The 72089-nt window shown below is 42.3% G+C and overlaps 2 protein-coding genes and 4 long non-coding RNA genes across 9 annotated transcripts; all 6 read right to left on the bottom strand.

The window, feature by feature from the left end:
* Positions 1–10795: 10795 nt before the first annotated feature.
* LOC310824290 lies at positions 10796–15818 on the bottom strand. Its single transcript, XR_014555015.1, has 3 exons — positions 15327–15818; positions 11755–11944; positions 10796–11274 (listed from the first exon to the last, which is right to left on the bottom strand). It is a non-coding gene; the product is annotated as an uncharacterized lncRNA (long non-coding RNA).
* Positions 15819–17369: 1551 nt separating this feature from the next.
* LOC310824179 (uncharacterized protein) lies at positions 17370–27986 on the bottom strand (the record flags this gene model as incomplete). The annotated part of the gene is made up of 4 exons (XM_083696991.1): positions 27891–27986; positions 21295–21746; positions 18982–19338; positions 17370–17398 (listed from the first exon to the last, which is right to left on the bottom strand). Exons 2-4 carry the CDS (start codon positions 21650–21652, stop codon positions 17370–17372), a joined length of 744 nt encoding a protein of 247 aa, XP_083553117.1. The 5' UTR covers positions 21653–21746; positions 27891–27986.
* A 1399-nt stretch (positions 27987–29385) lies between these two features.
* Positions 29386–35441, bottom strand: LOC310824236. Its single transcript, XR_014555009.1, has 3 exons — positions 34950–35441; positions 31384–31573; positions 29386–30903 (listed from the first exon to the last, which is right to left on the bottom strand). It is a non-coding gene; the product is annotated as an uncharacterized lncRNA (long non-coding RNA).
* A 43-nt stretch (positions 35442–35484) lies between these two features.
* Positions 35485–47262, bottom strand: LOC310824234 (uncharacterized protein). 3 transcript variants are annotated; one of them, XM_083697067.1, is made up of 3 exons: positions 47169–47262; positions 40834–41285; positions 35485–38877 (listed from the first exon to the last, which is right to left on the bottom strand). In XM_083697067.1, exons 2-3 carry the CDS (start codon positions 41189–41191, stop codon positions 37355–37357), a joined length of 1881 nt encoding a protein of 626 aa, XP_083553193.1. In that variant the 5' UTR covers positions 41192–41285; positions 47169–47262; the 3' UTR covers positions 35485–37354. The 3 variants fall into 3 exon arrangements, with proteins under 3 accessions (XP_083553193.1, XP_083553194.1, XP_083553195.1); XM_083697068.1 differs by lacking the exon at positions 47169–47262 and adding an exon at positions 40104–40168 and having other exon boundaries at positions 40834–40945; XM_083697069.1 differs by lacking the exons at positions 40834–41285; positions 47169–47262 and adding an exon at positions 40104–40196.
* A 4074-nt stretch (positions 47263–51336) lies between these two features.
* Positions 51337–56255, bottom strand: LOC310824237. 2 transcript variants are annotated; one of them, XR_014555010.1, is made up of 4 exons: positions 56171–56255; positions 55844–55979; positions 52296–52485; positions 51337–51815 (listed from the first exon to the last, which is right to left on the bottom strand). It is a non-coding gene; the product is annotated as an uncharacterized lncRNA (long non-coding RNA). The 2 variants fall into 2 exon arrangements; XR_014555011.1 differs by lacking the exon at positions 56171–56255 and having other exon boundaries at positions 55844–56162.
* A 2569-nt stretch (positions 56256–58824) lies between these two features.
* Positions 58825–65654, bottom strand: LOC310824323. Its single transcript, XR_014555025.1, has 3 exons — positions 65574–65654; positions 61740–62147; positions 58825–59349 (listed from the first exon to the last, which is right to left on the bottom strand). It is a non-coding gene; the product is annotated as an uncharacterized lncRNA (long non-coding RNA).
* Between the last annotated feature and the right edge of the window lie 6435 nt (positions 65655–72089).

Raw genomic sequence — 72089 nt, 5'->3', positions numbered from 1 at the left:
ACATGGCCAAATCATAGCACCCCCTGTGTCACAGATGAGGTGGTATGCTGTAAATCTTGGGCAGGTTGCATGTCTGCGTGGCTCCAGTTTCATAACTTCATAAAACACACATGCCGGTTTACATTCTCAGTAGCCTACAGACAGACAGACACACCTTACGTCATGATACTATCCTCTCTCTGCTCTGATCTTTAAAAACACAACTTTAATTAAAGCAGTCATACCCCATCGCCAGGGAGGGAGTCTGAAGGTAGAGAGTACAGTGGTTCATTCTGTTGGCTGTCTGGAGTATCTGAGGTAGATGAGTAGACCAAGACAGACTGACAGGCCTCAGTATCCAGAATAGATACACAATAGAGTATTCTGTCCTTACAAGCAAATGTACATACTGTCAGTGTTTGACTTGGGATGAAAGAGGTACAGGAACTATTCATCTTATATGAGAGGATTTGTTCTAAACACCCAAGGAACAGAGTAGATACATTTCTGATATGATATGGATGCAAAGCCATGTGTGTAGCAACAACCTCTAGTTCCATTGCGTTCAGGAGAACGGTGGAAGACTTGGGAAAGGGACTAGAAGGCCAGCAGAAGCATGTCTGCTACTGAGGAGTATGAAGAGAGTGACAGAGATCTGTGCCTGAGCTTGATTTTATCTTGTTTTTGTTTTGCAATATTTGCCCAAAATGTAAACCTGTGCAAAGAGCTATTTATATATATTTCTACAGCTGAAAGTAAAGTGAAGTGAGGAAATGCCCCCTATTGGTAGTACTGTAAGTGAACAGAGAATCTTCTCTGCCCCCTGCTGTACAGATGAACACATTGCAGCTAAAATGTAAGTTGGTTATCACAAACCAATCATCAGTGGACTTGCTACCAAACTATTAGATGCTAATAAACCATTGTCAACTTCAGTGGGGTGGAGGTTAGGTGAAGGATTAGGGTGAAGCAGTTGTATGCACTTGTATGTGTATTCTCTGGTGTGTCTTTAGGTTGCTAGAGCGATTGAAAGTCTTCCCACACTGGGAGCAGTGATAGCTTCTCTCCTGTGTGTATTCTCTGGTGTGTTTGCAAGGCTCCTGCCTTGTTGAAACTCTTCCCACACTGGGAGCAGTGGTATGGCTTCTCTCCTGTGTGTATTCTCTGGTGTGTCTTTAGGTTGCTAGAGTGATTGAAAGTCTTCCCACACTGGGAGCAGTGGTATGGCTTCTCTCCTGTGTGTATTCTCTGGTGTGTTTGCAAGGCTCCTGCCTTGTTGAAACTCTTCCCACACTGGGAGCAGTGGTATGGCTTCTCTCCTGTGTGTATTCTCTGGTGTGTTTGCAAGGCTCCTGCCTCATTGAAACTTTTCCCACAGTGGGAGCAGTGGTATGGTCTCTCTCCAGTGTGTATTCTCTGGTGTGTCTTTAGGTCTCCTGCCCGACTGAAACTTTTCCCACAGTGGGAGCAGTGGTATGGTCTCTCTCCAGTGTGTATTCTCTGGTGTGTCTTTAGGCCTCCTGCCATAGTGAAACTCTTCCCACAATGGGAGCAGTGATATGGCCTCTCTCCTGTGTGTATTCTCTGATGCACTTTTAGGTCTCCTGGATGACTGAAACTCTTCCCGCACTGGGAGCAGTGGTGTGGCCTCTCTCCTGTGTGTATTCTCTGATGTTTTTGTAAGGATCCTGCTCGATTGAAACTCTTCCCACAATGGGAGCAGTGATATGGCCTCTCTCCTGTGTGTATTCTCTGATGTGTCTTTAGGTGCCCCACATCCCTGAAACTCTTCTCACAGTGCGAGCATTGGTATGGCTTCTCTCCTGTGTGTATTCTCTGATGCCTCTTTAGGTTACTCATATGACCAAAACTCTTTCCACACTGAAGGCAAGGGTGAGTCTCCTCTCCTCTGTGAGTCAAATCCTCTTGCTCATAGAAACTACTGAAGTAGTCCATGCACTGGTGATTCTTCTGTCTTAAGCTCCTCTGCCTGTGTTGTTTATGGTTTCCTGATGCGGTGGAGCTGGGCTCGCTGTCTAAGCCTTGGTTGGAGCTCTCTCCTGTAAGAATAGGAACATATACAGGATTAGAAAAGATGAGAACAAGTAGTGCTTCCACAGGCTCACCAGTGTCAGAAGTAACACATCTGGGGTCTGCAGAAACTGTGGGAACTTGAGGTTGTCAGAGTGTGTTGATATTACAACAAATGCAAATGAGTACCTCATCCAGTGTTTCCACTGGCCCCTCACTGCAAGATATTTACCCCCGCTGCTGTGGGACTTCTAGAATAAAAACTTAAAAATGGAGGTACGCAACAACATATAGTCTCTCTGCACTCTGACGGAGTGTCAACCACTCACGTTGCTAGTAGACTATAGGTGAGAGCGCAAATGCAGACACAGTTGAGTGATAGTGGGACAAGACCAGGTTTGAACAGCGACAATAATGTAGAGAGATAGCTAGCTAGCACTAAGCTACACACTTTTTTCCACAAAACTTCCCCTTTACCATTTATTGGCGACTATGTTGTTGAATAGCTAGATGACAGTTATTTTCAATGTGACTATGCTAGATCACACAGTTCCTCAAGGTAATATTTAGCAATCAGTTTAAATGATGATACAAGCTGGGTCTAGCTAACATTAGTCAAATAAAATCTGCTTCATTTAACTTTCAGATGAGTTTGTAAAAGTATTTTTTACAGAAGAGAAAGATTGCCCCTGATGATGAAGAAGCGAAGAATAGTCAGGTAGGGAGAAGGCTCTGGGCTCTTGAAAATGCCCCTGTAATTTTGAAGGCGTACAAAGAAATGATGCCATCTAAAATATGTAGTGGTAAGTTGGCGAGTTGCTAAGGCATTGTAATGTCCCTAATAAAATACTTGAGAAAACGATCCTACTGATTTCTTTATCAAGTGTGTTTACTTTACTAGAAAGGTACGGCAAAGGCGAGTGCAGCAAGGGAGAGAGGAAAGTGGAGGAAGAGGGCAGAAGGGGAGGAAAGAGGAGGAGTAGAGGAGAGAGGAGGAGAGGAGATCTTCCAAGGCTTTAGCCATGGCTCTACATGTTGAGTCTATTCAGCATCACACCATGTGTCTTTAACGGCAGTAAATATATGCTGTAAATACATAGTGTAATATGAATTCAAGTCTCATCTAAATTGACATTCACCCAAACCAGTAGGGGGGCTATGTCAGCATGTGTGCACGCCCCTCCAACCCCCGCTACCGCCTAATCAATGTTCCATGATTAATGATTGTGTTAAGGCATATGTATTATAGGCCTACCTAAGACTCCGTTGCTCAACAGTTGTATTTTCATGATCAATTTTGTTTGAATGAATGAACAACTCCTGTGGAGAAATCATAGGAAAAACAAAAATAAATATACAAATACAGTGCCTTCAGAAAGTATTCAGACCCCTTCACTTTTTCCACATTTTGTTGTGTTATAGACTCAATTTAAAATTGATTAAATTAAAAGAATTTGCCATCAATCCACACACAATACCCCAGAATGACAAAACGAAAACACAGTTTTTGAAATTTCAGTAAATTTATTAAAATACAGTACCTCATGTACATAAGTATTCAGACCCTTTGCTCTGACACTCTTAAAATCAGCTAAAATGCAAAAATGTCATCAACAAATCACTCAATAAGTTGAATTGAGTCCATCTTAATGCAAGGATAATATGTAATTTTGGAATTAATATCTTGATCTTGATCTTAATGTTTTTATAGGGACTCACTGATTTGCATAGGAATCAATTACACACTGTGTGGATTAAGCTGTCACTACCAACCCAGCAAATTTCATAATTTTCTCTTGATCCTGACAAACTCCCCAATCCCTACCGGTAACAAACATACCCATAACTTGATGCAGCTACCACTATTCTTCACACGAGAGACGGTGCGGAAACTACATTGCATGTGCTAGATTTGCACCAAACTTATTGCTTTGTAGTAAAACGAAATAAACACAGTTCCAGCCACTTTCTTTGCTATCACTTGAATTCATCGTTGCAAACACAATTATGGATATGAGATTGTTAAAATATATTAGATTATTAAGATATATTATATATTAAGATTTCCATTCAGGGATTATTTTTGGCCACTTGGTTATAGACCAATTTTGTAGAGTGACTGAGAGGATGTCCCATGCTTTTTCCTCCCCACCATTCAACTTTGAAGATTTTTATAAATCTCCTGTGGTGGATGTCTAGGTTTTGCAAAGGGTCTGAATACTTATGTACATGAGGTATTTCTGCGATTTTAATACATTTCTAAAAATCTGTTTTCGCTTTGTCATTCTGGGGTATTGTGTGTGGATTGATGGCAAATTATTTTAATTTAATCCATTTTAAATTTAGTCTATAACACAACAAAATGTGGAAAAAGTGAAGGGGTCTGAATACTTTCCGAAGGTACTGTACATAACCTCACCTTCTTTCTCCTCCACTTCATCTTCTCCTTGCTCTTCTTTCATTATCACATCTTTATCCTCCGCTTCCTCATCACATCCTTCTTTTCTTCTGCGTCTTCTCCTTCCTCCTCTTTCATATCTTCCTCCACCACTTCATATCCTCTTCCCTCTTCTTTCACCATCACATCTTCCTTCTCTTCCTCCTCTCTTCCTCCTCCTCCTTCTCTTTCACCATCACATCTTTCTCCTTCACTTCCTTTCCTCTTTCCTCCTCTTTCACTACCACATTGAGTTCCAGTGTTTGACTGCAGTATTCCAGCTTCACTGCCACCATCTCTGGACCCCAGGGTGTGGTTTTCTGGACTGAAGAACCACAGCAACAACTCTGTGGACGGGTTCAGAAATAGTAGCTGGGCTGTGAGGTGGATCTGTAGTGTAAACAAATGAAGCACAAACAGTCACGGGTAAATTTCACAAACTGTACCAAAAAACCTAATCAGACTCTTAACTCGCTATTCTGCTAGCTATGCTAGCCTGTGGACAAGGGTATTAAAACATATAGGACATAATGAATTGTTATGGGAATACAATAAAATAAAATATAGACTATACATCAAATATTTGTTTATTTTGACTAACACTTATGGAGACTCAAATAGTTCCTTCACGCAAACCTATGGAGCAAGTTGCCAGTCAACTGTTTGTTTGCCCGCGGAGCCAGTCTGAGAAATATTACTAGCTTACCTAATCATTTTCAAACTGTATAGATACTGTAAATTTAACTTGCATGGTTAAACCAATTCAAGAGTGAGATTTTCCAAATGGGGGTAGTTTTATTGTTTTACTTGAGAGTGGCCATGTATTGAGTAAATCTGGATGGATTTTGTGGAACTATTTGAAGCCTCCAGTAATTCCATTGGCACCACTCTTTTAAAATACCACTCTAAGGAGATGTATTTCATGTAAACAAGCGCAAAGCATGTGCAAATTCGGGGCGGAAAAGCACTGTTTTGTTGTCAGCACACCAGAGAACGTATATACAGTGGGGGAAATAATTATTTGATCCCCTGCTGATTTTGTTAGTTTGCCCGATTACAAAGAAATGAGTGGTCTATAATTTTTATGGTACTTTTATTTTAACAAATAGACACAGAATATCAACAAAGAAGTCCAGAAAAAACACATTATATAAAGTTATAAATTCATTTGCATTCGATCGAAGGAAATAAGTATTTGATCCCCTACAAACCAGCAAGAATTCTGGCTCATACAGACCGGTTATATGCCCATGAGGCACACAGATTAGTCCTGTCACTTTAGGAAAAGTACTCCTAATCTCTGCTTGTTATGGGTATAAAAGACACCTGTCAATAGAATCAATCTCTTCCATTCCAACCTCTCCACCACCATGGGCAAGACTAAAGAACATTCAAAGGACATCAGGGTAAGAGTTGTAGACCTGCACAAGGCTGGAATGGGCTACAAGACCATCAGCAAGAAGTTGGTTAGAAGGAGACAACTGTTCTACATCTGTTCTACATCTCTGGTACCACTCTACTTGGGAGCACAAAGATGTTTGAGATGTATGGTCGCAGTAAACAGCCAGCAACATTTTCAATTCAAAACTCACCTCGCAACTCACATTCTGGAAGTGTTGAGGAGTAGAGTGGCACCAGAGATGTATTGAAATCTTTAAATTATTTTGAAGCACTTTTATTTTGAAGCCACGAAAACAGCGATAAGCGAAACTGAAAGTCATAATGGAGCTAGCTGGAGTTTATTGGAGCTCAGAGAACACAGGCGTGTTCTCTGAGATAGTAGCCTTAGTAGTCGTAGCCTTCTTCCGATCGGTGCAAATGTATGTAAATAAAAAAATGAATAAAAAAAAAAGCGCCCACGTTAAATTTGTTTAAGCATTTACAAATACTAAATACTTATTTAAATCAATTGTCCCCAACCACACTTTCTATTGGTTTTTCAAACCATCACTCAAATAAGTGCCAACCCTTGTTTTATCGTTAGGATTAACGATAAACGATTAACGATTAACGATTCACACAGCTCCGGAATCAAAAACGAATGAACCCAATATTATATGATTGTCTTCGCCAAAGTCTCATCGACAACAAACTGAAAACCGCTAACATATCCCGTTTGGGGCTTTTTTTATTTTAGAAATAATGTATCAGACGTGGGAGTGTGAACGAGAGGGAGAGCTAGCCAGGCTGCAACCGTGTTAGGCGGAGCGGAGTATTTTTGTACTACTGTCTGATGGCAAACTGCAATAATTTTTGACAAAACACTATCTAGCTTGCTACTTCTGTTCAATAGCAAGCTTGGAGTGTCAGACATTTCGTCGATAAACTACGACAAAGGTTATTTTATGAGCCATGAACAAGGCATGAATAAAGGCACATAAGAGTAGCTATATGTTTGTGCACAGGCATGTGCGTGCGTGTGTGTGTGTGTGTGTGTGAAGGAGTCTCTGGGAGGAGAGAGACGAGTTTGACAGAGATAACTTTTGAACGTGGTAGATACTCAGATGCTGCTAGGGAAGTTTACAAGGATTTAGTGACTACCATGGGGGTTAGTTTAACCAAATCATCAGAAGTGGTCAACAGGTTGTTTTGGAGAAGTTTTAAGGGTCCAAGATGGGCATACTTTCAAGCTGTATGCAAAATATTCCAATGTTCATGCAGGATCGTGTAGACACGTACCTCTGCCATCGTACTTGAAGTTCATATTGCAATCTGGACGCAAAAGCGTTTCCTGCTGGCAACATCACAACTGCATCCCTCTCCCAACAATCATGCTTTACCGCTATAGCCTATATATGTGCAGTAGGTTAGTTTTTTATTTATAAATATATATATAGCGGTAAAGCATGACTGTTGATAAAAAATGGTCACAATTTTATGAGATTATCTGTCATTAAAAGCTTAGTTTGAGCAGGTTTCAGCTATTACAGTATGGGTAAAAGTAATAAACATCATTTGTTCCTTAACTAAATAATAGTACATAGTTGCTTATATTGACTAATAAGAGCTCATGACTAACTTTACATGGCCATATGGGAACAAATGCTCTTGAAGAAGATACATCGGATAGGAGACGATAACAGCTTGATAAATAGTATCAATGTTTTCCATTCATTTCAACGAGACTGCTTTACTCCAACCTCCTCCACCGCTAGGTTGTAAAGGTGGTTTTCGGGTACTATTTAACGTAAATGAAAGCTAATCAAACATGTTATGGGCAACACATATTTGAAGTCTGTTCATTTTATTGTATATATATTTATATATTTCGATCTATATTGTCGGAATGACCGAACAGTTGTATTGACAATGGGCAACTGACCTGGATATCGGGAAGAAAACAGGAAGCGTAACGTGAAATCAAAATCATTACGTTATTGTTAAATACCCAAATATATCATGTTTTACAGTTAAGATGTTGTCTGATGTCTCAGAAATCGTCGATCATAATACGGACTGTTCCACGCGGTTCATTTCATCCAGATAAAACTGCAGGACATACTGGCCGAACATACTGGCCGAACATACTGGCCACGCGGTTCATTTCATCCAGATAAAACTGCAGGACATACTGGCCGGACATACTGGCCACGCGGTTCATTTCATCCAGATAAAACTGCAGGACATACTGGCCGAACATACTGGCCGGACATACTGGCCACGCGGTTCATTTCATCCAGATAAAACTGCAGGACATACTGGCCACGCGGTTCATTTCATCCAGATAAAACTGCAGGACATACTGGCCGAGCCATTGACATTTGAGGAATGAAACATCTGCCTGCATTAGACATACGGACCATGTTTTCCTTACCTGCGCTCATGCAATATTCACCGACCATCGACGTTTATAAAATTGTTATGATCAACCTGGTCAACTTCATCACGATCAGAGAAAGTTCAAGCAGATTTATGGGAACTTCCGGTTTTAAAAAAACTTCAAATTAAAAGATCGAAAAAAACATGTCTATCAAAACGTTGATATCGATATATTGTTATATATTGACAGTTGTTTCATTGATATTGATACAGTAATCATAATATATTAATTGCAAAAGAAAGAAAAAATAACAAGACATTTTTATCTGCACACATTGGGATATACAGAAAAACTGTTGGGTGTCTTAATATGTCGACTCAGCACAGTTCCTCGTAACCAAATCCACTGATTTTGAGAACATGGAGATGTCAGGGATTTCTGCTGGCTCTAATCCCATCCACAGGGCTGTGTTGGTATCTCCGCTGCGGTGACATTGTAAATATTTAACTAGCTCAGGGAATGCTGAATGATAGAAAATCAGGTCAAATCAGATGGTTGATGTTCAGAACCCAGTTAATTGTACAGTTTAGTACAATAAATGTTTTATATTGTAGTCTACTATAGACAGTGCTTGCAACATTGTAAGTAACACTTGCAACTTGTTAACCATCTAACGCTTGTCACATCACATACCACACTGTCAGTGCTGAGCAGACCTGGGTTCAGATCTTATTGGAAATAATTTCAAATACATAGCTGCGCTTGATTGTGTTTGCCTGTTGCAATTCAACCAATGGTAGAGTCTCAAAAGTGCAAACCCCGCCCACCTAGCCCTCCAGGCAGGCTCAAGCAAATGCTCAAATACTATTTGACCCAGTTCTGGTGGTGAGTTAGGAACAGTCACACACAGAGGAGGACATGGGAAAAGGACAGGAGGGCCAGCAGAAGCATGTTGATACTGAGGAGTATGAAGAGAGTGACAAAGGGATACATCTGTGCCTTAGCTTGACTTTATTTAGTTTTTACTTTCAATATTTAACCCAATAGCTATTTATATATAGATTTATATGGCTGAATGTGAAGTGAGGAAAGGCCCCCTATTGGTAGTGCTGTTCATGAAAAGATCATCTTCTCTGCCCCCTGCTGCACAGATTAACACATTGCAGCTAAAATGGTAGTTCATTATGATGAACCAATCATCAGTGAGCTTGCTGCCGAACTTTTAGTAGACTCTAAATGGAATCCTAAACCCTAACAGTTACATAACCCTAACCCTTAAACGTTTAAATTTCAACTTCAGTCGGGCCGTCCCAAGCATCCCATTTAGCATTTACCATAAACTCTCAGTTGCATCTTCCTGGCATTGCTTGACCTGGCTCAGAAATGGCATTGTGTTAATGTGATTCGCTTGTCAGTGTTAAACAGCCACAATATGACACCTTACAAGTAAACGAGTCACTGTAGATAATGTATGTGCCAGATGAATGAACACTCCCTGAGGGCTATATATGACCCTTTAAGGACAACAAAACAACAAACATTTTTTTTTCAAATATTTAATTAGGAATTAAAATCACCCCCTGAAATTAAAACCAAATAGACCCAAACCCTGAACTCTGCAAAGGTCCATCCAATTGGGAGCTGCTGCCTCTGCTGCTAAGTGTAGGTTGCATGTCTGCGTGGCTCTAGTTTCACACCTTCATAAAACACACAGGCCGGATTACAATGATACCACCCTCTCCCTGCTCCACTCTGCTCTGTACAAACACAACCTTATTTACCGCACTCATTCTCTCCAGCCCACCACCAGGGAGGGAGCCTGAAGGTAGAGGGAAGACAGACTGACAGGCCTCAGTATCCAGAATAGATACAAACACAACAGAGTCTTCTGTCGTTACAAGCAAATATACGTGACGTGGCGTGGCGTAGCCAACCAGTCCTCCTCGTCCTCTAGGGCTCCTGCCTCCTTGAAACTCCTCCCAAACTGGGAACAGTCGTTTGAACTCATTTGTGTATGCTCTGATGTGTCTTCAGGGTGAAAGAGTGACTGAAACACTTCCCACATTGGGAGCACCAGTATGGACTCTCTCCTGTGTATGTGTTCTCTGATGTTTCTTTAGTGCTCCTGCCTGGCTGAATCTCTTCCCACACTGGGAACAGTGGTATGGCTTCTCTCCTGTGTGTATTCTCTGGTGTGTCGTTAGGTCTCCTGCATGACTGAAACTCTTCCCACACTGGGAGCAGTGGTGCAGCCTCTCTCCTGTGTGTATTCTCTGGTGATTCTGCAAGGCTCCTGCCTGAATGAAACTCTTCCCACACTGGGAGCAGTGGTATGGCCTCTCTCCTGTGTGTATTCTCTGATGTATCTGTAAGGCTCCTGCTCTGTTGAAACTCTGCCCACACTGGGAGCATTGGTGCGGCCTCTCTGGTGATTCTGTAAGGCTCCTGCCTGAATGAAACTCTTCCCACACTGGGAGCAGTGGTATGGTCTCTCTCCAGTGTGTATTCTCTGATGTTTCTGTAAGGCTCCTGCCTGATTGAAACTTTTCCCACAGTGGGAGCAGTGGTATGGTCTCTCTCCAGTGTGTATTCTCTGGTGTGTCTTTAGGTCTCCTGCCATAGTGAAACTCTTCCCACAATGGGAGCAGTGATATGGCCTCTCTCCTGTGTGTATTCTCTGATGTGTCTTTAGGTTCCCCACATCCCTGAAACTCTTCTCACAGTGCGAGCATTGGTATGGCTTCTCTCCTGTGTGTATTCTCTGATGCCTCTTTAGGTTGCTCATTTGACCAAAACTCTTTCCACACTGAAGGCAAGGGTGAGTCTTCTCTCCTCCGTGAATCTGTGGTTGTGATTTAAAGTGAGTTGAACAAATGAAACTCACTGCAATCTAAACACGGACGGGACCTGCAGGTGTGATTTCTCAAATCCTTTTGCTCATAGAAACTACTGAAGCAGTCCATGCAGTGATGATTCTTCCATCTTGAGCACCTCTCTCTGTGTTGTTTATGGTTTCCTGATGCGGTGGAGCTGGGCTCGCTGTCTGAGCCTGGGTTGGAGCTCTCTCCTGTAAGAATAGGAACATATACAGGATTAGAAACAATATGAGAACAAGTACTGCTTCCATAGACTCAGCAGTGCCAGAAGTAACACAACATCTCCGGGGTCTGCAGACACTGTGGGAACTTGAGGTTGTCAGAGTGTGTTGATATTACAACAAATGCAAATGGGTACCTAATCAATGTTTGATGATTAACTTACTGATTAACATGATTAACTCACTGATAAACTTAAAGCATATTTATTATAGGCCTACCTTTGACTACCACCCCGTTGCTCAAAAGTTGTAATTCTATGATCATTCATAAAAGTTGATATACATACATTTGAATGTTTCTTTGAGTGAATGAACAACTGCTATGGGGAAAATCATGGGAACATTTTTAAATAACTGTTTGATTGCATACACCGCTAAATATCTGCCAGTGCCCATTGACTTACTAAAGAATTTGGCCTGGCCTTAGCCAAATACATAACATGAACTCACCGTCTTTCTCCTCCACTTCCTCTCCTCCTTCCTCCTCTTTCACTGCCACATTGAGTTCCAGTGTCTGACTGCAGTCCTCCAGCTTCACCGCCACCATCTCTGGACCCCACGGTGTGCTTTTCTGCTTTTCTTCACAGCAACAACTCTGTGGACTTGGGTTCAGAAATAGTAGCTGGACTGTGAGGTGGATCTGTGTAGTGTAAACAAATGAAGCACAAACAGTCAAGGGTAAATTTTACAATCCGTACCAAAAAAAAACTAATCGGACTCAACAACTTGTTACTCTGCTAGCTATGCTACTTGCCTGTGAACAGGGGTGTTAAAAACAGGTAGGATATGATGAATTATTATGGGAATACAATAAAATATCAGCTATACATAAAATATTTGTATATAATCACACTTCACTTGAGCGTCATAAATCAATTTTGATCATTTGATCTGGGACCAGCTTCACGTGTCAGGATAAATTCCACTCAGGGTGCACAGATGGCTCGGGTAGCGTTCGGGGTACTCAGATGCTCGGGTAGTGTGATCAGATGCTTGGCGCATCTATTTCCACATCATTTCCGGGTTTTGATATTGCACAATAAATTGTGAGTGCACATGTATTTAATTATTTCAGGTCCATTTTTTTTGTGTGTGCAATTTAGCTAAGCTAATGTATTTATGGATCGTAAATTAGGTATGCGTTTGTATCGAGCTAGCTTTATGTAGAGAGTCACTACAGTATTTATCCAATTCAACATTAGGCAGCCATAAGTGATGTTCAACTCAATCGTTAAAATGAAATCACCCGAGTACATTTTCACACCGTGACAGATGCTTTTGGCTCGTAGGGTGTCCATATATTTTATCGACTGAGTGGCTCTTATAAGAGCCTTTGTGTATGTGCTCGTCTACACAGTGCCAGTGGCAGTGAGACCTTCCCGGAGGCTCTTGAGGGGCAGACGGTTGCCCTTGTTAGTGAGGTGAACACCATCAGCCCTGTAGAGCGTGGAGCCTCCGTACTTAATGCATGGGTGCCTGATGTTTCCCTTCAGGAAAGCTAACATCATAAAATAACAACATTTTTGGTAACTTTTTTTCTTCATTTTCACAAACTGAACTGCCAACGATAATGTACCTGTTCAACTTGTTTATTTTATTTGCTCATTCTCTTCATCCTGTTCTCACATCTTTAAATGTTCCAAGATATTAATTGTCATCTCACCTGTAGCCTATGCAACAACATAGTATTGTTACAATGTACCAAGGTAAAATGCCTGTTTTACATACTCTGAGCAAAAACACATATAGCTTACATATAGTACTGACACTCACTCCGTGGTGGTGTGTCCAGGTATGGGAGCTGAACGACGCAGTGACTATGACCTTCACTGTTGGAGATAACACACATTCTTATACGGGGGGGGGGGGGGGGGGTGTCTGTAATGTCATGTGTATGTTTAATGTAAAATCAAACATTTTTAGACCGTTTCTCCTCAGATCAGCTGATATTTTGCCGCCTTTTTATCCAACCATTCCTTTTCATCTATCCGACCATCCCACCTTTGTTCATTTTGTAATAAAAAGTATGAACCTGGATATGTTTTGGTGAACTTATTGAGCCAACATACAGTAGTTATGGGGTTCTTGTTGATTAACTATTATGCTACATTACACAGCACAAAACTAGCTAGATACAAAAGCATATCAGCTAAATTACACCCCAAAAAATCTATTAAATAGACATGCACTCATAATTCGGATTATTGCACAATAGATGCTCCAAGCATCTGCGCAGAGCATCTGAGCACCCCGAACGCTACCCGAGTCATCTGTGCAACCCGAGTTGGATATATCCTTACACCGGTAATTTCATTGATGCCACTTTCATGTAAACAAAAGCAATGCACACAGATTCAGTGCAGGAAAGCACTGTGTGCTGGGAACCGCTGGTGCTGTGGTAGTGCAACACAAACTACTAGGACAACTTTATAAAATGCCAAAAACAAGAAAGATTTATTTACAATAAAAATAACAAACAACACGGGGGGACTAAGGGGAGGACGCCAGATGGCGCCAAATAAATGAAAATAAAAATAACACCCAAGCTATAATTCTAATCCTACCTGTTCTAATTACAAAGTCTGCTATCTGACTAACTGTCTTGCCCGCCTACCCTAAACCCAAAATACAAGAGGTGGCGCCTATGTATATAGACAAAACCAAACCTGCGTGATGGAGGTGTAAGCCCATGGGCGTCTTACCTGCCTACCCTGGGGCTAACTACAGGTGTGGCGTAACACTCCCACCCATAAAGAGCAAACCTGTAGGGATTGCGATGCAAAAGGAATAGTACAAACTAAATATACATGTCATGGTCATTTTTTTTTCTCTCAACAAAACAAATGTTGTACAATGAAACAAAAACAAAACGTTGCGCGAGAAAGCGCATCAGCCAGAACATTCTCAGAACCCTTCTTGTGCTTGACCACTAAATTATAACTCTGTACCATTAAGGCCCACCACATGAGCCAGTGGTTGTGCATCCTATTTAAAAAAACAAACTAAAGGATTGTGGTCTGTATACACAACGACAGGGAGAACGTTAGAAGCAACATGAACCTCAAAGAATTGTAGGGCGAGCAACAAAGCAAGAGTCTCCTGTTCAATGGTGGAGTACCGAGACTGACAGTCTTTAAACTTGCAGAAAAGACTGGGTGATCAATACCATCTGCATCTTCCTGCAGCAAGACAGCACCAGCACCAAGCTGTGATAGCTGAGACCTTGGCAGTAAGAGTACAGACTTTACCTCGCCTCATCTGCCTACCAAGATATATGACCATAGCTTTCCCAAACTCACGCATGGTGAGGTTCAAGGTCAATTACCTCTTGGCCAAACACTCAAACACAACTCTCAAAGAACTCAGATGTTCAGACCAGGTGGCAGAGTAGACAACTAAATCATCCAAGTAAGCGGTACAATCAGAATTGTACCGAATTCAGAACACCGGCCAGTACAATATTTATCAGGCGCTGGAACGTAACAGGTGCATTGCGCATTCCAAACGCCATAACAGTATATTGCAAGAAACTGTCAGGGGTGACAAAACCAGAAATCTCCGAAGCATGAGGAGTTAGTGGAACTTGCCAATAGCCTTTAAGCAAGTCTAACTTGCTGACAAATCTAGCTGAACCAATAGTATCTATGCAGTCGTCTAACTGGGGCAAAGGAAAAGAGTCTGGCACCGTGACAGCGTTCACTTTCCTATAATCAGTACATAACCTAACTGTACCATCAGGCTTAGGGATCAAAATACAAGGAGAACTCCACTGACTGGAGCTGGGTACAGCCAAATTATTCTCCAGTAAATAAGCCACCTCCTGTTTCATGATCGACCTTTTGGACATGTTGACACGGTACGCATGCTGCTTGATGGGGGCAGCATCACCAACGTCCAAATCGTGCTCCAGGACAGTAGTGCGACTGGGGACATCACTAAGAAGACAGGGAAATTCGCTCACTAAAGCTACAATATTAGAGGAGCCATTACTGACATTGGAAACAGCTGTCTGCATCTCTTACCTGCGCTCATGCAATATTCACCGTCCATCGACGTTTATAATCTTTATTCACTTTATAAACTATTATGCTCAACTTCGTCACGACCAGGGAGAAGAGAAGGGAGATCTGTCCGAGGAGTATCTGCGCTATCCGGCTCCTGCAAACAGAAAATTATACACGCGATGCGCGCGCAGATGCAGGACGAAAAAGCACAGCATATCAGTTCCTCTCGGTTTTTTCATCCAGATTAAACTTCAGCACATATTAGCCTGATTCCGGGCAGCCATTGACATTTGAGGCGAATGAAACAGCTGCCTGCATTGCAAATACGGGCTATGTTTTCCTTACTTGCGCTCATGCGAAATTCACTCGACCTGCCGAACCTCGTCACGGCCAGGGAGAAGAGAGAGAAGAAGCCAGCAGATGAAAGGGGACTTCCGGTTTTGTGAAAACTTCAAAATAAAAGATAGGAATATGTCTAATAAAACGTTCAAATAGATATTGGAAAGTTGTTTCACTTATATTGACTCAGTAATCAACATATATGGACTGCAAATGACAAAATAATGAAACACAATGTTTAATCAAATTAATAAATTGATATTACTCCTATCTACCATGTACACATTGCGTTATACACCCAAAAAATAACTACTGAGTGTGTCTCAGTGTAAGTGGGGTGGGAAATACTCAGTTCACACAGTCCCTAGTAACCTAATCCACTGAGTTTGAGCAAAAACATTTCTGTCGGGTCTAATGGTGCATTCATGACCAACTCAAAAACTCAAAATTCACCTGTGATCTCAGACCTACAAGTTCAAAGCATTCAAGTGATTTGAGGTTGGAAACTCCAAACAACACTTGCAGGGCGTAACGTTGGCCAGATACAGTGCCCTCCATAAGTATTGGAAAGAGGAGGCATTTTGCCTTCTTTTAGCTCTATACTCCCAACAGTTTGGATTTGAAATCAAACAATTTAGAAAGTACAACATGTTTTCAAAAGTATTGGATGAAATCATATAATGTCCAAATAAAGTACTCATGTTTAGTATTTGGTTGACAATCCATTGCATGCAATAACTGCATGAAGTCTGCGACCCATTGACCACACAAGATGCTGAGTATATTCTCTGGTTATGCTCTGCCAGGCCTGCAGCCATCTTCAGCTGTTGTTTGTTTTGAGGTCTTTTTTACCTAAAATCTTATCAAGAAATTAAATGAATGTTCAATTGGATTTAAATCTGACGATTGATTTAGCCAGTCAAGAACTTTCCATTTTGTGGCCCTGAAAAACTCCCTTGTTGCAATGGCAGTATGTTTGGGGTCATTGTCTTACTGTATGATATAGCACCATCCAATGAATTTGGAGGCATTTGGTTGTACTCAAGCAGACAATATGTTTCTGTACACTTCAGAATACATTCTGCTGCTGCTGTCAGCAGTAACATCATCAATTAAGACAAGTTAGCCAGTTCTTGTGGTAGCTATACATGGCCAAATCATAGCACCCCCTGTGTCACAGATGAGGTGGTATGCTGTAAATCTTGGGCAGGTTGCATGTCTGCGTGGCTCCAGTTTCATAACTTCATAAAACACACATGCCGGTTTACATTCTCAGTAGCCTACAGACAGACAGACACACCTTACGTCATGATACTATCCTCTCTCTGCTCTGATCTTTAAAAACACAACTTTAATTAAAGCAGTCATACCCCATCGCCAGGGAGGGAGTGTGAAGGTAGAGAGTACAGTGGTTCATTCTGTTGGCTGTCTGGAGTATCTGAGGTAGATGAGTAGACCAAGACAGACTGACAGGCCTCAGTATCCAGAATAGATACACAATAGAGTATTCTGTCCTTACAAGCAAATGTACATACTGTCAGTGTTTGACTTGGGATGAAAGAGGTACAGGAACTATTCATCTTATATGAGAGGATTTGTTCTAAACACCCGAGGAACAGAGTAGATACATTTCTGATATGATATGGATGCAAAGCCATGTGTGTAGCAACAACCTCTAGTTCCATTGCGTTCAGGAGAACGGTGGAAGACTTGGGAAAGGGACTAGAAGGCCAGCAGAAGCATGTCTGCTACTGAGGAGTATGAAGAGAGTGACAGAGATCTGTGCCTGAGCTTGATTTTATCTTGTTTTTGTTTTGCAATATTTGCCCAAAATGTAAACCTGTGCAAAGAGCTATTTATATATATTTCTACAGCTGAAAGTAAAGTGAAGTGAGGAAATGCCCCCTATTGGTAGTACTGTAAGTGAACAGAGAATCTTCTCTGCCCCCTGCTGTACAGATGAACACATTGCAGCTAAAATGTAAGTTGGTTATCACAAACCAATCATCAGTGGACTTGCTACCAAACTATTAGATGCTAATAAACCATTGTCAACTTCAGTGGGGTGGAGGTTAGGTGAAGGATTAGGATGAAGCAGTTGTATGCACTTGTATGTGTATTCTCTGGTGTGTCTTTAGGCTGCTAGAGCGATTGAAAGTCTTCCCGCACTGGGAGCAGAGGTATGGCCTCTCTCCTGTGTGTATTCTCTGATGTGTCTTTAGGCTGCTAGAGCGATTGAAAGTCTTCCCGCACTGGGAGCAGTGGTATGGCTTCTATCCTGTGTGTATTCTCTGGTGTGTTTGCAAGGCTCCTGCCTTGTTGAAACTTTTCCCACAGTGGGAGCAGTGGTATGGTCTCTCTCCAGTGTGTATTCTCTGGTGTCTCTTTAGGTCTCCTGCCATAGTGAAACTCTTCCCACACTGGGAGCAGTGATAGGGCCTCTCTCCTGTGTGTATTCTCTGATGTGTCTTTAGGCTGCTAGAGTGATTGAAAGTCTTCCCACACTGGGAGCAGTGGTATGGCTTCTCTCCTGTGTGTATTCTCTGATGTGCCTTCAGGGATCCTGCCTGGTTGAAAGTCTTCCCACACTGGGAGCAGTGGTATGGCTTCTCTCCTGTGTGTATTCTCTGGTGTGTTTGCAAGGCTCCTGCCTGGTTGAAACTCTTCCCACACTGGGAGCAGTGGTATGGCTTCTCTCCTGTGTGTATTCTCTGGTGTGTTTGCAAGGCTCCTGCCAAATTGAAACTTTTCCCACAGTGGGAGCAGTGGTATGGTCTCTCTCCAGTGTGTATTCTCTGGTGTGTCTTTAGGGATCCTGTCTTGTTGAAAGTCTTCCCACACTGGGAGCAGTGATGGGGCCTCTCTCCTGTGTGTATTCTCTGATGTGTCTTTAGGTTGCTAGAGTGATTGAAAGTCTTCCCACACTGGGAGCAGTGGTATGGCTTCTCTCCTGTGTGTATTCTCTGGTGTGTCTTTAGGGATCCTGTCTTGTTGAAAGTCTTCCCACACTGGGAGCAGTGATGGGGCCTCTCTCCTGTGTGTATTCTCTGATGTGCCTTTAGGGATCCTGTCTTGTTGAAATGCTTCCCACACTGAGAGCAGTGATATGGCCTCTCTCCTGTGTGAATTCTCTGGTGTGTTTGCAAGGCTCCTGCCTGACTGAAACTTTTCCAACAGTGGGAGCAGTGGTATGGTCTCTCTCCAGTGTGTATTCTCTGGTGTGTCTTTAGGGATCCTGCAATAGTGAAACTCTTCCCACAATGGGAGCAGTGATATGGCCTCTCTCCTGTGTGTATTCTCTGATGCACTTTTAGGTCTCCTGGATGACTGAAACTCTTCCCGCACTGGGAGCAGTGGTGTGGCCTCTCTCCTGTGTGTATTCTCTGATGTGTCTTTAGGTGCCCCACATCCCTGAAACTCTTCTCACAGTGCGAGCATTGGTATGGCTTCTCTCCTGTGTGTATTCTCTGATGCCTCTTTAGGTTACTCATATGACCAAAACTCTTTCCACACTGAAGGCAAGGGTGAGTCTCCTCTCCTCTGTGAGTCAAATCCTCTTGCTCATAGAAACTACTGAAGTAGTCCATGCACTGGTGATTCTTCTGTCTTAAGCTCCTCTGCCTGTGTTGTTTATGGTTTCCTGATGCGGTGGAGCTGGGCTCGCTGTCTAAGCCTTGGTTGGAGCTCTCTCCTGTAAGAATAGGAACATATACAGGATTAGAAAAGATGAGAACAAGTAGTGCTTCCACAGGCTCACCAGTGTCAGAAGTAACACATCTGGGGTCTGCAGAAACTGTGGGAACTTGAGGTTGTCAGAGTGTGTTGATATTACAACAAATGCAAATGAGTACCTCATCCAGTGTTTCCACTGGCCCCTCACTGCAAGATATTTACCCCCGCTGCTGTGGGACTTCTAGAATAAAAACTTAAAAATGGAGGTACGCAACAACATATAGTCTCTCTGCACTCTGACGGAGTGTCAACCACTCACGTTGCTAGTAGACTATAGGTGAGAGCGCAAATGCAGACACAGTTGAGTGATAGTGGGACAAGACCAGGTTTGAGCAGCGACAATAATGTAGAGAGATAGCTAGCTAGCACTAAGCTACACACTTTTTTCCACAAAACTTCCCCTTTACCATTTATTGGCGACTATGTTGTTGAATAGCTAGATGACAGTTATTTTCAATGTGACTATGCTAGATCACACAGTTCCTCAAGGTAATATTTAGCAATCAGTTTAAATGATGATACAAGCTGGGTCTAGCTAACATTAGTCAAATAAAATCTGCTTCATTTAACTTTCAGATGAGTTTGTAAAAGTATTTTTTACAGAAGAGAAAGATTGCCCCTGATGATGAAGAAGCGAAGAATAGTCAGGTAGGGAGAAGGCTCTGGGCTCTTGAAAATGCCCCTGTAATTTTGAAGGCGTACAAAGAAATGATGCCATCTAAAATATGTAGTGGTAAGTTGGCGAGTTGCTAAGGCATTGTAATGTCCCTAATAAAATACTTGAGAAAACGATCCTACTGATTTCTTTATCAAGTGTGTTTACTTTACTAGAAAGGTACGGCAAAGGCGAGTGCAGCAAGGGAGAGAGGAAAGTGGAGGAAGAGGGCAGAAGGGGAGGAAAGAGGAGGAGTAGAGGAGAGAGGAGGAGAGGAGATCTTCCAAGGCTTTAGCCATGGCTCTACATGTTGAGTCTATTCAGCATCACACCATGTGTCTTTAACGGCAGTAAATATATGCTGTAAATATATAGTGTAATATGAATTCAAGTCTCATCTAAATTGACATTCACCCAAACCAGTAGGGGGGCTATGTCAGCATGTGTGCACGCCCCTCCAACCCCCGCTACCGCCTAATCAATGTTCCATGATTAATGATTGTGTTAAGGCATATGTATTATAGGCCTACCTAAGACTCCGTTGCTCAACAGTTGTATTTTCATGATCAATTTTGTTTGAATGAATGAACAACTCCTGTGGAGAAATCATAGGAAAAACAAAAATAAATATACAAATACAGTGCCTTCAGAAAGTATTCAGACCCCTTCACTTTTTCCACATTTTGTTGTGTTATAGACTCAATTTAAAATTGATTAAATTAAAAGAATTTGCCATCAATCCACACACAATACCCCAGAATGACAAAACGAAAACACAGTTCCAGCCACTTTCTTTGCTATCACTTGAATTCATTGTTGCAAACACAATTATGGATATGAGATTATTAAGATATATTAGATTATTAAGTTATATTATATATTAAGATTTCCATTCAGGGATTATTTTTGGCCACTTGGTTATAGACCAATTTTGTAGAGTGACTGAGAGGATGTCCCATGCTTTTTCCTCCCCACCATTCAACTTTGAAGATTTTTATAAATCTCCTGTGGTGGATGTCTAGGTTTTGCAAAGGGTCTGAATACTTATGTACATGAGGTATTTCTGCATTTCTGCGATTTTAATAAATTTACTGACATTTCTAAAAATCTGTTTTCGCTTTGTCATTCTGGGGTATTGTGTGTGGATTGATGGCAAATTATTTTAATTTAATCCATTTTAAATTTAGTCTATAACACAACAAAATGTGGAAAAAGTGAAGGGGTCTGAATACTTTCCGAAGGTACTGTACATAATCTCACCTTCTTTCTCCTCCACTTCATCTTCTCCTTGCTCTTCTTTCATTATCACATCTTTATCCTCCGCTTCCTCTTCCTCCACCATCACATCCTTCTTTTCTTCTGCGTCTTCTCCTTCCTCCTCTTTCATATCTTCCTCCACCACTTCATATCCTCTTCCCTCTTCTTTCACCATCACATCTTCCTTCTCTTCCTCCTCTCTTCCTCCTCTCTTCCTCCTCTCTTCCACTTCCTCCTCCTCCTCCTCCTCTTCTTTCACCATCACATCTTTCTCCTTCACTTCCTTTCCTCCTTCCTCCTCTTTCACTACCACATTGAGTTCCAGTGTTTGACTGCAGTATTCCAGCTTCACTGCCACCATCTCTGGACCCCAAGGTGTGGTTTTCTGGACTGAAGAACCACAGCAACAACTCTGTGGACGGGTTCAGAAATAGTAGCTGGGCTGTGAGGTGGATCTGTAGTGTAAACAAATGAAGCACAAACAGTCACGGGTAAATTTCACAAACTGTACCAAAAAACCTAATCAGACTCTTAACTCGCTATTCTGCTAGCTATGCTAGCCTGTGGACAAGGGTATTAAAACATATAGGACATAATGAATTGTTATGGGAATACAATAAAATAAAATATAGACTATACATAAAATATTTGTATATTTTGACTAACACTTATGGAGACTCAAATAGTTCCTTCACGCAAACCTATGGAGCAAGTTGCCAGTCAACTGTTTGTTTGCCCGCGGAGCCAGTCTGAGAAATATTACTAGCTTACCTAATCATTTTCAAACTGTATAGATACTGTAAATTTAACTTGCATGGTTAAACCAATTCAAGAGTGAGATTTTCCAAATGGGGGTAGTTTTATTGTTTTACTTGAGAGTAGCCATGTATTGAGTAAATCTGGACGGATTTTTTGGAACTATTTGAAGCCTCCAGTAATTCCATTGGCACCACTCTTTTAAAATACCACTCTAAGGAGATGTATTTCATGTAAACAAGCGCAAAGCATGTGCAAATTCGGGGCGGAAAAGCACTGTTTTGTTGTCAGCACACCAGAGAACGTATATACAGTGGGGGAAATAATTATTTGATCCCCTGCTGATTTTGTTAGTTTGCCCGATTACAAAGAAATGAGTGGTCTATCATTTTTATGGTACTTTTATTTTAACAAATAGACACAGAATATCAACAAAGAAGTCCAGAAAAAACACATTATATAAAGTTATAAATTCATTTGCATTCGATCGAAGGAAATAAGTATTTGATCCCCTACAAACCAGCAAGAATTCTGGCTCATACAGACCGGTTATATGCCCATGAGGCACACAGATTAGTCCTGTCACTTTAGGAAAAGTACTCCTAATCTCTGCTTGTTATGGGTATAAAAGACACCTGTCAATAGAATCAATCTCTTCCATTCCAACCTCTCCACCACCATGGGCAAGACTAAAGAACATTCAAAGGACATCAGGGTAAGAGTTGTAGACCTGCACAAGGCTGGAATGGGCTACAAGACCATCAGCAAGAAGCTTGGTTAGAAGGAGACAACTGTTCTACATCTGTTCTACATCTCTGGTACCACTCTACTTGGGAGCACAAAGATGTTTGAGATGTATGGTCGCAGTAAACAGCCAGCAACATTTTCAATTCAAAACTCACCTCGCAACTCACATTCTGGAAGTGTTGAGGAGTAGAGTGGCACCAGAGATGTATTGAAATCTTAAAATTATTTTGAAGCACTTTTATTTTGAAGCCACGAAAACAGCGATAAGCGAAACTGAAAGTCATAATGGAGCTAGCTGGAGTTTATTGGAGCTCAGAGAACACAGGCGTGTTCTCAGATAGTAGCCTTAGTAGTCGTAGCCTTCTTCCGATCGGTGCAAATGTATTGTAACGAACGGCGGGGCAGAGTAGCTTGCCTTAAGCGGGTATCGAACTCGCAACCTTCCGCTTACAAACCGGCCGCGCTAGCCACAACACCAAGAGAGTTAACTCCCTTGGCGGAGCTGCTAACGGGCCTTACACAGGGTCGTTACAGTATGTAAATAAAAAAAAAAAAAAAACGCCCACGTTAAACTTGTTTAAGCATTTACAAATACTAAATACTTATTTAAATCAATTGTCCCCAACCACACTTTCTATTGGTTTTTCAAACCATCACTCAAATAAGTGCCAACCCTTGTTTTATCGTTAGGATTAACGATAAACGATAAACGATTAACGATTCACACAGCTCCGGAATCAAAAACGAATGAACCCAATATTATATGATTGTCTTCGCCAAAGTCTCATCGACAACAAACTGAAAACCGCTAACATATCCCGTTTGGGGCTTTTTTTATTTTAGAAATAATGTATCAGACGTGGGAGTGTGAACGAGAGGGAGAGCTAGCCAGGCTGCAACCGTGTTAGGCGGAGCGGAGTATTTTTGTACTACTGTCTGATGGCAAACTGCAATAATTTTTGACAAAACACTATCTAGCTTGCTACTTCTGTTCAATAGCAAGCTTGGAGTGTCAGACATTTCGTCGATAAACTACGACAAAGGTTATTTTATGAGCCATGAACAAGGCATGAATAAAGGCACATAAGAGTAGCTATATGTTTGTGCACAGGCGTGTGCGTGCGTGCGTGTGTGTGTGTGTGTGAAGGAGTCTCTGGGAGGAGAGAGACGAGTTTGACAGAGATAACTTTTGAACGTGGTAGATACTCAGATGCTGCTAGGGAAGTTTACAAGGATTTAGTGACTACCATGGGGGTTAGTTTAACCAAATCATCAGAAGTGGTCAACAGGTTGTTTTGGAGAAGTTTTAAGGGTCCAAGATGGGCATACTTTCAAGCTGTATGCAAAATATTCCAATGTTCATGCAGGATTGTGTAGACACGTACCTCTGCCATCGTACTTGAAGTTCATATTGCAATCTGGACGCAAAAGCGTTTCCTGCTGGCAACATCACTACTGCATCCCTCTCCCAACAATCATGCTTTACCGCTATAGCCTATATATGTGCAGTAGGTTAGTTTTTTATTTATAAATATATATATATAGCAGTAAAGCATGACTGTTGATAAAAAATGGTCACAATTTTATGAGATTATCTGTCATTAAAAGCTTAGTTTGAGCAGGTTTCAGCTATTACAATATGGGTAAAAGTAATAAACATCATTTGTTCCTTAACTAAATAATAGTATATAGTTGCTTATATTCTGGCCAGAGGGAGCTGACTCAGCGCTCCAGCAGCGTTTTGGAAACACTGACTGGGGTGTGTTTGCCACTCAGGCCACCCATGACTCCCACACGGACATTGATTCATATGCCTCCTCTGTTTTGGACTACATCAATTCCAACATCAACAGTGTCACCACACTCAAGCAGATCACCACTTTCCCTAATCAGAAGCCATGGATGAACAGTGAGGTCCGACTCCTGCTGAAGGCACACGACATTGCCTTCAGATCAGGGGATGCTCGGGCCTATAGCTCATCCAGGGCTAATCTGCAGAGGGGCATCAAAAAGGCCAAGCACAACCACAAGCTGAGGATAGAGGATCACTTCAGGAACAACTCTGACCCCCGACGCATGTGGCAGGGCATCCAGGCCATCACAGACTACAAACCAACTAACACCCCACCCCTCTCCGTTGACGCCTCCCTCCCTGATGAGCTGAACCACTTCTACGGCCGCTTTGACAGGGACAACAAGGAGGTGGCCATCAAGGCTGTGCTCCCTGCGGATCACCAGCCCCTCACTCTCTCCCACCGACGTGTGTGCGGCACTGAGCAGGACTAACGCACGCAAGGCTGCTGGTCCTGATGGGATCCCCGGACGCGTCCTCAGGGCCTGCGCTGTGCAGCTGACTAAGGTTTGGACTGACATATTCAACCTGTCCCTAGCCCAAGCAGCTGTCCCCGCGTGCTTCAAAACCACCTCCATCGTGCCGGTGCCAAAACACTCCACTGCAACGAGCTTAAATGACTTCCGACCAGTGGCACTCACGCCCATCATCATGAAGTGCTTCGAGAGGCTGGTCTTAGCTCAACTCAAGACCTGCCTACCACCCACACTGGACCCCTTTCAATTCGCCTACCGGCAGAACAGGAGTACAGAGGATGCCATTTCAACGGCACTTCACTCCGCCCTGTCCCACCTCGACAAGACTAACTCTTATGTGAGAATGCTGTTCATTGACTTCAGTTCAGCATTCAACACCATCATCCCCTCCAAACTGATCTCCAAACTCAGGCAACTGGGCATCAACTCCTCCCTCTGCAACTGGATTCTGGACTTCCTAACCAACAGGCCGCAGTCTGTTAGGCTTCACAACCACACCTCTTCAACCCTCACCCTGAACACTGGCGTTCCACAAGGCTGTGTGCTGAGCCCCCTCCTTTACTCCCTCTTCACCTACGACTGCACACCTGTACATGGCTCAAACACCATTGTTAAGTTTGCAGACGACACAACAGTGATCGGTCTCATCAGCAACAACGATGAGTCGGCCTACAGGGAGGAGGTCCAGCACCTAACAGTGTGGTGCAACGACAATAACCTGGCTCTCAACACCAGGAAGACCAAAGAACTCATTGTGGACTTCAGGAAGTCTAAAGCTGGCGCACACACCCCCATCCTCATCAACGGGACTGAGGTGGAGCGAGTCACCAGCTTCAAGTTTCTGGGTGTCCACATCTCTGAGGACCCCTCCTGGACCCTCGACACCTCCACCCTGATAAAGAAGGCTCACCAGCGTCTCTTCTTCCTGAGGAGACTAAAGAAGGTCCATCTGTCTCCTCAGATCCTGGTGAACTTCTACCGCTGCACCATCGAGAGTATCCTTACCAACTGTGTCACAGTATGGTATGGCAACTGCTCGGCATCGGACCGGAAAGCACTGCAGAGGGTGGTGAAAACTGCCCAACGCATCACCGGTTCCTCACTCCCCTCCATCGAGGCTGTCCAGGGCAAACGATGCTTGCGTAAGGCACGCAGCATCGTCAAGGACATTTCTCACCCCAACCATAGACTTTTCACCTCACTCCCCTCCGGGAGGCGCTACAGGTCTCTCCGCACCCGAACCAGCAGGTTCAGAGGCAGCTTCTTCCCTGCGGCTGTCACCCTACTGAACTTGAACACTGCACCTACCTGACAACCTACCAACCCCTGCAACCCCTGCAACCCCCCCCCCCACCCACCCACCCACCCGGACAATTGCACTATTACTCCCCTCCCCTGCTCTTACTCAATACCACTGCTCTTCTGTACATATCTGTCCATACTGTTCATAATGCACATAATGCACATATCCTTATATTTTCTTTAATACTACTGCACATACTGTACATACCTGTTTATACTGTTTATACGGCATTCCATATTTATATTTATTCTGCTATCTACCTCATGTTACTGTTAATACATATATACTGCTAGACTGCATTACCTATACAGCTCATATGCTGCTACACTGTTCATACTGTAACTATTTATTCTGCTATAATGCTACTGCTTACTCATATACTGCTTATACTGCACTGCTTATATTATACTGCACTACTTACTGCTCATATATTGCACTACCTGTAAATACTGTTCATTGCACTTTCTGCTATTTTGCACTTCTGGTTAGACGCTAACTGCATTTCGTTGTCTCTGTACTTGTACTCTGCACAATGACAATAAAGTTGAATCTAATCTAATATTGACTAATAAGAGCTCATGACTAACTTTACATGGCCATATGGGAACAAATGCTCTTGAAGAAGATACATAGGATAGGAGACGATAACAGCTTGATAAATAGTATCAATGTTTTCCATTCATTTCAACGAGACTGCTTTACTCCAACCTCCTCCACCGCTAGGTTGTAAAGGTGGTTTTCGGGTACTATTTAACGTAAATGAAAGCTAATCAAACATGTTATGGGCAACACATATTTGAAGTCTGTTCATTTTATTGTATATATATTTATATATTTCGATCTATATTGTCGGAATGACCGAACAGTTGTATTGACAATGGGCAACTGACCTGGATATCGGGAAGAAAACAGGAAGCGTAACGTGAAATCAAAATCATTACGTTATTGTTAAATACCCAAATATATCATGTTTTACAGTTAAGATGTTGTCTGATGTCTCAGAAATCGTCGATCATAATACGGACTGTTCCACGCGGTTCATTTCATCCAGATAAAACTGCAGGACATACTGGCCGAACATACTGGCCGGACATACTGGCCACGCGGTTCATTTCATCCAGATAAAACTGCAGGACATACTGGCCGAACATACTGGCCACGCGGTTCATTTCATCCAGATAAAACTGCAGGACATACTGGCCGAACATACTGGCCGGACATACTGGCCACGCGGTTCATTTCATCCAGATAAAACTGCAGGACATACTGGCCGAACATACTGGCCACGCGGTTCATTTCATCCAGATAAAACTGCAGGACATACTGGCCGAACATACTGGCCGGACATACTGGCCACGCGGTTCATTTCATCCAGATAAAACTGCAGGACATACTGGCCGAGCCATTGACATTTGAGGAATGAAACATCTGCCTGCATTAGACATACGGACCATGTTTTCCTTACCTGCGCTCATGCAATATTCACCGACCATCGACGTTTATAAAATTGTTATGATCAACCTGGTCAACTTCATCACGATCAGAGAAAGTTCAAGCAGATTTATGGGAACTTCCGGTTTTAAAAAAACTTCAAATTAAAAGATCGAAAAAAACATGTCTATCAAAACGTTGATATCGATATATTGTTATATATTGACAGTTGTTTCATTGATATTGATACAGTAATCATAATATATTAATTGCAAAAGAAAGAAAAAATAACAAGACATTTTTATCTGCACACATTGGGATATACAGAAAAACTGTTGGGTGTCTTAATATGTCGACTCAGCACAGTTCCTCGTAACCAAATCCACTGATTTTGAGAACATGGAGATGTCAGGGATTTCTGCTGGCTCTAATCCCATCCACAGGGCTGTGTTGGTATCTCCGCTGCGGTGACATTGTAAATATTTAACTAGCTCAGGGAATGCTGAATGATAGAAAATCAGGTCAAATCAGATGGTTGATGTTCAGAACCCAGTTAATTGTACAGTTTAGTACAATAAATGTTTTATATTGTAGTCTACTATAGACAGTGCTTGCAACATTGTAAGTAACACTTGCAACTTGTTAACCATCTAACGCTTGTCACATCACATACCACACTGTCAGTGCTGAGCAGACCTGGGTTCAGATCTTATTGGAAATCATTTCAAATACATAGCTGCGCTTGATTGTGTTTGCCTGTTGCAATTCAACCAATGGTAGAGTCTCAAAAGTGCAAACCCCGCCCACCTAGCCCTCCAGGCAGGCTCAAGCAAATGCTCAAATACTATTTGACCCAGTTCTGGTGGTGAGTTAGGAACAGTCACACACAGAGGAGGACATGGGAAAAGGACAGGAGGGCCAGCAGAAGCATGTTGATACTGAGGAGTATGAAGAGAGTGACAAAGGGATACATCTGTGCCTTAGCTTGACTTTATTTAGTTTTTACTTTCAATATTTAACCCAATAGCTATTTATATATAGATTTATATGGCTGAATGTGAAGTGAGGAAAGGCCCCCTATTGGTAGTGCTGTTCATGAAAAGATCATCTTCTCTGCCCCCTGCTGCACAGATTAACACATTGCAGCTAAAATGGTAGTTCATTATGATGAACCAATCATCAGTGAGCTTGCTGCCGAACTTTTAGTAGACTCTAAATGGAATCCTAAACCCTAACAGTTACATAACCCTAACCCTTAAACGTTTAAATTTCAACTTCAGTCGGGCCGTCCCAAGCATCCCATTTAGCATTTACCATAAACTCTCAGTTGCATCTTCCTGGCATTGCTTGACCTGGCTCAGAAATGGCATTGTGTTAATGTGATTCGCTTGTCAGTGTTAAACAGCCACAATATGACACCTTACAAGTAAACAAGTCACTGTAGATAATGTATGTGCGAGATGAATGAACACTCCCTGAGGGCTATATATGACCCTTTAAGGACAACAAAACAACAAACATTTTTTTTTCAAATATTTAATTAGGAATTAAAATCACCCCCTGAAATTAAAACCAAATAGACCCAAACCCTGAACTCTGCAAAGGTCCATCCAATTGGGAGCTGCTGCCTCTGCTGCTAAGTGTAGGTTGCATGTCTGCGTGGCTCTAGTTTCACACCTTCATAAAACACACAGGCCGGATTACAATGATACCACCCTCTCCCTGCTCCACTCTGCTCTGTACAAACACAACCTTATTTACCGCACTCATTCTCTCCAGCCCACCACCAGGGAGGGAGCCTGAAGGTAGAGGGAAGACAGACTGACAGGCCTCAGTATCCAGAATAGATACAAACACAACAGAGTCTTCTGTCGTTACAAGCAAATATACGTGACGTGGCGTGGCGTAGCCAACCAGTCCTCCTCGTCCTCTAGGGCTCCTGCCTCCTTGAAACTCCTCCCAAACTGGGAACAGTCGTTTGAACTCATTTGTGTATGCTCTGATGTGTCTTCAGGGTGAAAGAGTGACTGAAACACTTCCCACATTGGGAGCACCAGTATGGACTCTCTCCTGTGTATGTGTTCTCTGATGTTTCTTTAGTGCTCCTGCCTGGCTGAATCTCTTCCCACACTGGGAACAGTGGTATGGCTTCTCTCCTGTGTGTATTCTCTGGTGTGTCGTTAGGTCTCCTGCATGACTGAAACTCTTCCCACACTGGGAGCAGTGGTGCAGCCTCTCTCCTGTGTGTATTCTCTGGTGATTCTGCAAGGCTCCTGCCTGAATGAAACTCTTCCCACACTGGGAGCAGTGGTATGGCCTCTCTCCTGTGTGTATTCTCTGATGTATCTGTAAGGCTCCTGCTCTGTTGAAACTCTGCCCACACTGGGAGCATTGGTGCGGCCTCTCTGGTGATTCTGTAAGGCTCCTGCCTGAATGAAACTCTTCCCACACTGGGAGCAGTGGTATGGTCTCTCTCCAGTGTGTATTCTCTGATGTTTCTGTAAGGCTCCTGCCTGATTGAAACTTTTCCCACAGTGGGAGCAGTGGTATGGTCTCTCTCCAGTGTGTATTCTCTGGTGTGTCTTTAGGTCTCCTGCCATAGTGAAACTCTTCCCACAATGGGAGCAGTGATATGGCCTCTCTCCTGTGTGTATTCTCTGATGTGTCTTTAGGTTCCCCACATCCCTGAAACTCTTCTCACAGTGCGAGCATTGGTATGGCTTCTCTCCTGTGTGTATTCTCTGATGCCTCTTTAGGTTGCTCATTTGACCAAAACTCTTTCCACACTGAAGGCAAGGGTGAGTCTTCTCTCCTCCGTGAATCTGTGGTTGTGATTTAAAGTGAGTTGAACAAATGAAACTCACTGCAATCTAAACACGGACGGGACCTGCAGGTGTGATTTCTCAAATCCTTTTGCTCATAGAAACTACTGAAGCAGTCCATGCAGTGATGATTCTTCCATCTTGAGCACCTCTCTCTGTGTTGTTTATGGTTTCCTGATGCGGTGGAGCTGGGCTCGCTGTCTGAGCCTGGGTTGGAGCTCTCTCCTGTAAGAATAGGAACATATACAGGATTAGAAACAATATGAGAACAAGTACTGCTTCCATAGACTCAGCAGTGCCAGAAGTAACACAACATCTCCGGGGTCTGCAGACACTGTGGGAACTTGAGGTTGTCAGAGTGTGTTGATATTACAACAAATGCAAATGGGTACCTAATCAATGTTTGATGATTAACTTACTGATTAACATGATTAACTCACTGATAAACTTAAAGCATATTTATTATAGGCCTACCTTTGACTACCACCCCGTTGCTCAAAAGTTGTAATTCTATGATCATTCATAAAAGTTGATATACATACATTTGAATGTTTCTTTGAGTGAATAAACAACTGCTATGGGGAAAATCATGGGAACATTTTTAAATAACTGTTTGATTGCATACACCGCTAAATATCTGCCAGTGCCCATTGACTTACTAAAGAATTTGGCCTGGCCTTAGCCAAATACATAACATGAACTCACCGTCTTTCTCCTCCACTTCCTCTCCTCCTTCCTCCTCTTTCACTGCCACATTGAGTTCCAGTGTCTGACTGCAGTCCTCCAGCTTCACCGCCACCATCTCTGGACCCCACGGTGTGCTTTTCTGCTTTTCTTCACAGCAACAACTCTGTGGACTTGGGTTCAGAAATAGTAGCTGGACTGTGAGGTGGATCTGTGTAGTGTAAACAAATGAAGCACAAACAGTCAAGGGTAAATTTTACAATCCGTACCAAAAAAAAACAAATCGGACTCAACAACTTGTTACTCTGCTAGCTATGCTACTTGCCTGTGAACAGGGGTGTTAAAAACAGGTAGGATATGATGAATTATTATGGGAATACAATAAAATATCAGCTATACATAAAATATTTGTATATAATCACACTTCACTTGAGCGTCATAAATCAATTTTGATCATTTGATCTGGGACCAGCTTCACGTGTCAGGATAAATTCCACTCAGGGTGCACAGATGGCTCGGGTAGCGTTCGGGGTACTCAGATGCTCGGGTAGTGTGATCAGATGCTTGGCGCATCTATTTCCACATCATTTCCGGGTTTTGATATTGCACAATAAATTGTGAGTGCACATGTATTTAATTATTTCAGGTCCATTTTTTTTGTGTGTGCAATTTAGCTAAGCTAATGTATTTATGGATCGTAAATTAGGTATGCGTTTGTATCGAGCTAGCTTTATGTAGAGAGTCACTACAGTATTTATCCAATTCAACATTAGGCAGCCATAAGTGATGTTCAACTCAATCGTTAAAATGAAATCACCCGAGTACATTTTCACACCGTGACAGATGCTTTTGGCTCGTAGGGTGTCCATATATTTTATCGACTGAGTGGCTCTTATAAGAGCCTTTGTGTATGTGCTCGTCTACACAGTGCCAGTGGCAGTGAGACCTTCCCGGGGGCTCTTGAGGGGCAGACGGTTGCCCTTGTTAGTGAGGTGAACACCATCAGCCCTGTAGAGCGTGGAGCCTCCGTACTTAATGCATGGGTGCCTGATGTTTCCCTTCAGGAAAGCTAACATCATAAAATAACAACATTTTTGGTAACTTTTTTTCTTCATTTTCACAAACTGAACTGCCAACGATAATGTACCTGTTCAACTTGTTTATTTTATTTGCTCATTCTCTTCATCCTGTTCTCACATCTTTAAATGTTCCAAGATATTAATTGTCATCTCACCTGTAGCCTATGCAACAACATAGTATTGTTACAATGTACCAAGGTAAAATGCCTGTTTTACATACTCTGAGCAAAATAAACAAAAACACATATAGCTTACATATAGTACTGACACTCACTCCGTGGTGGTGTGTCCAGGTATGGGAGCTGAACGACGCAGTGACTATGACCTTCACTGTTGGAGATAACACACATTCTTATACGGGGGGGGGGGGGGGGGGGTGTCTGTAATGTCATGTGTATGTTTAATGTAAAATCAAACATTTTTAGACCGTTTCTCCTCAGATCAGCTGATATTTTGCCGCCTTTTTATCCAACCATTCCTTTTCATCTATCCGACCATCCCACCTTTGTTCATTTTGTAATAAAAAGTATGAACCTGGATATGTTTTGGTGAACTTATTGAGCCAACATACAGTAGTTATGGGGTTCTTGTTGATTAACTATTATGCTACATTACACAGCACAAAACTAGCTAGATACAAAAGCATATCAGCTAAATTACACCCCAAAAAATCTATTAAATAGACATGCACTCATAATTCGGATTATTGCACAATAGATGCTCCAAGCATCTGCGCAGAGCATCTGAGCACCCCGAACGCTACCCGAGTCATCTGTGCAACCCGAGTTGGATATATCCTTACACCGGTAATTTCATTGATGCCACTTTCATGTAAACAAAAGCAATGCACACAGATTCAGTGCAGGAAAGCACTGTGTGCTGGGAACCGCTGGTGCTGTGGTAGTGCAACACAAACTACTAGGACAACTTTATAAAATGCCAAAAACAAGAAAGATTTATTTACAATAAAAATAACAAACAACACGGGGGGACTAAGGGGAGGACGCCAGATGGCGCCAAATAAATGAAAATAAAAATAACACCCAAGCTATAATTCTAATCCTACCTGTTCTAATTACAAAGTCTGCTATCTGACTAACTGTCTTGCCCGCCTACCCTAAACCCAAAATACAAGAGGTGGCGCCTATGTATATAGACAAAACCAAACCTGCGTGATGGAGGTGTAAGCCCATGGGCGTCTTACCTGCCTACCCTGGGGCTAACTACAGGTGTGGCGTAACACTCCCACCCATAAAGAGCAAACCTGTAGGGATTGCGATGCAAAAGGAATAGTACAAACTAAATATACATGTCATGGTCATTTTTTTTTCTCTCAACAAAACAAATGTTGTACAATGAAACAAAAACAAAACGTTGCGCGAGAAAGCGCATCAGCCAGAACATTCTCAGAACCCTTCTTGTGCTTGACCACTAAATTATAACTCTGTACCATTAAGGCCCACCACATGAGCCAGTGGTTGTGCATCCTATTTAAAAAAACAAACTAAAGGATTGTGGTCTGTATACACAACGACAGGGAGAACGTTAGAACCAACATGAACCTCAAAGAATTGTAGGGCGAGCAACAAAGCAAGAGTCTCCTGTTCAATGGTGGAGTACCGAGACTGACAGTCTTTAAACTTGCAGAAAAGACTGGGTGATCAATACCATCTGCATCTTCCTGCAGCAAGACAGCACCAGCACCAAGCTGTGATAGCTGAGACCTTGGCAGTAAGAGTACAGACTTTACCTCGCCTCATCTGCCTACCAAGATATATGACCATAGCTTTCCCAAACTCACACATGGTGAGGTTCAAGGTCAATTACCTCTTGGCCAAACACTCAAACACAACTCTCAAAGAACTCAGATGTTCAGACCAGGTGGCAGAGTAGACAACTAAATCATCCAAGTAAGCGGTACAATTCAGAACACCGGCCAGTACAATATTTATCAGGCGCTGGAACGTAACAGGTGCATTGCGCATTCCAAACGCCATAACAGTATATTGCAAGAAACTGTCAGGGGTGACAAAACCAGAAATCTCCGAAGCATGAGGAGTTAGTGGAACTTGCCAATAGCCTTTAAGCAAGTCTAACTTGCTGACAAATCTAGCTGAACCAATAGTATCTATGCAGTCGTCTAACTGGGGCAAAGGAAAAGAGTCTGGCACCGTGACAGCGTTCACTTTCCTATAATCAGTACATAACCTAACTGTACCATCAGGCTTAGGGATCAAAATACAAGGAGAACTCCACTGACTGGAGCTGGGTACAGCCAAATTATTCTCCAGTAAATAAGCCACCTCCTGTTTCATGATCGACCTTTTGGACATGTTGACACGGTACGCATGCTGCTTGATGGGGGCAGCATCACCAACGTCCAAATCGTGCTCCAGGACAGTAGTGCGACTGGGGACATCACTAAGAAGACAGGGAAATTCGCTCACTAAAGCTACAATATTAGAGGAGCCATTACTGACATTGGAAACAGCTGTCTGCATCTCTTACCTGCGCTCATGCAATATTCACCGTCCATCGACGTTTATAATCTTTATTCACTTTATAAACTATTATGCTCAACTTCGTCACGACCAGGGAGAAGAGAAGGGAGATCTGTCCGAGGAGTATCTGCGCTATCCGGCTCCTGCAAACAGAAAATTATACACGCGATGCGCGCGCAGATGCAGGACGAAAAAGCACAGCATATCAGTTCCTCTCGGTTTTTTCATCCAGATTAAACTTCAGCACATATTAGCCTGATTCCGGGCAGCCATTGACATTTGAGGCGAATGAAACAGCTGCCTGCATTGCAAATACGGGCTATGTTTTCCTTACTTGCGCTCATGCGAAATTCACTCGACCTGCCGAACCTCGTCACGGCCAGGGAGAAGAGAGAGAAGAAGCCAGCAGATGAAAGGGGACTTCCGGTTTTGTGAAAACTTCAAAATAAAAGATAGGAATATGTCTAATAAAACGTTCAAATAGATATTGGAAAGTTGTTTCACTTATATTGACTCAGTAATCAACATATATGGACTGCAAATGACAAAATAATGAAACACAATGTTTAATCAAATTAATAAATTGATATTACTCCTATCTACCATGTACACATTGCGTTATACACCCAAAAAATAACTACTGAGTGTGTCTCAGTGTAAGTGGGGTGGGAAATACTCAGTTCACACAGTCCCTAGTAACCTAATCCACTGAGTTTGAGCAAAAACATTTCTGTCGGGTCTAATGGTGCATTCATGACCAACTCAAAAACTCAAAATTCACCTGTGATCTCAGACCTACAAGTTCAAAGCATTCAAGTGATTTGAGGTTGGAAACTCCAAACAACACTTGCAGGGCGTAACGTTGGCCAGATACAGTGCCCTCCATAAGTATTGGAAAGAGGAGGCATTTTGCCTTCTTTTAGCTCTATACTCCCAACAGTTTGGATTTGAAATCAAACAATTTAGAAAGTACAACATGTTTTCAAAAGTATTGGATGAAATCATATAATGTCCAAATAAAGTACTCATGTTTAGTATTTGGTTGACAATCCATTGCATGCAATAACTGCATGAAGTCTGCGACCCATTGACCACACAAGATGCTGAGTATATTCTCTGGTTATGCTCTGCCAGGCCTGCAGCCATCTTCAGCTGTTGTTTGTTTTGAGGTCTTTTTTACCTAAAATCTTATCAAGAAATTAAATGAATGTTCAATTGGATTTAAATCTGACGATTGATTTAGCCAGTCAAGAACTTTCCATTTTGTGGCCCTGAAAAACTCCCTTGTTGCAATGGCAGTATGTTTGGGGTCATTGTCTTACTGTATGATATAGCACCATCCAATGAATTTGGAGGCATTTGGTTGTACTCAAGCAGACAATATGTTTCTGTACACTTCAGAATACATTCTGCTGCTGCTGTCAGCAGTAACGTCATCAATTAAGACAAGTTAGCCAGTTCTTGTGGTAGCTATACATGGCCAAATCATAGCACCCCCTGTGTCACAGATGAGGTGGTATGCTGTAAATCTTGGGCAGGTTGCATGTCTGCGTGGCTCCAGTTTCATAACTTCATAAAACACACATGCCGGTTTACATTCTCAGTAGCCTACAGACAGACAGACACACCTTACGTCATGATACTATCCTCTCTCTGCTCTGATCTTTAAAAACACAACTTTAATTAAAGCAGTCATACCCCATCGCCAGGGAGGGAGTGTGAAGGTAGAGAGTACAGTGGTTCATTCTGTTGGCTGTCTGGAGTATCTGAGGTAGATGAGTAGACCAAGACAGACTGACAGGCCTCAGTATCCAGAATAGATACACAATAGAGTATTCTGTCCTTACAAGCAAATGTACATACTGTCAGTGTTTGACTTGGGATGAAAGAGGTACAGGAACTATTCATCTTATATGAGAGGATTTGTTCTAAACACCCGAGGAACAGAGTAGATACATTTCTGATATGATATGGATGCAAAGCCATGTGTGTAGCAACAACCTCTAGTTCCATTGCGTTCAGGAGAACGGTGGAAGACTTGGGAAAGGGACTAGAAGGCCAGCAGAAGCATGTCTGCTACTGAGGAGTATGAAGAGAGTGACAGAGATCTGTGCCTGAGCTTGATTTTATCTTGTTTTTGTTTTGCAATATTTGCCCAAAATGTAAACCTGTGCAAAGAGCTATTTATATATATTTCTACAGCTGAAAGTAAAGTGAAGTGAGGAAATGCCCCCTATTGGTAGTACTGTAAGTGAACAGAGAATCTTCTCTGCCCCCTGCTGTACAGATGAACACATTGCAGCTAAAATGTAAGTTGGTTATCACAAACCAATCATCAGTGGACTTGCTACCAAACTATTAGATGCTAATAAACCATTGTCAACTTCAGTGGGGTGGAGGTTAGGTGAAGGATTAGGATGAAGCAGTTGTATGCACTTGTATGTGTATTCTCTGGTGTGTCTTTAGGCTGCTAGAGCGATTGAAAGTCTTCCCGCACTGGGAGCAGTGGTATGGCCTCTCTCCTGTGTGTATTCTCTGATGTGTCTTTAGGCTGCTAGAGCGATTGAAAGTCTTCCCGCACTGGGAGCAGTGGTATGGCTTCTCTCCTGTGTGTATTCTCTGGTGTGTTTGCAAGGCTCCTGCCTTGTTGAAACTTTTCCCACAGTGGGAGCAGTGGTATGGTCTCTCTCCAGTGTGTATTCTCTGGTGTCTCTTTAGGTCTCCTGCCATAGTGAAACTCTTCCCACACTGGGAGCAGTGATAGGGCCTCTCTCCTGTGTGTATTCTCTGATGTGTCTTTAGGCTGCTAGAGTGATTGAAAGTCTTCCCACACTGGGAGCAGTGGTATGGCTTCTCTCCTGTGTGTATTCTCTGATGTGCCTTCAGGGATCCTGCCTGGTTGAAAGTCTTCCCACACTGGGAGCAGTGGTATGGCTTCTCTCCTGTGTGTATCCTCTGGTGTGTTTGCAAGGCTCCTGCCTGGTTGAAACTCTTCCCACACTGGGAGCAGTGGTATGGCTTCTCTCCTGTGTGTATTCTCTGGTGTGTTTGCAAGGCTCCTGCCAAATTGAAACTTTTCCCACAGTGGGAGCAGTGGTATGGTCTCTCTCCAGTGTGTATTCTCTGGTGTGTCTTTAGGTTGCTAGAGTGATTGAAAGTCTTCCCACACTGGGAGCAGTGGTATGGCTTCTCTCCTGTGTGTATTCTCTGGTGTGTTTGCAAGGCTCCTGCCTTGTTGAAACCTTTCCCACAGTGGGAGCAGTGGTATGGTCTCTCTCCAGTGTGTATTCTCTGGTGTGTCTTTAGGGATCCTGTCTTGTTGAAAGTCTTCCCACACTGGGAGCAGTGATGGGGCCTCTCTCCTGTGTGTATTCTCTGATGTGCCTTTAGGGATCCTGTCTTGTTGAAATGCTTCCCACACTGAGAGCAGTGATATGGCCTCTCTCCTGTGTGCATTCTCTGGTGTGTTTGCAAGGCTCCTGCCTGACTGAAACTTTTCCAACAGTGGGAGCAGTGGTATGGTCTCTCTCCAGTGTGTATTCTCTGATGCACTTTTAGGTCTCCTGGATGACTGAAACTCTTCCCGCACTGGGAGCAGTGGTGTGGCCTCTCTCCTGTGTGTATTCTCTGATGTGTCTTTAGGTGCCCCACATCCCTGAAACTCTTCTCACAGTGCGAGCATTGGTATGGCTTCTCTCCTGTGTGTATTCTCTGATGCCTCTTTAGGTTACTCATATGACCAAAACTCTTTCCACACTGAAGGCGAGGGTGAGTCTCCTCTCCTCTGTGAGTCAAATCCTCTTGCTCATAGAAACTACTGAAGTAGTCCATGCACTGGTGATTCTTCTGTCTTAAGCTCCTCTGCCTGTGTTGTTTATGGTTTCCTGATGCGGTGGAGCTGGGCTCGCTGTCTAAGCCTTGGTTGGAGCTCTCTCCTGTAAGAATAGGAACATATACAGGATTAGAAAAGATGAGAACAAGTAGTGCTTCCACAGGCTCACCAGTGTCAGAAGTAACACATCTGGGGTCTGCAGAAACTGTGGGAACTTGAGGTTGTCAGAGTGTGTTGATATTACAACAAATGCAAATGAGTACCTCATCCAGTGTTTCCACTGGCCCCTCACTGCAAGATATTTACCCCCGCTGCTGTGGGACTTCTAGAATAAAAACTTAAAAATGGAGGTACGCAACAACATATAGTCTCTCTGCACTCTGACGGAGTGTCAACCACTCACGTTGCTAGTAGACTATAGGTGAGAGCGCAAATGCAGACACAGTTGAGTGATAGTGGGACAAGACCAGGTTTGAGCAGCGACAATAATGTAGAGAGATAGCTAGCTAGCACTAAGCTACACACTTTTTTCCACAAAACTTCCCCTTTACCATTTATTGGCGACTATGTTGTTGAATAGCTAGATGACAGTTATTTTCAATGTGACTATGCTAGATCACACAGTTCCTCAAGGTAATATTTAGCAATCAGTTTAAATGATGATACAAGCTGGGTCTAGCTAACATTAGTCAAATAAAATCTGCTTCATTTAACTTTCAGATGAGTTTGTAAAAGTATTTTTTACAGAAGAGAAAGATTGCCCCTGATGATGAAGAAGCGAAGAATAGTCAGGTAGGGAGAAGGCTCTGGGCTCTTGAAAATGCCCCTGTAATTTTGAAGGCGTACAAAGAAATGATGCCATCTAAAATATGTAGTGGTAAGTTGGCGAGTTGCTAAGGCATTGTAATGTCCCTAATAAAATACTTGAGAAAACGATCCTACTGATTTCTTTATCAAGTGTGTTTACTTTACTAGAAAGGTACGGCAAAGGCGAGTGCAGCAAGGGAGAGAGGAAAGTGGAGGAAGAGGGCAGAAGGGGAGGAAAGAGGAGGAGTAGAGGAGAGAGGAGGAGAGGAGATCTTCCAAGGCTTTAGCCATGGCTCTACATGTTGAGTCTATTCAGCATCACACCATGTGTCTTTAACGGCAGTAAATATATGCTGTAAATATATAGTGTAATATGAATTCAAGTCTCATCTAAATTGACATTCACCCAAACCAGTAGGGGGGCTATGTCAGCATGTGTGCACGCCCCTCCAACCCCCGCTACCGCCTAATCAATGTTCCATGATTAATGATTGTGTTTAGGCATATGTATTATAGGCCTACCTAAGACTCCGTTGCTCAACAGTTGTATTTTCATGATCAATTTTGTTTGAATGAATGAACAACTCCTGTGGAGAAATCATAGGAAAAACAAAAATAAATATACAAATACAGTGCCTTCAGAAAGTATTCAGACCCCTTCACTTTTTCCACATTTTGTTGTGTTATAGACTCAATTTAAAATTGATTAAATTAAAAGAATTTGCCATCAATCCACACACAATACCCCAGAATGACAAAACGAAAACACAGTTCCAGCCACTTTCTTTGCTATCACTTGAATTCATTGTTGCAAACACAATTATGGATATGAGATTATTAAGATATATTAGATTATTAAGTTATATTATATATTAAGATTTCCATTCAGGGATTATTTTTGGCCACTTGGTTATAGACCAATTTTGTAGAGTGACTGAGAGGATGTCCCATGCTTTTTCCTCCCCACCATTCAACTTTGAAGATTTTTATAAATCTCCTGTGGTGGATGTCTAGGTTTTGCAAAGGGTCTGAATACTTATGTACATGAGGTATTTCTGCATTTCTGCGATTTTAATAAATTTACTGACATTTCTAAAAATCTGTTTTCGCTTTGTCATTCTGGGGTATTGTGTGTGGATTGATGGCAAATTATTTTAATTTAATCCATTTTAAATTTAGTCTATAACACAACAAAATGTGGAAAAAGTGAAGGGGTCTGAATACTTTCCGAAGGTACTGTACATAATCTCACCTTCTTTCTCCTCCACTTCATCTTCTCCTTGCTCTTCTTTCATTATCACATCTTTATCCTCCGCTTCCTCTTCCTCCACCATCACATCCTTCTTTTCTTCTGCGTCTTCTCCTTCCTCCTCTTTCATATCTTCCTCCACCACTTCATATCCTCTTCCCTCTTCTTTCACCATCACATCTTCCTTCTCTTCCTCCTCTCTTCCTCCTCTCTTCCTCCTCTCTTCCACTTCCTCCTCCTCCTCCTCCTCTTCTTTCACCATCACATCTTTCTCCTTCACTTCCTTTCCTCCTTCCTCCTCTTTCACTACCACATTGAGTTCCAGTGTTTGACTGCAGTATTCCAGCTTCACTGCCACCATCTCTGGACCCCAAGGTGTGGTTTTCTGGACTGAAGAACCACAGCAACAACTCTGTGGACGGGTTCAGAAATAGTAGCTGGGCTGTGAGGTGGATCTGTAGTGTAAACAAATGAAGCACAAACAGTCACGGGTAAATTTCACAAACTGTACCAAAAAACCTAATCAGACTCTTAACTCGCTATTCTGCTAGCTATGCTAGCCTGTGGACAAGGGTATTAAAACATATAGGACATAATGAATTGTTATGGGAATACAATAAAATAAAATATAGACTATACATAAAATATTTGTATATTTTGACTAACACTTATGGAGACTCAAATAGTTCCTTCACGCAAACCTATGGAGCAAGTTGCCAGTCAACTGTTTGTTTGCCCGCGGAGCCAGTCTGAGAAATATTACTAGCTTACCTAATCATTTTCAAACTGTATAGATACTGTAAATTTAACTTGCATGGTTAAACCAATTCAAGAGTGAGATTTTCCAAATGGGGGTAGTTTTATTGTTTTACTTGAGAGTAGCCATGTATTGAGTAAATCTGGACGGATTTTTTGGAACTATTTGAAGCCTCCAGTAATTCCATTGGCACCACTCTTTTAAAATACCACTCTAAGGAGATGTATTTCATGTAAACAAGCGCAAAGCATGTGCAAATTCGGGGCGGAAAAGCACTGTTTTGTTGTCAGCACACCAGAGAACGTATATACAGTGGGGGAAATAATTATTTGATCCCCTGCTGATTTTGTTAGTTTGCCCGATTACAAAGAAATGAGTGGTCTATCATTTTTATGGTACTTTTATTTTAACAAATAGACACAGAATATCAACAAAGAAGTCCAGAAAAAACACATTATATAAAGTTATAAATTCATTTGCATTCGATCGAAGGAAATAAGTATTTGATCCCCTACAAACCAGCAAGAATTCTGGCTCATACAGACCGGTTATATGCCCATGAGGCACACAGATTAGTCCTGTCACTTTAGGAAAAGTACTCCTAATCTCTGCTTGTTATGGGTATAAAAGACACCTGTCAATAGAATCAATCTCTTCCATTCCAACCTCTCCACCACCATGGGCAAGACTAAAGAACATTCAAAGGACATCAGGGTAAGAGTTGTAGACCTGCACAAGGCTGGAATGGGCTACAAGACCATCAGCAAGAAGCTTGGTTAGAAGGAGACAACTGTTCTACATCTGTTCTACATCTCTGGTACCACTCTACTTGGGAGCACAAAGATGTTTGAGATGTATGGTCGCAGTAAACAGCCAGCAACATTTTCAATTCAAAACTCACCTCGCAACTCACATTCTGGAAGTGTTGAGGAGTAGAGTGGCACCAGAGATGTATTGAAATCTTAAAATTATTTTGAAGCACTTTTATTTTGAAGCCACGAAAACAGCGATAAGCGAAACTGAAAGTCATAATGGAGCTAGCTGGAGTTTATTGGAGCTCAGAGAACACAGGCGTGTTCTCAGATAGTAGCCTTAGTAGTCGTAGCCTTCTTCCGATCGGTGCAAATGTATTGTAACGAACGGCGGGGCAGAGTAGCTTGCCTTAAGCGGGTATCGAACTCGCAACCTTCCGCTTACAAACCGGCCGCGCTAGCCACAACACCAAGAGAGTTAACTCCCTTGGCGGAGCTGCTAACGGGCCTTACACAGGGTCGTTACAGTATGTAAATAAAAAAAAAAAAAAAACGCCCACGTTAAACTTGTTTAAGCATTTACAAATACTAAATACTTATTTAAATCAATTGTCCCCAACCACACTTTCTATTGGTTTTTCAAACCATCACTCAAATAAGTGCCAACCCTTGTTTTATCGTTAGGATTAACGATAAACGATAAACGATTAACGATTCACACAGCTCCGGAATCAAAAACGAATGAACCCAATATTATATGATTGTCTTCGCCAAAGTCTCATCGACAACAAACTGAAAACCGCTAACATATCCCGTTTGGGGCTTTTTTTATTTTAGAAATAATGTATCAGACGTGGGAGTGTGAACGAGAGGGAGAGCTAGCCAGGCTGCAACCGTGTTAGGCGGAGCGGAGTATTTTTGTACTACTGTCTGATGGCAAACTGCAATAATTTTTGACAAAACACTATCTAGCTTGCTACTTCTGTTCAATAGCAAGCTTGGAGTGTCAGACATTTCGTCGATAAACTACGACAAAGGTTATTTTATGAGCCATGAACAAGGCATGAATAAAGGCACATAAGAGTAGCTATATGTTTGTGCACAGGCGTGTGCGTGCGTGCGTGTGTGTGTGTGTGTGTGTGAAGGAGTCTCTGGGAGGAGAGAGACGAGTTTGACAGAGATAACTTTTGAACGTGGTAGATACTCAGATGCTGCTAGGGAAGTTTACAAGGATTTAGTGACTACCATGGGGGTTAGTTTAACCAAATCATCAGAAGTGGTCAACAGGTTGTTTTGGAGAAGTTTTAAGGGTCCAAGATGGGCATACTTTCAAGCTGTATGCAAAATATTCCAATGTTCATGCAGGATTGTGTAGACACGTACCTCTGCCATCGTACTTGAAGTTCATATTGCAATCTGGACGCAAAAGCGTTTCCTGCTGGCAACATCACTACTGCATCCCTCTCCCAACAATCATGCTTTACCGCTATAGCCTATATATGTGCAGTAGGTTAGTTTTTTATTTATAAATATATATATATAGCAGTAAAGCATGACTGTTGATAAAAAATGGTCACAATTTTATGAGATTATCTGTCATTAAAAGCTTAGTTTGAGCAGGTTTCAGCTATTACAATATGGGTAAAAGTAATAAACATCATTTGTTCCTTAACTAAATAATAGTATATAGTTGCTTATATTCTGGCCAGAGGGAGCTGACTCAGCGCTCCAGCAGCGTTTTGGAAACACTGACTGGGGTGTGTTTGCCACTCAGGCCACCCATGACTCCCACACGGACATTGATTCATATGCCTCCTCTGTTTTGGACTACATCAATTCCAACATCAACAGTGTCACCACACTCAAGCAGATCACCACTTTCCCTAATCAGAAGCCATGGATGAACAGTGAGGTCCGACTCCTGCTGAAGGCACACGACATTGCCTTCAGATCAGGGGATGCTCGGGCCTATAGCTCATCCAGGGCTAATCTGCAGAGGGGCATCAAAAAGGCCAAGCACAACCACAAGCTGAGGATAGAGGATCACTTCAGGAACAACTCTGACCCCCGACGCATGTGGCAGGGCATCCAGGCCATCACAGACTACAAACCAACTAACACCCCACCCCTCTCCGTTGACGCCTCCCTCCCTGATGAGCTGAACCACTTCTACGGCCGCTTTGACAGGGACAACAAGGAGGTGGCCATCAAGGCTGTGCTCCCTGCGGATCACCAGCCCCTCACTCTCTCCCACCGACGTGTGTGCGGCACTGAGCAGGACTAACGCACGCAAGGCTGCTGGTCCTGATGGGATCCCCGGACGCGTCCTCAGGGCCTGCGCTGTGCAGCTGACTAAGGTTTGGACTGACATATTCAACCTGTCCCTAGCCCAAGCAGCTGTCCCCGCGTGCTTCAAAACCACCTCCATCGTGCCGGTGCCAAAACACTCCACTGCAACGAGCTTAAATGACTTCCGACCAGTGGCACTCACGCCCATCATCATGAAGTGCTTCGAGAGGCTGGTCTTAGCTCAACTCAAGACCTGCCTACCACCCACACTGGACCCCTTTCAATTCGCCTACCGGCAGAACAGGAGTACAGAGGATGCCATTTCAACGGCACTTCACTCCGCCCTGTCCCACCTCGACAAGACTAACTCTTATGTGAGAATGCTGTTCATTGACTTCAGTTCAGCATTCAACACCATCATCCCCTCCAAACTGATCTCCAAACTCAGGCAACTGGGCATCAACTCCTCCCTCTGCAACTGGATTCTGGACTTCCTAACCAACAGGCCGCAGTCTGTTAGGCTTCACAACCACACCTCTTCAACCCTCACCCTGAACACTGGCGTTCCACAAGGCTGTGTGCTGAGCCCCCTCCTTTACTCCCTCTTCACCTACGACTGCACACCTGTACATGGCTCAAACACCATTGTTAAGTTTGCAGACGACACAACAGTGATCGGTCTCATCAGCAACAACGATGAGTCGGCCTACAGGGAGGAGGTCCAGCACCTAACAGTGTGGTGCAACGACAATAACCTGGCTCTCAACACCAGGAAGACCAAAGAACTCATTGTGGACTTCAGGAAGTCTAAAGCTGGCGCACACACCCCCATCCTCATCAACGGGACTGAGGTGGAGCGAGTCACCAGCTTCAAGTTTCTGGGTGTCCACATCTCTGAGGACCCCTCCTGGACCCTCGACACCTCCACCCTGATAAAGAAGGCTCACCAGCGTCTCTTCTTCCTGAGGAGACTAAAGAAGGTCCATCTGTCTCCTCAGATCCTGGTGAACTTCTACCGCTGCACCATCGAGAGTATCCTTACCAACTGTGTCACAGTATGGTATGGCAACTGCTCGGCATCGGACCGGAAAGCACTGCAGAGGGTGGTGAAAACTGCCCAACGCATCACCGGTTCCTCACTCCCCTCCATCGAGGCTGTCCAGGGCAAACGATGCTTGCGTAAGGCACGCAGCATCGTCAAGGACATTTCTCACCCCAACCATAGACTTTTCACCTCACTCCCCTCCGGGAGGCGCTACAGGTCTCTCCGCACCCGAACCAGCAGGTTCAGAGGCAGCTTCTTCCCTGCGGCTGTCACCCTACTGAACTTGAACACTGCACCTACCTGACAACCTACCAACCCCTGCAACCCCTGCAACCCCCCCCCCCCCACCCACCCACCCACCCGGACAATTGCACTATTACTCCCCTCCCCTGCTCTTACTCAATACCACTGCTCTTCTGTACATATCTGTCCATACTGTTCATAATGCACATAATGCACATATCCTTATATTTTCTTTAATACTACTGCACATACTGTACATACCTGTTTATACTGTTTATACGGCATTCCATATTTATATTTATTCTGCTATCTACCTCATGTTACTGTTAATACATATATACTGCTAGACTGCATTACCTATACAGCTCATATGCTGCTACACTGTTCATACTGTAACTATTTATTCTGCTATAATGCTACTGCTTACTCATATACTGCTTATACTGCACTGCTTATATTATACTGCACTACTTACTGCTCATATATTGCACTACCTGTAAATACTGTTCATTGCACTTTCTGCTATTTTGCACTTCTGGTTAGACGCTAACTGCATTTCGTTGTCTCTGTACTTGTACTCTGCACAATGACAATAAAGTTGAATCTAATCTAATATTGACTAATAAGAGCTCATGACTAACTTTACATGGCCATATGGGAACAAATGCTCTTGAAGAAGATACATAGGATAGGAGACGATAACAGCTTGATAAATAGTATCAATGTTTTCCATTCATTTCAACGAGACTGCTTTACTCCAACCTCCTCCACCGCTAGGTTGTAAAGGTGGTTTTCGGGTACTATTTAACGTAAATGAAAGCTAATCAAACATGTTATGGGCAACACATATTTGAAGTCTGTTCATTTTATTGTATATATATTTATATATTTCGATCTATATTGTCGGAATGACCGAACAGTTGTATTGACAATGGGCAACTGACCTGGATATCGGGAAGAAAACAGGAAGCGTAACGTGAAATCAAAATCATTACGTTATTGTTAAATACCCAAATATATCATGTTTTACAGTTAAGATGTTGTCTGATGTCTCAGAAATCGTCGATCATAATACGGACTGTTCCACGCGGTTCATTTCATCCAGATAAAACTGCAGGACATACTGGCCGAACATACTGGCCACGCGGTTCATTTCATCCAGATAAAACTGCAGGACATACTGGCCGAGCCATTGACATTTGAGGAATGAAACATCTGCCTGAATTAGACATACGGACCATGTTTTCCTTACCTGCACTCATGCAATATTCACCGACCATCGACGTTTATAAAATTGTTATGATCAACCTGGTCAACTTCATCACGATCAGAGAAAGTTCAAGCAGATTTATGGGAACTTCCGGTTTTAAAAAAACTTCAAATTAAAAGATCGAAAAAAACATGTCTATCAAAACGTTGATATCGATATATTGTTATATATTGACAGTTGTTTCATTGATATTGATACAGTAATCATAATATATTAATTGCAAAAGAAAGAAAAAATAACAAGACATTTTTATCTGCACACATTGGGATATACAGAAAAACTGTTGGGTGTCTTAATATGTCGACTCAGCACAGTTCCTCGTAACCAAATCCACTGATTTTGAGAACATGGAGATGTCAGGGATTTCTGCTGGCTCTAATCCCATCCACAGGGCTGTGTTGGTATCTCCGCTGTGGTGACATTGTAAATATTTAACTAGCTCAGGAAATGCTGAATGATAGAAAATCAGGTCAAATCAGATGACATCAGATGGTTGATGTTCAGAACCCAGTTAATTGTACAGTTTAGTACAATAAATGTTTTATATTGTAGTCTACTATAGACAGTGCTTGCAACATTGTAAGTAACACTTGCAACTTGTTAACCATCTAACGCTTGTCACATCACATACCACACTGTCAGTGCTGAGCAGACCTGGGTTCAGATCTTATTGGAAATAATTTCAAATACATACAGTCATGAGAAAAAGTTAGGACACCCCCCAAAATATTAAGTTATTCTCTTAAAAATATGGACATATCAATATGTTATCTTCTTTCTAACAATGTCTATAGATAAAGGGGATGTAATTGAACAAAAAACTATGAAAATGTAACTTTGTAATCATTTATTTAACGAAAAATTAACAATAATGCCAATTCCCACTGAGGAAAAAGTTAGGACACCCTATGCCCTAATAGCTAGTATTGCCCCCCTTGGCTGAAATAACCTCAATTAGACGTTTCTTATAACTGTTTACAGGTCTCTGACATCAATTGGGAGAAAGTTTTTCCCACTCCTCCTTGCAGAATTCTTTCAGCTGTGTGATGTTCGAGGGGTGTCTTGCATGCACAGCCAGTTTCAAATCAATCCACAGCATCTCAATAAGATTAAGATCCAGGCTTTGACTTGACCATTCCAGAACTCTCAATTTATTTTTCTTGAGCCATTCCTTGGTAGATTTACTGAAATGTTTTGGGTCATTGTCATGTTGCATGGTCCACATCTGCTTCAGCTTCAACTTTCGAACAGATGGTCTCACATTTTCCTCAAGCACCCTCTGATACAATACAAAATTCATAGTGGATTCTATGATGGTGAGCTGACCAGGCCCTGCTGCAGAAAAGCAGCCCCAAACCATGACATTTCCACCCCCATGCTTCACAGTTGGTATGAGGTTCTTGTTCTCAAATGCTGTCTTGGTTTTGCGCCAAACATGTCTACTCTTACTGTGCCCAAATAGTTCAACTTTGGATTCATCTGTCCAAAGCACATTGTTCCAGAAGTTCTGGTCTTTCTCTAGGTGTTCTCTGGCAAACTTTAGTCTTGCCCTGATGTTTTTTTTTTGACAGCAGGGGTTTCCTCCTTGCACACCTCCCATGTAATGCAAACTTGTTCAGTCTCTTTCTTATGGTGGATGCATGTACTTTGACATCAATTGTGGCAAGAGATACCTGTAGGTCTCGTGATGACATTCTGGGATTGTTGGAGACTTCTTTAAGCATCTTTCGGTCAGCTCTTATGCTGAACTTGCTTGGGCGGCCTGACCTGGCCATGTTGGTGGTGGTTTTAAATGTTCTCCACTTGTAAATTATTTTCCGGACAGTGGAATGGCCAATTTCGAATAGTTTGGAGATCTTTTTATATCCCTTCCCAGACTCATATGCATCTACAATTTTTCTTCTGAAGGCCTCAGAGAGCTCTTTTGATCTCGCCATGGTGATGCAACTCACTTCAACAATCAAGAGCAAACCAAACTAAATATCTGAGGCTTAAATAGGACAGGCTCCTCCAAAATCCTCTGTAACGATGTTCTAATCATTTGCACCTGATGTGGTGCTCTTTATTATAATTTTAGGCATTTTAAGTGGAACTAAATGTGGGGGTGTCCTAACTTTTTCCTCACAAGAAGATTGCATTTCTATTAATTACATTTTACCAATCATTTTTTAAATAATTTGTTTCAGTTGTATTTGTTTAGTTATATTACCTCAATTTTTCAATATTGTTCAAATGAATATCAAATGTCCATATGTTTGAATATGTTGAAGAAGACAAAGGTTTTCATAGGGTGTCCTAATGTTTTCTCATGACTGTAGCTGCGCTTGATTGTGTTTGCCTGTTGCAATTCAACCAATGGTAGAGTCTCAAAAGTGCAAACCCCGCCCACCTAGCCCTCCAGGCAGGCTCAAGCAAATGCTCAAATACTATTTGACCCAGTTCTGGTGGTGAGTTAGGAACAGTCACACACAGAGGAGGACATGGGAAAAGGACAGGAGGGCCAGCAGAAGCATGTTGATACTGAGGAGTATGAAGAGAGTGACAAAGGGATACATCTGTGCCTTAGCTTGACTTTATTTAGTTTTTACTTTCAATATTTAACCCAATAGCTATTTATATATAGATTTATATGGCTGAATGTGAAGTGAGGAAAGGCCCCCTATTGGTAGTGCTGTTCATGAAAAGATCATCTTCTCTGCCCCCTGCTGCACAGATTAACACATTGCAGCTAAAATGGTAGTTCATTATGATGAACCAATCATCAGTGAGCTTGCTGCCGAACTTTTAGTAGACTCTAAATGGAATCCTAAACCCTAACAGTTACATAACCCTAACCCTTAAACGTTTAAATTTCAACTTCAGTCGGGCCGTCCCAAGCATCCCATTTAGCATTTACCATAAACTCTCAGTTGCATCTTCCTGGCATTGCTTGACCTGGCTCAGAAATGGCATTGTGTTAATGTGATTCGCTTGTCAGTGTTAAACAGCCACAATATGACACCTTACAAGTAAACGAGTCACTGTAGATAATGTATGTGCCAGATGAATGAACACTCCCTGAGGGCTATATATGACCCTTTAAGGACAACAAAACAACAAAAAAATTTTTTTCAAATATTTAATTAGGAATTAAAATCACCCCCTGAAATTAAAACCAAATAGACCCAAACCCTGAACTCTGCAAAGGTCCATCCAATTGGGAGCTGCTGCCTCTGCTGCTAAGTGTAGGTTGCATGTCTGCGTGGCTCTAGTTTCACACCTTCATAAAACACACAGGCCGGATTACAATGATACCACCCTCTCCCTGCTCCACTCTGCTCTGTACAAACACAACCTTATTTACCGCACTCATTCTCTCCAGCCCACCACCAGGGAGGGAGCCTGAAGGTAGAGGGAAGACAGACTGACAGGCCTCAGTATCCAGAATAGATACAAACACAACAGAGTATTCTGTCGTTACAAGCAAATATACGTGACGTGGCGTGGCGTAGCCAACCAGTCCTCCTCGTCCTCTAGGGCTCCTGCCTCCTTGAAACTCCTCCCAAACTGGGAACAGTCGTTTGAACTCATTTGTGTATGCTCTGATGTGTCTTCAGGGTGAAAGAGTGACTGAAACACTTCCCACATTGGGAGCACCAGTATGGACTCTCTCCTGTGTATGTGTTCTCTGATGTTTCTTTAGTGCTCCTGCCTGGCTGAATCTCTTCCCACACTGGGAACAGTGGTATGGCTTCTCTCCTGTGTGTATTCTCTGGTGTGTCGTTAGGTCTCCTGCATGACTGAAACTCTTCCCACACTGGGAGCAGTGGTGCAGCCTCTCTCCTGTGTGTATTCTCTGGTGATTCTGCAAGGCTCCTGCCTGAATGAAACTCTTCCCACACTGGGAGCAGTGGTATGGCCTCTCTCCTGTGTGTATTCTCTGATGTATCTGTAAGGCTCCTGCTCTGTTGAAACTCTGCCCACACTGGGAGCATTGGTGCGGCCTCTCTGGTGATTCTGCAAGGCTCCTGCCTGAATGAAACTCTTCCCACACTGGGAGCAGGGGTAAGGCCTCTCTCCTGTGTGTATTCTCTGATGTTTCTGTAAGGCTCCTGCCTGATTGAAACTTTTCCCACAGTGGGAGCAGTGGTATGGTCTCTCTCCAGTGTGTATTCTCTGGTGTGTCTTTAGGTCTCCTGCCATAGTGAAACTCTTCCCACAATGGGAGCAGTGATATGGCCTCTCTCCTGTGTGTATTCTCTGATGTGTCTTTAGGTTCCCCACATCCCTGAAACTCTTCTCACAGTGCGAGCATTGGTATGGCTTCTCTCCTGTGTGTATTCTCTGATGCCTCTTTAGGTTGCTCATTTGACCAAAACTCTTTCCACACTGAAGGCAAGGGTGAGTCTTCTCTCCTCCGTGAATCTGTGGTTGTGATTTAAAGTGAGTTGAACAAATGAAACTCACTGCAATCTAAACACGGACGGGACCTGCAGGTGTGATTTCTCAAATCCTTTTGCTCATAGAAACTACTGAAGCAGTCCATGCAGTGATGATTCTTCCATCTTGAGCACCTCTCTCTGTGTTGTTTATGGTTTCCTGATGCGGTGGAGCTGGGCTCGCTGTCTGAGCCTGGGTTGGAGCTCTCTCCTGTAAGAATAGGAACATATACAGGATTAGAAACAATATGAGAACAAGTACTGCTTCCATAGACTCAGCAGTGCCAGAAGTAACACAACATCTCCGGGGTCTGCAGACACTGTGGGAACTTGAGGTTGTCAGAGTGTGTTGATATTACAACAAATGCAAATGGGTACCTAATCAATGTTTGATGATTAACTTACTGATTAACATGATTAACTCACTGATAAACTTAAAGCATATTTATTATAGGCCTACCTTTGACTACCACCCCGTTGCTCAAAAGTTGTAATTCTATGATCATTCATAAAAGTTGATATACATACATTTGAATGTTTCTTTGAGTGAATGAACAACTGCTATGGGGAAAATCATGGGAACATTTTTAAATAAATGTTTGATTGCATACACCGCTAAATATCTGCCAGTGCCCATTGACTTACTAAAGAATTTGGCCTGGCCTTAGCCAAATACATAACATGAACTCACCGTCTTTCTCCTCCACTTCCTCTCCTCCTTCCTCCTCTTTCACTGCCACATTGAGTTCCAGTGTCTGACTGCAGTCCTCCAGCTTCACCGCCACCATCTCTGGACCCCACGGTGTGCTTTTCTGCTTTTCTTCACAGCAACAACTCTGTGGACTTGGGTTCAGAAATAGTAGCTGGACTGTGAGGTGGATCTGTGTAGTGTAAACAAATGAAGCACAAACAGTCAAGGGTAAATTTTACAATCCGTACCAAAAAAAAACAAATCGGACTCAACAACTTGTTACTCTGCTAGCTATGCTACTTGCCTGTGAACAGGGGTGTTAAAAACAGGTAGGATATGATGAATTATTATGGGAATACAATAAAATATCAGCTATACATAAAATATTTGTATATAATCACACTTCACTTGAGCGTCATAAATCAATTTTGATCATTTGATCTGGGACCAGCTTCACGTGTCAGGATAAATTCCACTCAGGGTGCACAGATGGCTCGGGTAGCGTTCGGGGTACTCAGATGCTCGGGTAGTGTGATCAGATGCTTGGCGCATCTATTTCCACATCATTTCCGGGTTTTGATATTGCACAATAAATTGTGAGTGCACATGTATTTAATTATTTCAGGTCCATTTTTTTTGTGTGTGCAATTTAGCTAAGCTAATGTATTTATGGATCGTAAATTAGGTATGCGTTTGTATCGAGCTAGCTTTATGTAGAGAGTCACTACAGTATTTATCCAATTAAACATTAGGCAGCCATAAGTGCTGTTCAACTCAATCGTTAAAATGAAATCACCCGAGTACATTTTCACACCGTGACAGATGCTTTTGGCTCGTAGGGTGTCCATATATTTTATCGACTGAGTGGCTCTTATAAGAGCCTTTGTGTATGTGCTCGTCTACACAGTGCCAGTGGCAGTGAGACCTTCCCGGAGGCTCTTGAGGGGCAGACGGTTGCCCTTGTTAGTGAGGTGAACACCATCAGCCCTGTAGAGCGTGGAGCCTCCGTACTTAATGCATGGGTGCCTGATGTTTCCCTTCAGGAAAGCTAACATCATAAAATAACAACATTTTTGGTAACTTTTTTTCTTCATTTTCACAAACTGAACTGCCAACGATAATGTACCTGTTCAACTTGTTTATTTCATTTGCTCATTCTCTTCATCCTGTTCTCACATCTTTAAATGTTCCAAGATATTAATTGTCATCTCACCTGTAGCCTATGCAACAACATAGTATTGTTACAATGTACCAAGGTAAAATGCCTGTTTTACATACTCTGAGCAAAAACACATATAGCTTACATATAGTACTGACACTCACTCCGTGGTGGTGTGTCCAGGTATGGGAGCTGAACGACGCAGTGACTAGGACCTTCACTGTTGGAGATAACACACATTCTTATACGGGGGGGGGGTGTCTGTAATGTCATGTGTATGTTTAATGTAAAATCAAACATTTTTAGACCGTTTCTCCTCAGATCAGCTGATATTTTGCCGCCTTTTTATCCAACCATTCCTTTTCATCTATCCGACCATCCCACCTTTGTTCATTTTGTAATAAAAAGTATGAACCTGGATATGTTTTGGTGAACTTATTGAGCCAACATACAGTAGTTATGGGGTTCTTGTTGATTAACTATTATGCTACATTACACAGCACAAAACTAGCTAGATACAAAAGCATATCAGCTAAATTACACCCCAAAAAATCTATTAAATAGACATGCACTCATAATTCGGATTATTGCACAATAGATGCTCCAAGCATCTGCGCAGAGCATCTGAGCACCCCGAACGCTACCCGAGTCATCTGTGCAACCCGAGTTGGATATATCCTTACACCGGTAATTTCATTGATGCCACTTTCATGTAAACAAAAGCAATGCACACAGATTCAGTGCAGGAAAGCACTGTGTGCTGGGAACCGCTGGTGCTGTGGTAGTGCAACACAAACTACTAGGACAACTTTATAAAATGCCAAAAACAAGAAAGATTTATTTACAATAAAAATAACAAACAACACGGGGGGACTAAGGGGAGGACGCCAGATGGCGCCAAATAAATGAAAATAAAAATAACACCCAAGCTATAATTCTAATCCTACCTGTTCTAATTACAAAGTCTGCTATCTGACTAACTGTCTTGCCCGCCTACCCTAAACCCAAAATACAAGAGGTGGCGCCTATGTATATAGACAAAACCAAACCTGCGTGATGGAGGTGTAAGCCCATGGGCGTCTTACCTGCCTACCCTGGGGCTAACTACAGGTGTGGCGTAACACTCCCACCCATAAAGAGCAAACCTGTAGGGATTGCGATGCAAAAGGAATAGTACAAACTAAATATACATGTCATGGTCATTTTTTTTTCTCTCAACAAAACAAATGTTGTACAATGAAACAAAAACAAAACGTTGCGCGAGAAAGCGCATCAGCCAGAACATTCTCAGAACCCTTCTTGTGCTTGACCACTAAATTATAACTCTGTACCATTAAGGCCCACCACATGAGCCAGTGGTTGTGCATCCTATTTAAAAAAACAAACTAAAGGATTGTGGTCTGTATACACAACGACAGGGAGAACGTTAGAACCAACATGAACCTCAAAGAATTGTAGGGCGAGCAACAAAGCAAGAGTCTCCTGTTCAATGGTGGAGTACCGAGACTGACAGTCTTTAAACTTGCAGAAAAGACTGGGTGATCAATACCATCTGCATCTTCCTGCAGCAAGACAGCACCAGCACCAAGCTGTGATAGCTGAGACCTTGGCAGTAAGAGTACAGACTTTACCTCGCCTCATCTGCCTACCAAGATATATGACCATAGCTTTCCCAAACTCACACATGGTGAGGTTCAAGGTCAATTACCTCTTGGCCAAACACTCAAACACAACTCTCAAAGAACTCAGATGTTCAGACCAGGTGGCAGAGTAGACAACTAAATCATCCAAGTAAGCGGTACAATTCAGAACACCGGCCAGTACAATATTTATCAGGCGCTGGAACGTAACAGGTGCATTGCGCATTCCAAACGCCATAACAGTATATTGCAAGAAACTGTCAGGGGTGACAAAACCAGAAATCTCCGAAGCATGAGGAGTTAGTGGAACTTGCCAATAGCCTTTAAGCAAGTCTAACTTGCTGACAAATCTAGCTGAACCAATAGTATCTATGCAGTCGTCTAACTGGGGCAAAGGAAAAGAGTCTGGCACCGTGACAGCGTTCACTTTCCTATAATCAGTACATAACCTAACTGTACCATCAGGCTTAGGGATCAAAATACAAGGAGAACTCCACTGACTGGAGCTGGGTACAGCCAAATTATTCTCCAGTAAATAAGCCACCTCCTGTTTCATGATCGACCTTTTGGACATGTTGACACGGTACGCATGCTGCTTGATGGGGGCAGCATCACCAACGTCCAAATCGTGCTCCAGGACAGTAGTGCGACTGGGGACATCACTAAGAAGACAGGGAAATTCGCTCACTAAAGCTACAATATTAGAGGAGCCATTACTGACATTGGAAACAGCTGTCTGCATCTCTTACCTGCGCTCATGCAATATTCACCGTCCATCGACGTTTATAATCTTTATTCACTTTATAAACTATTATGCTCAACTTCGTCACGACCAGGGAGAAGAGAAGGGAGATCTGTCCGAGGAGTATCTGCGCTATCCGGCTCCTGCAAACAGAAAATTATACACGCGATGCGCGCGCAGATGCAGGACGAAAAAGCACAGCATATCAGTTCCTCTCGGTTTTTTCATCCAGATTAAACTTCAGCACATATTAGCCTGATTCCGGGCAGCCATTGACATTCGAGGCGAATGAAACAGCTGCCTACATTGCAAATACGGGCTATGTTTTCCTTACTTGCGCTCATGCGAAATTCACTCGACCTGCCGAACCTCGTCACGGCCAGGGAGAAGAGAGAGAAGAAGCCAGCAGATGAAAGGGGACTTCCGGTTTTGTGAAAACTTCAAAATAAAAGATAGGAATATGTCTAATAAAACGTTCAAATAGATATTGGAAAGTTGTTTCACTTATATTGACTCAGTAATCAACATATATGGACTGCAAATGACAAAATAATGAAACACAATGTTTAATCAAATTAATAAATTGATATTACTCCTATCTACCATGTACACATTGCGTTATACACCCAAAAAATAACTACTGAGTGTGTCTCAGTGTAAGTGGGGTGGGAAATACTCAGTTCACACAGTCCCTAGTAACCTAATCCACTGAGTTTGAGCAAAAACATTTCTGTCGGGTCTAATGGTGCATTCATGACCAACTCAAAAACTCAAAATTCACCTGTGATCTCAGACCTACAAGTTCAAAGCATTCAAGTGATTTGAGGTTGGAAACTCCAAACAACACTTGCAGGGCGTAACGTTGGCCAGATACAGTGCCCTCCATAAGTATTGGAAAGAGGAGGCATTTTGCCTTCTTTTAGCTCTATACTCCCAACAGTTTGGATTTGAAATCAAACAATTTAGAAAGTACAACATGTTTTCAAAAGTATTGGATGAAATCATATAATGTCCAAATAAAGTACTCATGTTTAGTATTTGGTTGACAATCCATTGCATGCAATAACTGCATGAAGTCTGCGACCCATTGACCACACAAGATGCTGAGTATATTCTCTGGTTATGCTCTGCCAGGCCTACAGCCATCTTCAGCTGTTGTTTGTTTTGAGGTCTTTTTTACCTAAAATCTTATAAAGAAATGAAATGAATGTTCAATTGGATTTAAATCTGACGATTGATTTAGCCAGTCAAGAACTTTCCATTTTGTGGCCCTGAAAAACTCCCTAGTTGCAATGGCAGTATGTTTGGGGTCATTGTCTTACTGTATGATATAGCACCATGCAATGAATTTGGAGGCATTTGGTTGTACTCAAGCAGACAATATGTTTCTGTACACTTCAGAATACATTCTGCTGCTGCTGTCAGCAGTAACGTCATCAATTAAGACAAGTTAGCCAGTTCTTGTGGTAGCTATACATGGCCAAATCATAGCACCCCCTGTGTCACAGATGAGGTGGTATGCTGTAAATCTTGGGCAGGTTGCATGTCTGCGTGGCTCCAGTTTCATAACTTCATAAAACACACATGCCGGTTTACATTCTCAGTAGCCTACAGACAGACAGACACACCTTACGTCATGATACTATCCTCTCTCTGCTCTGATCTTTAAAAACACAACTTTAATTAAAGCAGTCATACCCCATCGCCAGGGAGGGAGTCTGAAGGTAGAGAGTACAGTGGTTCATTCTGTTGGCTGTCTGGAGTATCTGAGGTAGATGAGTAGACCAAGACAGACTGACAGGCCTCAGTATCCAGAATAGATACACAATAGAGTATTCTGTCCTTACAAGCAAATGTACATACTGTCAGTGTTTGACTTGGGATGAAAGAGGTACAGGAACTATTCATCTTATATGAGAGGATTTGTTCTAAACACCCAAGGAACAGAGTAGATACATTTCTGATATGATATGGATGCAAAGCCATGTGTGTAGCAACAACCTCTAGTTCCATTGCGTTCAGGAGAACGGTGGAAGACTTGGGAAAGGGACTAGAAGGCCAGCAGAAGCATGTCTGCTACTGAGGAGTATGAAGAGAGTGACAGAGATCTGTGCCTGAGCTTGATTTTATCTTGTTTTTGTTTTGCAATATTTGCCCAAAATGTAAACCTGTGCAAAGAGCTATTTATATATATTTCTACAGCTGAAAGTAAAGTGAAGTGAGGAAATGCCCCCTATTGGTAGTACTGTAAGTGAACAGAGAATCTTCTCTGCCCCCTGCTGTACAGGTGAACACATTGCAGCTAAAATGTAAGTTGGTTATCACAAACCAATCATCAGTGGACTTGCTACCAAACTATTAGATGCTAATAAACCATTGTCAACTTCAGTGGGGTGGAGGTTAGGTGAAGGATTAGGGTGAAGCAGTTGTATGCACTTGTATGTGTATTCTCTGGTGTGTCTTTAGGTTGCTAGAGCGATTGAAAGTCTTCCCACACTGGGAGCAGTGATAGCTTCTCTCCTGTGTGTATTCTCTGGTGTGTTTGCAAGGCTCCTGCCTTGTTGAAACTCTTCCCACACTGGGAGCAGTGGTATGGCTTCTCTCCTGTGTGTATTCTCTGGTGTGTCTTTAGGTTGCTAGAGTGATTGAAAGTCTTCCCACACTGGGAGCAGTGGTATGGCTTCTCTCCTGTGTGTATTCTCTGGTGTGTTTGCAAGGCTCCTGCCTTGTTGAAACTCTTCCCACACTGGGAGCAGTGGTATGGCTTCTCTCCTGTGTGTATTCTCTGGTGTGTTTGCAAGGCTCCTGCCTCATTGAAACTTTTCCCACAGTGGGAGCAGTGGTATGGTCTCTCTCCAGTGTGTATTCTCTGGTGTGTCTTTAGGTCTCCTGCCCGACTGAAACTTTTCCCACAGTGGGAGCAGTGGTATGGTCTCTCTCCAGTGTGTATTCTCTGGTGTGTCTTTAGGCCTCCTGCCATAGTGAAACTCTTCCCACAATGGGAGCAGTGATATGGCCTCTCTCCTGTGTGTATTCTCTGATGCACTTTTAGGTCTCCTGGATGACTGAAACTCTTCCCGCACTGGGAGCAGTGGTGTGGCCTCTCTCCTGTGTGTATTCTCTGATGTTTTTGTAAGGATCCTGCTCGATTGAAACTCTTCCCACAATGGGAGCAGTGATATGGCCTCTCTCCTGTGTGTATTCTCTGATGTGTCTTTAGGTGCCCCACATCCCTGAAACTCTTCTCACAGTGCGAGCATTGGTATGGCTTCTCTCCTGTGTGTATTCTCTGATGCCTCTTTAGGTTACTCATATGACCAAAACTCTTTCCACACTGAAGGCAAGGGTGAGTCTCCTCTCCTCTGTGAGTCAAATCCTCTTGCTCATAGAAACTACTGAAGTAGTCCATGCACTGGTGATTCTTCTGTCTTAAGCTCCTCTGCCTGTGTTGTTTATGGTTTCCTGATGCGGTGGAGCTGGGCTCGCTGTCTAAGCCTTGGTTGGAGCTCTCTCCTGTAAGAATAGGAACATATACAGGATTAGAAAAGATGAGAACAAGTAGTGCTTCCACAGGCTCACCAGTGTCAGAAGTAACACATCTGGGGTCTGCAGAAACTGTGGGAACTTGAGGTTGTCAGAGTGTGTTGATATTACAACAAATGCAAATGAGTACCTCATCCAGTGTTTCCACTGGCCCCTCACTGCAAGATATTTACCCCCGCTGCTGTGGGACTTCTAGAATAAAAACTTAAAAATGGAGGTACGCAACAACATATAGTCTCTCTGCACTCTGACGGAGTGTCAACCACTCACGTTGCTAGTAGACTATAGGTGAGAGCGCAAATGCAGACACAGTTGAGTGATAGTGGGACAAGACCAGGTTTGAACAGCGACAATAATGTAGAGAGATAGCTAGCTAGCACTAAGCTACACACTTTTTTCCACAAAACTTCCCCTTTACCATTTATTGGCGACTATGTTGTTGAATAGCTAGATGACAGTTATTTTCAATGTGACTATGCTAGATCACACAGTTCCTCAAGGTAATATTTAGCAATCAGTTTAAATGATGATACAAGCTGGGTCTAGCTAACATTAGTCAAATAAAATCTGCTTCATTTAACTTTCAGATGAGTTTGTAAAAGTATTTTTTACAGAAGAGAAAGATTGCCCCTGATGATGAAGAAGCGAAGAATAGTCAGGTAGGGAGAAGGCTCTGGGCTCTTGAAAATGCCCCTGTAATTTTGAAGGCGTACAAAGAAATGATGCCATCTAAAATATGTAGTGGTAAGTTGGCGAGTTGCTAAGGCATTGTAATGTCCCTAATAAAATACTTGAGAAAACGATCCTACTGATTTCTTTATCAAGTGTGTTTACTTTACTAGAAAGGTACGGCAAAGGCGAGTGCAGCAAGGGAGAGAGGAAAGTGGAGGAAGAGGGCAGAAGGGGAGGAAAGAGGAGGAGTAGAGGAGAGAGGAGGAGAGGAGATCTTCCAAGGCTTTAGCCATGGCTCTACATGTTGAGTCTATTCAGCATCACACCATGTGTCTTTAACGGCAGTAAATATATGCTGTAAATACATAGTGTAATATGAATTCAAGTCTCATCTAAATTGACATTCACCCAAACCAGTAGGGGGGCTATGTCAGCATGTGTGCACGCCCCTCCAACCCCCGCTACCGCCTAATCAATGTTCCATGATTAATGATTGTGTTAAGGCATATGTATTATAGGCCTACCTAAGACTCCGTTGCTCAACAGTTGTATTTTCATGATCAATTTTGTTTGAATGAATGAACAACTCCTGTGGAGAAATCATAGGAAAAACAAAAATAAATATACAAATACAGTGCCTTCAGAAAGTATTCAGACCCCTTCACTTTTTCCACATTTTGTTGTGTTATAGACTCAATTTAAAATTGATTAAATTAAAAGAATTTGCCATCAATCCACACACAATACCCCAGAATGACAAAACGAAAACACAGTTTTTGAAATTTCAGTAAATTTATTAAAATACAGTACCTCATGTACATAAGTATTCAGACCCTTTGCTCTGACACTCTTAAAATCAGCTAAAATGCAAAAATGTCATCAACAAATCACTCAATAAGTTGAATTGAGTCCATCTTAATGCAAGGATAATATGTAATTTTGGAATTAATATCTTGATCTTGATCTTAATGTTTTTATAGGGACTCACTGATTTGCATAGGAATCAATTACACACTGTGTGGATTAAGCTGTCACTACCAACCCAGCAAATTTCATAATTTTCTCTTGATCCTGACAAACTCCCCAATCCCTACCGGTAACAAACATACCCATAACTTGATGCAGCTACCACTATTCTTCACACGAGAGACGGTGCGGAAACTACATTGCATGTGCTAGATTTGCACCAAACTTATTGCTTTGTAGTAAAACGAAATAAACACAGTTCCAGCCACTTTCTTTGCTATCACTTGAATTCATCGTTGCAAACACAATTATGGATATGAGATTGTTAAAATATATTAGATTATTAAGATATATTATATATTAAGATTTCCATTCAGGGATTATTTTTGGCCACTTGGTTATAGACCAATTTTGTAGAGTGACTGAGAGGATGTCCCATGCTTTTTCCTCCCCACCATTCAACTTTGAAGATTTTTATAAATCTCCTGTGGTGGATGTCTAGGTTTTGCAAAGGGTCTGAATACTTATGTACATGAGGTATTTCTGCGATTTTAATACATTTCTAAAAATCTGTTTTCGCTTTGTCATTCTGGGGTATTGTGTGTGGATTGATGGCAAATTATTTTAATTTAATCCATTTTAAATTTAGTCTATAACACAACAAAATGTGGAAAAAGTGAAGGGGTCTGAATACTTTCCGAAGGTACTGTACATAACCTCACCTTCTTTCTCCTCCACTTCATCTTCTCCTTGCTCTTCTTTCATTATCACATCTTTATCCTCCGCTTCCTCATCACATCCTTCTTTTCTTCTGCGTCTTCTCCTTCCTCCTCTTTCATATCTTCCTCCACCACTTCATATCCTCTTCCCTCTTCTTTCACCATCACATCTTCCTTCTCTTCCTCCTCTCTTCCTCCTCCTCCTTCTCTTTCACCATCACATCTTTCTCCTTCACTTCCTTTCCTCTTTCCTCCTCTTTCACTACCACATTGAGTTCCAGTGTTTGACTGCAGTATTCCAGCTTCACTGCCACCATCTCTGGACCCCAGGGTGTGGTTTTCTGGACTGAAGAACCACAGCAACAACTCTGTGGACGGGTTCAGAAATAGTAGCTGGGCTGTGAGGTGGATCTGTAGTGTAAACAAATGAAGCACAAACAGTCACGGGTAAATTTCACAAACTGTACCAAAAAACCTAATCAGACTCTTAACTCGCTATTCTGCTAGCTATGCTAGCCTGTGGACAAGGGTATTAAAACATATAGGACATAATGAATTGTTATGGGAATACAATAAAATAAAATATAGACTATACATCAAATATTTGTTTATTTTGACTAACACTTATGGAGACTCAAATAGTTCCTTCACGCAAACCTATGGAGCAAGTTGCCAGTCAACTGTTTGTTTGCCCGCGGAGCCAGTCTGAGAAATATTACTAGCTTACCTAATCATTTTCAAACTGTATAGATACTGTAAATTTAACTTGCATGGTTAAACCAATTCAAGAGTGAGATTTTCCAAATGGGGGTAGTTTTATTGTTTTACTTGAGAGTGGCCATGTATTGAGTAAATCTGGATGGATTTTGTGGAACTATTTGAAGCCTCCAGTAATTCCATTGGCACCACTCTTTTAAAATACCACTCTAAGGAGATGTATTTCATGTAAACAAGCGCAAAGCATGTGCAAATTCGGGGCGGAAAAGCACTGTTTTGTTGTCAGCACACCAGAGAACGTATATACAGTGGGGGAAATAATTATTTGATCCCCTGCTGATTTTGTTAGTTTGCCCGATTACAAAGAAATGAGTGGTCTATAATTTTTATGGTACTTTTATTTTAACAAATAGACACAGAATATCAACAAAGAAGTCCAGAAAAAACACATTATATAAAGTTATAAATTCATTTGCATTCGATCGAAGGAAATAAGTATTTGATCCCCTACAAACCAGCAAGAATTCTGGCTCATACAGACCGGTTATATGCCCATGAGGCACACAGATTAGTCCTGTCACTTTAGGAAAAGTACTCCTAATCTCTGCTTGTTATGGGTATAAAAGACACCTGTCAATAGAATCAATCTCTTCCATTCCAACCTCTCCACCACCATGGGCAAGACTAAAGAACATTCAAAGGACATCAGGGTAAGAGTTGTAGACCTGCACAAGGCTGGAATGGGCTACAAGACCATCAGCAAGAAGTTGGTTAGAAGGAGACAACTGTTCTACATCTGTTCTACATCTCTGGTACCACTCTACTTGGGAGCACAAAGATGTTTGAGATGTATGGTCGCAGTAAACAGCCAGCAACATTTTCAATTCAAAACTCACCTCGCAACTCACATTCTGGAAGTGTTGAGGAGTAGAGTGGCACCAGAGATGTATTGAAATCTTTAAATTATTTTGAAGCACTTTTATTTTGAAGCCACGAAAACAGCGATAAGCGAAACTGAAAGTCATAATGGAGCTAGCTGGAGTTTATTGGAGCTCAGAGAACACAGGCGTGTTCTCTGAGATAGTAGCCTTAGTAGTCGTAGCCTTCTTCCGATCGGTGCAAATGTATGTAAATAAAAAAATGAATAAAAAAAAAAGCGCCCACGTTAAATTTGTTTAAGCATTTACAAATACTAAATACTTATTTAAATCAATTGTCCCCAACCACACTTTCTATTGGTTTTTCAAACCATCACTCAAATAAGTGCCAACCCTTGTTTTATCGTTAGGATTAACGATAAACGATTAACGATTAACGATTCACACAGCTCCGGAATCAAAAACGAATGAACCCAATATTATATGATTGTCTTCGCCAAAGTCTCATCGACAACAAACTGAAAACCGCTAACATATCCCGTTTGGGGCTTTTTTTATTTTAGAAATAATGTATCAGACGTGGGAGTGTGAACGAGAGGGAGAGCTAGCCAGGCTGCAACCGTGTTAGGCGGAGCGGAGTATTTTTGTACTACTGTCTGATGGCAAACTGCAATAATTTTTGACAAAACACTATCTAGCTTGCTACTTCTGTTCAATAGCAAGCTTGGAGTGTCAGACATTTCGTCGATAAACTACGACAAAGGTTATTTTATGAGCCATGAACAAGGCATGAATAAAGGCACATAAGAGTAGCTATATGTTTGTGCACAGGCATGTGCGTGCGTGTGTGTGTGTGTGTGTGTGTGAAGGAGTCTCTGGGAGGAGAGAGACGAGTTTGACAGAGATAACTTTTGAACGTGGTAGATACTCAGATGCTGCTAGGGAAGTTTACAAGGATTTAGTGACTACCATGGGGGTTAGTTTAACCAAATCATCAGAAGTGGTCAACAGGTTGTTTTGGAGAAGTTTTAAGGGTCCAAGATGGGCATACTTTCAAGCTGTATGCAAAATATTCCAATGTTCATGCAGGATCGTGTAGACACGTACCTCTGCCATCGTACTTGAAGTTCATATTGCAATCTGGACGCAAAAGCGTTTCCTGCTGGCAACATCACAACTGCATCCCTCTCCCAACAATCATGCTTTACCGCTATAGCCTATATATGTGCAGTAGGTTAGTTTTTTATTTATAAATATATATATAGCGGTAAAGCATGACTGTTGATAAAAAATGGTCACAATTTTATGAGATTATCTGTCATTAAAAGCTTAGTTTGAGCAGGTTTCAGCTATTACAGTATGGGTAAAAGTAATAAACATCATTTGTTCCTTAACTAAATAATAGTACATAGTTGCTTATATTGACTAATAAGAGCTCATGACTAACTTTACATGGCCATATGGGAACAAATGCTCTTGAAGAAGATACATCGGATAGGAGACGATAACAGCTTGATAAATAGTATCAATGTTTTCCATTCATTTCAACGAGACTGCTTTACTCCAACCTCCTCCACCGCTAGGTTGTAAAGGTGGTTTTCGGGTACTATTTAACGTAAATGAAAGCTAATCAAACATGTTATGGGCAACACATATTTGAAGTCTGTTCATTTTATTGTATATATATTTATATATTTCGATCTATATTGTCGGAATGACCGAACAGTTGTATTGACAATGGGCAACTGACCTGGATATCGGGAAGAAAACAGGAAGCGTAACGTGAAATCAAAATCATTACGTTATTGTTAAATACCCAAATATATCATGTTTTACAGTTAAGATGTTGTCTGATGTCTCAGAAATCGTCGATCATAATACGGACTGTTCCACGCGGTTCATTTCATCCAGATAAAACTGCAGGACATACTGGCCGAACATACTGGCCGAACATACTGGCCACGCGGTTCATTTCATCCAGATAAAACTGCAGGACATACTGGCCGGACATACTGGCCACGCGGTTCATTTCATCCAGATAAAACTGCAGGACATACTGGCCGAACATACTGGCCGGACATACTGGCCACGCGGTTCATTTCATCCAGATAAAACTGCAGGACATACTGGCCACGCGGTTCATTTCATCCAGATAAAACTGCAGGACATACTGGCCGAGCCATTGACATTTGAGGAATGAAACATCTGCCTGCATTAGACATACGGACCATGTTTTCCTTACCTGCGCTCATGCAATATTCACCGACCATCGACGTTTATAAAATTGTTATGATCAACCTGGTCAACTTCATCACGATCAGAGAAAGTTCAAGCAGATTTATGGGAACTTCCGGTTTTAAAAAAACTTCAAATTAAAAGATCGAAAAAAACATGTCTATCAAAACGTTGATATCGATATATTGTTATATATTGACAGTTGTTTCATTGATATTGATACAGTAATCATAATATATTAATTGCAAAAGAAAGAAAAAATAACAAGACATTTTTATCTGCACACATTGGGATATACAGAAAAACTGTTGGGTGTCTTAATATGTCGACTCAGCACAGTTCCTCGTAACCAAATCCACTGATTTTGAGAACATGGAGATGTCAGGGATTTCTGCTGGCTCTAATCCCATCCACAGGGCTGTGTTGGTATCTCCGCTGCGGTGACATTGTAAATATTTAACTAGCTCAGGGAATGCTGAATGATAGAAAATCAGGTCAAATCAGATGGTTGATGTTCAGAACCCAGTTAATTGTACAGTTTAGTACAATAAATGTTTTATATTGTAGTCTACTATAGACAGTGCTTGCAACATTGTAAGTAACACTTGCAACTTGTTAACCATCTAACGCTTGTCACATCACATACCACACTGTCAGTGCTGAGCAGACCTGGGTTCAGATCTTATTGGAAATAATTTCAAATACATAGCTGCGCTTGATTGTGTTTGCCTGTTGCAATTCAACCAATGGTAGAGTCTCAAAAGTGCAAACCCCGCCCACCTAGCCCTCCAGGCAGGCTCAAGCAAATGCTCAAATACTATTTGACCCAGTTCTGGTGGTGAGTTAGGAACAGTCACACACAGAGGAGGACATGGGAAAAGGACAGGAGGGCCAGCAGAAGCATGTTGATACTGAGGAGTATGAAGAGAGTGACAAAGGGATACATCTGTGCCTTAGCTTGACTTTATTTAGTTTTTACTTTCAATATTTAACCCAATAGCTATTTATATATAGATTTATATGGCTGAATGTGAAGTGAGGAAAGGCCCCCTATTGGTAGTGCTGTTCATGAAAAGATCATCTTCTCTGCCCCCTGCTGCACAGATTAACACATTGCAGCTAAAATGGTAGTTCATTATGATGAACCAATCATCAGTGAGCTTGCTGCCGAACTTTTAGTAGACTCTAAATGGAATCCTAAACCCTAACAGTTACATAACCCTAACCCTTAAACGTTTAAATTTCAACTTCAGTCGGGCCGTCCCAAGCATCCCATTTAGCATTTACCATAAACTCTCAGTTGCATCTTCCTGGCATTGCTTGACCTGGCTCAGAAATGGCATTGTGTTAATGTGATTCGCTTGTCAGTGTTAAACAGCCACAATATGACACCTTACAAGTAAACGAGTCACTGTAGATAATGTATGTGCGAGATGAATGAACACTCCCTGAGGGCTATATATGACCCTTTAAGGACAACAAAACAACAAACATTTTTTTTTCAAATATTTAATTAGGAATTAAAATCACCCCCTGAAATTAAAACCAAATAGACCCAAACCCTGAACTCTGCAAAGGTCCATCCAATTGGGAGCTGCTGCCTCTGCTGCTAAGTGTAGGTTGCATGTCTGCGTGGCTCTAGTTTCACACCTTCATAAAACACACAGGCCGGATTACAATGATACCACCCTCTCCCTGCTCCACTCTGCTCTGTACAAACACAACCTTATTTACCGCACTCATTCTCTCCAGCCCACCACCAGGGAGGGAGCCTGAAGGTAGAGGGAAGACAGACTGACAGGCCTCAGTATCCAGAATAGATACAAACACAACAGAGTCTTCTGTCGTTACAAGCAAATATACGTGACGTGGCGTGGCGTAGCCAACCAGTCCTCCTCGTCCTCTAGGGCTCCTGCCTCCTTGAAACTCCTCCCAAACTGGGAACAGTCGTTTGAACTCATTTGTGTATGCTCTGATGTGTCTTCAGGGTGAAAGAGTGACTGAAACACTTCCCACATTGGGAGCACCAGTATGGACTCTCTCCTGTGTATGTGTTCTCTGATGTTTCTTTAGTGCTCCTGCCTGGCTGAATCTCTTCCCACACTGGGAACAGTGGTATGGCTTCTCTCCTGTGTGTATTCTCTGGTGTGTCGTTAGGTCTCCTGCATGACTGAAACTCTTCCCACACTGGGAGCAGTGGTGCAGCCTCTCTCCTGTGTGTATTCTCTGGTGATTCTGCAAGGCTCCTGCCTGAATGAAACTCTTCTCACACTGGGAGCAGTGGTATGGCCTCTCTCCTGTGTGTATTCTCTGATGTATCTGTAAGGCTCCTGCTCTGTTGAAACTCTGCCCACACTGGGAGCATTGGTGCGGCCTCTCTGGTGATTCTGTAAGGCTCCTGCCTGAATGAAACTCTTCCCACACTGGGAGCAGTGGTATGGTCTCTCTCCAGTGTGTATTCTCTGATGTTTCTGTAAGGCTCCTGCCTGATTGAAACTTTTCCCACAGTGGGAGCAGTGGTATGGTCTCTCTCCAGTGTGTATTCTCTGGTGTGTCTTTAGGTCTCCTGCCATAGTGAAACTCTTCCCACAATGGGAGCAGTGATATGGCCTCTCTCCTGTGTGTATTCTCTGATGTGTCTTTAGGTTCCCCACATCCCTGAAACTCTTCTCACAGTGCGAGCATTGGTATGGCTTCTCTCCTGTGTGTATTCTCTGATGCCTCTTTAGGTTGCTCATTTGACCAAAACTCTTTCCACACTGAAGGCAAGGGTGAGTCTTCTCTCCTCTGTGAATCTGTGGTTGTGATTTAAAGTGAGTTGAACAAATGAAACTCACTGCAATCTACCTGCAGGTGTGATTTCTCAAATCCTTTTGCTCATAGAAACTACTGAAGCAGTCCATGCAGTGATGATTCTTCCATCTTGAGCACCTCTCTCTGTGTTGTTTATGGTTTCCTGATGCGGTGGAGCTGGGCTCGCTGTCTGAGCCTGGGTTGGAGCTCTCTCCTGTAAGAATAGGAACATATACAGGATTAGAAACAATATGAGAACAAGTACTGCTTCCATAGACTCAGCAGTGCCAGAAGTAACACAACATCTCCGGGGTCTGCAGACACTGTGGGAACTTGAGGTTGTCAGAGTGTGTTGATATTACAACAAATGCAAATGGGTACCTAATCAATGTTTGATGATTAACTTACTGATTAACATGATTAACTCACTGATAAACTTAAAGCATATTTATTATAGGCCTACCTTTGACTACCACCCCGTTGCTCAAAAGTTGTAATTCTATGATCATTCATAAAAGTTGATATACATACATTTGAATGTTTCTTTGAGTGAATGAACAACTGCTATGGGGAAAATCATGGGAACATTTTTAAATAACTGTTTGATTGCATACACCGCTAAATATCTGCCAGTGCCCATTGACTTACTAAAGAATTTGGCCTGGCCTTAGCCAAATACATAACATGAACTCACCGTCTTTCTCCTCCACTTCCTCTCCTCCTTCCTCCTCTTTCACTGCCACATTGAGTTCCAGTGTCTGACTGCAGTCCTCCAGCTTCACCGCCACCATCTCTGGACCCCACGGTGTGCTTTTCTGCTTTTCTTCACAGCAACAACTCTGTGGACTTGGGTTCAGAAATAGTAGCTGGACTGTGAGGTGGATCTGTGTAGTGTAAACAAATGAAGCACAAACAGTCAAGGGTAAATTTTACAATCCGTACCAAAAAAAAACTAATCGGACTCAACAACTTGTTACTCTGCTAGCTATGCTACTTGCCTGTGAACAGGGGTGTTAAAAACAGGTAGGATATGATGAATTATTATGGGAATACAATAAAATATCAGCTATACATAAAATATTTGTATATAATCACACTTCACTTGAGCGTCATAAATCAATTTTGATCATTTGATCTGGGACCAGCTTCACGTGTCAGGATAAATTCCACTCAGGGTGCACAGATGGCTCGGGTAGCGTTCGGGGTACTCAGATGCTCGGGTAGTGTGATCAGATGCTTGGCGCATCTATTTCCACATCATTTCCGGGTTTTGATATTGCACAATAAATTGTGAGTGCACATGTATTTAATTATTTCAGGTCCATTTTTTTTGTGTGTGCAATTTAGCTAAGCTAATGTATTTATGGATCGTAAATTAGGTATGCGTTTGTATCGAGCTAGCTTTATGTAGAGAGTCACTACAGTATTTATCCAATTCAACATTAGGCAGCCATAAGTGATGTTCAACTCAATCGTTAAAATGAAATCACCCGAGTACATTTTCACACCGTGACAGATGCTTTTGGCTCGTAGGGTGTCCATATATTTTATCGACTGAGTGGCTCTTATAAGAGCCTTTGTGTATGTGCTCGTCTACACAGTGCCAGTGGCAGTGAGACCTTCCCGGAGGCTCTTGAGGGGCAGACGGTTGCCCTTGTTAGTGAGGTGAACACCATCAGCCCTGTAGAGCGTGGAGCCTCCGTACTTAATGCATGGGTGCCTGATGTTTCCCTTCAGGAAAGCTAACATCATAAAATAACAACATTTTTGGTAACTTTTTTTCTTCATTTTCACAAACTGAACTGCCAACGATAATGTACCTGTTCAACTTGTTTATTTTATTTGCTCATTCTCTTCATCCTGTTCTCACATCTTTAAATGTTCCAAGATATTAATTGTCATCTCACCTGTAGCCTATGCAACAACATAGTATTGTTACAATGTACCAAGGTAAAATGCCTGTTTTACATACTCTGAGCAAAAACACATATAGCTTACATATAGTACTGACACTCACTCCGTGGTGGTGTGTCCAGGTATGGGAGCTGAACGACGCAGTGACTATGACCTTCACTGTTGGAGATAACACACATTCTTATACGGGGGGGGGGGGGGGGGTGTCTGTAATGTCATGTGTATGTTTAATGTAAAATCAAACATTTTTAGACCGTTTCTCCTCAGATCAGCTGATATTTTGCCGCCTTTTTATCCAACCATTCCTTTTCATCTATCCGACCATCCCACCTTTGTTCATTTTGTAATAAAAAGTATGAACCTGGATATGTTTTGGTGAACTTATTGAGCCAACATACAGTAGTTATGGGGTTCTTGTTGATTAACTATTATGCTACATTACACAGCACAAAACTAGCTAGATACAAAAGCATATCAGCTAAATTACACCCCAAAAAATCTATTAAATAGACATGCACTCATAATTCGGATTATTGCACAATAGATGCTCCAAGCATCTGCGCAGAGCATCTGAGCACCCCGAACGCTACCCGAGTCATCTGTGCAACCCGAGTTGGATATATCCTTACACCGGTAATTTCATTGATGCCACTTTCATGTAAACAAAAGCAATGCACACAGATTCAGTGCAGGAAAGCACTGTGTGCTGGGAACCGCTGGTGCTGTGGTAGTGCAACACAAACTACTAGGACAACTTTATAAAATGCCAAAAACAAGAAAGATTTATTTACAATAAAAATAACAAACAACACGGGGGGACTAAGGGGAGGACACCAGATGGCACCAAATAAATGAAAATAAAAATAACACCCAAGCTATAATTCTAATCCTACCTGTTCTAATTACAAAGTCTGCTATCTGACTAACTGTCTTGCCCGCCTACCCTAAACCCAAAATACAAGAGGTGGCGCCTATGTATATAGACAAAACCAAACCTGCGTGATGGAGGTGTAAGCCCATGGGCGTCTTACCTGCCTACCCTGGGGCTAACTACAGGTGTGGCGTAACACTCCCACCCATAAAGAGCAAACCTGTAGGGATTGCGATGCAAAAGGAATAGTACAAACTAAATATACATGTCATGGTCATTTTTTTTTCTCTCAACAAAACAAATGTTGTACAATGAAACAAAAACAAAACGTTGCGCGAGAAAGCGCATCAGCCAGAACATTCTCAGAACCCTTCTTGTGCTTGACCACTAAATTATAACTCTGTACCATTAAGGCCCACCACATGAGCCAGTGGTTGTGCATCCTATTTAAAAAAACAAACTAAAGGATTGTGGTCTGTATACACAACGACAGGGAGAACGTTAGAACCAACATGAACCTCAAAGAATTGTAGGGCGAGCAACAAAGCAAGAGTCTCCTGTTCAATGGTGGAGTACCGAGACTGACAGTCTTTAAACTTGCAGAAAAGACTGGGTGATCAATACCATCTGCATCTTCCTGCAGCAAGACAGCACCAGCACCAAGCTGTGATAGCTGAGACCTTGGCAGTAAGAGTACAGACTTTACCTCGCCTCATCTGCCTACCAAGATATATGACCATAGCTTTCCCAAACTCACACATGGTGAGGTTCAAGGTCAATTACCTCTTGGCCAAACACTCAAACACAACTCTCAAAGAACTCAGATGTTCAGACCAGGTGGCAGAGTAGACAACTAAATCATCCAAGTAAGCGGTACAATTCAGAACACCGGCCAGTACAATATTTATCAGGCGCTGGAACGTAACAGGTGCATTGCGCATTCCA

This window comes from Argentina silus (genome assembly GCF_951799395.1).
Source record: "Argentina silus genome assembly, chromosome: Y".
NCBI classification, from domain to species: domain Eukaryota; kingdom Metazoa; phylum Chordata; class Actinopteri; order Argentiniformes; family Argentinidae; genus Argentina; species Argentina silus.
The sequence above is the reverse complement of the archived record's forward strand: the minus strand, read 5'-3'. Positions and strand labels throughout refer to the sequence as shown.

What these genes read in the sequence shown, in the direction of transcription:
- LOC310824234 (XM_083697067.1), bottom strand. Translation starts at nt 41,191, where the DNA reads ATGGTGGCAGTGAAGCTGGAATACTGCAGTCAAACACTGGAACTCAAT. An exon ending in TGAAGTGGAGGAGAAAGAAG is followed by an intron (nt 38,878 to 40,833) that starts GTGAGATTATGT and finishes CTATTCTTACAG; the next exon opens with GAGAGAGCTCCAACCAAGGC.